Here is a 70,870-nt window from a genome sequence, read left to right as displayed (position 1 = left end):
TTTGCGATCCCCGGCAAGGAGGGCAAGGTGCTCCGCCTGCGCAAGGCCCTCTATAGCTTGCGGCAGGCACCGAGGGCGTGGAATGCCAAGCTGGATTCCACGCTAAAGGGGATGGGCTTCGAGCAAAGCCCGCACGAGGCGACCATCTACCGACGGGGCAATGGAGGTAATGCCCTACTGGTGGGTGTCTACGTCGACGACTTGGTGATCACCGGCACCAAGGATGCGGAGGTGGCGGCATTCAAGGAAGAGATGAAGGCCACCTTCCAGATGAGTGACCTGGGGCCTCTCTCCTTCTACCTGGGAATCGAGGTACACCAGGATGACTCTGGGATCACGCTTCGACAGACCACCTACGCCAAGCACGTCGTTGAGCTAGCTGGGCTCACCGACTGCAACCCAGCTCTCACTCCGATGGAGGAGAGGCTGAAGCTGAGCCGCGACAGCACGACGGAGGTGGACGCTACGCAGTACCGGCGTCTTGTGGGGAGCCTTCGCTACCTCGCCCACACACGGCCGGACTTGGCATTCTCCGTCGGCTACGTTAGTCGGTTCATGCAGCGACCGACGACGGAGCACCAGCAGGCTGTGAAGAGGATCATCCGCTACGTTGCGGGGACTCTCGACCACGGCCTCTACTACCCGAGGTGCCCTAGGGCGGCACACTTCGTCGGGTACAGCGACAGCGACCACGCCGGCGACATCGACACCAGCAAGAGCACGAGCGGGATCCTCTTCTTCCTCGGCAAGTGCCTCGTTAGCTGGCAGTCGGTCAAGCAGCAGGTGGTGGCCCTGTCCAGCTGCGAGGCCGAGTACATAGCGGCCTCCACCGCTTCGACTCAGGCGCTCTGGCTCGCTCGACTGCTTGGTGATCTCCTCGGCAGAGACACTAGAGCGGTGGAGCTCAGGGTGGACAGCAAGTCCGCTCTGGCCCTGGCAAAGAACCCCGTGTTCCACGAACGCAGCAAGCACATCCGGGTGAGATACCACTTCATTCGAGGTTGTTTGGAGGAAGGGAGCATCAAGGCGAGCTACATCAACACCAAGGACCAGCTTGCGGACCTGCTCACCAAGCCCCTTGGGAGGATCAAGTTCCTTGAGCTCTGCTCCAGGACCGGGATGGTTCAACTCTCCCACAAGACGACGCACAAGACTTAGGGGGAGAATGATGGATAAGTCTCATGTGTGGCTGGTCTTTGTTGGGCTATGATGCTCACATGGTCATGGTCCTTGTAGCTGTTTTTCTGTTTTTAGGACAGCATCTTAGACTAGAGGACAGCATCTTAGAGGACAGCATCTTAGACTAGAGGATAGCATCTTAGCTAGGACAGCATATTAGCATCTTAGACTAGCATCTTAGACGAGCATCTTGGCATATGCTTGGCTGGCTAGCAGCCTATAAATATGTAACTCCAACCCCTCAGGTTGGCATGGCATTCGTGTGAGCTTGTGTGAGAAATAGACAAGAAAATTGCCCCAACTCCTAGTGTCATCCTCTCTCGATGAGAGTAAGAATTCTCCTACTACCAAGAGTGAGAATTCAGCGACTAACAATGTCAGCATGTGGTGCTCCATCTCCATGCTCTCCCATCCCTCTTCCCCTCTCTCTCCCGCGCTCTAATCTAGTGTGGCACCGCATCACCGTCGCCATCCTCCATATCTGAGGTCATGACATCCTGTAGTGAAGACGATGATGCCAAAGTTGGTGCTCCCTACCTAGGCGAAAGAGATAGGTGGAGGTCTACCTTGCTAGTGAGTTCCCGCAACGATCAAGAATGAGGCATGGATCCAACCACCATGGCATACAACGTCAAAGTGTGGAGAGGATTTGGACTGGTTTAGAGTTAGATGATACCCTATGGTAATTTTAGGGACCTAGATGACACCATGACTCCATGAGACAATTCCGAGTACCTAAAAATGGAAATTTTAAGAGTTTAGGAATTACAGATGACACCAAGGACGAGTTTGGACATAAAAAATGTACTTCGAGAGTTCGGGGACCTGAATATACCACACGACAAGTTCAGGATCTGCTTGTGTATTTTACTCAATAGAATATAACCTGCATTGAAGGGCGGGCTTGGTGCAATATACCACACGACAAGTTCAGGATCTGCTTGTGTATTTTACTCAATAGAATATAACCTGCATTGAAGGGCGGGCTTGGTGCAAGCGGTAGAGTCTTACCGCCTGTGACCGGAAGGTCCCGGGTTAGAGTCGCGGTCTCCTCGCATTGCACAGGCGAGAGTAAGGCTTGCCACTAACACCATTCCCCAGACCCTGCACAGAGCAGGAGCTCTCTGCACTGGGTACACCCTTTAGAATATAACCTGCATTAATCATGACCTCACGCAGCTGATATTGTGCACTACACAGCTATTCTGCAAGTACTATAAAGAATATTGCCCGTACCGACAGAGTTTGCAATAACGCGGGTCTCTATGAACCAATTTGGTTTCATGCCCGGAAGGTCAACCATGGAAGCCATTTTCTTAATAAGACAAGTTATGGAGCGGTATAGGGAGAAGAAGAAGGACCTACATATGGTTTTTATTGACTTGGAGAAGGCTTATGATAAAATACCAAGGAATGTTATGTGGTGGGCTTTGGACAAACATAAAGTCCCAACGAAGTACGTCGGGCTCATTAAGGACATGTACAGCAATGTTGTGACTAGAGTTCGAACAAGCGATGGAGACACGGATGACTTCCCGATTAGGATAGGACTACATCAAGGGTCAGCTTTGAGCCCTTATTTGTTTGCTTTAGTGATGGATGAGGTCACAAGGGACATACAAGGGGACATCCCTTGGTGTATGCTTTTCGCGGACGATGTAGTGCTAGTTGATGAAAGCCGGACAGGAGTGAATCAGAAACTGGAATTATGGCGGGAGACTTTGGAGTCCAAAGGTTTTAGACTTAGTAGAACTAAAACTGAGTATATGAGATGTGACTTCGGCACTACTACTCGGGAGGAGGAAGATGTTAGTTTGGAAGGTCAAGTAGTACCTAGGAAGGATACCTTTCGATATTTAGGATCAATGCTACAGAGGGACGGGGATATTGATGAAGATGTTAGCCATAGAATCAAAGCAGGGTGGATGAAGTGGCGGCAAGCGTCTGGTGTCCTATGTGACAAAAGGGTACCACAGAAGCTAAAAGGCAAGTTTTATAGGACGGCGATTAGACCTGCTATGTTGTATGGTGCAGAATGTTGGCCTACGAAAAGACGACATATTCAACAGCTAAGTGTCGCGGAAATGCGTATGTTGCGTTGGATTTGCGGTCATACAAGAAGGGATCGAGTTCGGAACGATGATATACGTGAGAGATTAGGGGTAGCACCAATTGAAGAAAAGCTTGTCCAACACCGGTTGAGATGGTTTGGACATGTGCAACGGAGACCTCCAGATGCACCGGTGCGTAGTGGAATCCTAAGTCAGGATAGTAACGTGAAGAGAGGCAGAGGAAGACCGAAGTTGACTTGGGTAGAGGCAATAAAAGGAGACTTGAAAGGATGGAATATACCCAAAGACTTAGCCTTAGATAGGAGTGCTTGGAAGACAGCTATTCACGTGCCTGAACCTTGATTGCTTCTGTTGGGTTTCAACTCTAGTCTACCCCAACTTGTTTGGGACTTAAAGCCTTTGTTGTTGTTGTTGCCCGTACCGACAGAGTTTGTTCTAGCAAAACATGTTCAGAATTTTTTTTTTATATAAACCAGGTTCAGCAAATTCAAACATGGTTTGTAAAAAGTAACCCTGGAACAGTACAATTTACTTAACTATTAGCAAACAGGAGACTTGAGCAAACAAAAATATAGTTAACAGCTTACTGTTGACTAAAGTATTAAAGCTGGACAGAAACAACTGACAAAAAATGCTTAAATATAAGCAATTAGGGTTCTGAACACACCTTAAGGCTCATGAACTTCAGGCTGTCTTTCCTCTTGACTGAAAAGATTATACAGATCACAATTTGCACAAGCAGTATGTTGGATAGAATGTGTACACGCTGTTTTTTCCTATGTATTTTCAAATGCTTAAATAGGCTCCCTAAAGTCTCAGTAGACATCAGGCTTGATATATGAGGAGCTAGCCCTGCATGTGGCACACAATTTGAAACCAAGATGAGATCTCCACTAGTTCCTTGAAATGCCATGCAGTGTCAAAGCTCAGATTCACCATCGCCCTCAGCATTAAGGAACAGACTTGACCGATGCAGTGGCACAATTGCCATCTCACTGACCAGGAAACAGACATGTGCTTAGTCCACCATGAAGCAGTCAAAAAAGACATGTCTCACTAAACATTCAGGCTTCATATGTGAGGAGCTAGCCTTGAAGGTGGCACACAATTTGACACCAAAGATCTCCATTAGTTCCCAGAAATGTCATGCTGTGTCAATCCTCATGTTTGAGCACTGGGGACACTATTCACCATGGCCCTCAACGTTAAGGAAAAGACTTGACTGAAGCAGTGGCAGAATTATCATCTCATTGAACATCAAGTAGTCCTCTGCTTAGGCCACCACAAAACAGTCAGCAAAGAGCTAGCAGTTGGTTTCGTGTTTTCACAGTCACGGACCAACCATCCAGTCAATTGAGTCAAATGCCCCTTGGGAACACTAAAGAGTTCGTCAATACTCATGACATTTCAGCAAGCTTTGGGAAACTTTGATTGCCCTCATTTCCTAGCTCTTTTTCATCCAATTCATCAGTATCTGAACCCAGGTCCTCTGTGGATCCTTGGGCATCACTCACTTTTGAAGGAAGTAAAACAGCATTTTTCTTGTAGCCCCACACAAGCAACGAAATATAGTCCTGTGGTGTTATAAGCCCCTCCTCTCTAATGCAGTTTCGCTGCTCTTCCAATGTCTGTTGATCTGTGAGCTTTATATACTCCAGCAAAATCTTCTCATGGTCTGGCCGCCATCCACTTGGTAATGGAGCGTAATCAGGATCAGGAACCATCGACATCCTTGTATACTGAAGACCATCAATTGAATCCACAAGGCCCATTCTCAGCAAATTGTGATACTCTGGCGACTGCCCTTTCTTATCCTTCAATGGCCGACTAAGATTTCTTGACGCAATCTTGTAGACCTTTGCCCTTGACCGCAGCTTGTACTTGGCAGCATATAACTTTGCCAGGGACCCCCTTATAATGTAAGAGCAGAAGTTGACAACTTTCTTGCGATTATCAGCGTAGCGATACCACTCTGCCATCGTCAGTAAAAGCTTATTCATCTGAGAATTTGTGTGAGCTTGTGTGGCATGGAACATACGGAAGCATGGTTGTGGATCTGGTTCACGGTCTCCTTTCAAAAACTCGAGCTTCCGAAACTGCTTGATACACTGCTTCAGACTAGCTGTCACCGAGAGCAGTGTACCAACTCCCTTCTCACTAATGATCTTGCCTCCTGTAGCTGTGTAACGCAGCGTTGGGTACACAACTCGACGGCACAGCACATGGTCAAGGAACATGACTCCTTTTGTGATGTGCTCAATAGGGAGGCTCTCGTTATCAAGTTTGATCCTGAATCGCTGATCACAGAACTCAACTAGCTGCTTCCGGAGCACTGCCGCATCCGCTCTTGGCCCCCTCACACCAATCAAGAAATGCCCGCCATATCGAATGTAGTCCACCTTCCTTGTTTTGTCAGGGCCACTAGTGGGAACAAACTCTGGCCATGATGTGTTACCCTGCTCAATACCATCATCCCCTCCCACAACATCCAACTTGGATGGCTTGTAAAACTCCTTAATCTTCTCTTTGATCCACTTATCAAGTTCATCCAGGCACACATTGGCAAGCAACGGGCTCAGCACCCCACAATGGCCCCAATCAGGCTGCGTCTGTGCCTCCTCTGGTGCAAACCCAAAGAACGTCTGCAACCAGTAAGGGTCAGGCTTAGGCTCCCCCTCTGGCAGCACCTTCTTCTTCTGGTACTTCCTCTTCGTCTTCTTCTTCTTTGCTGCAGCCTCATCACTTGCGGTCACCACCGGGGTGAGCAGCGCCGAACGGATCAAATCCACCACCTTTTTATCACGCACATCACGGATAAGCGCACTGACCACAAGCGCAGGATCAGGCGAGTGCAGGAGTGGGGAGAGATCGCCCTTGATATACCAGAGGTATGGCGCAAAGCTGCGGCGGATGGTGCGGATCGCGGCATGCGGGGATCGACCGGGGCGGAAGGCGAAGGACTTTGGCGAGAACCTGGCTTCGTAGACGGGCTCGAGCAGGAGTAGGAGCAGCTCCTGCACGACGCGGTCCTGGAAGGGCGGTGGGCCGGGGGTTGTGAGGAGGGCGCGGAGCTTGCGCTTGGAGAGGGTGGCGGGGTCCGGCGCGTTGGCGGCGCGCGGGGACTGGAGGAAGGGGGTCAGACGGTTGCCGAAGCGGAAGCGGGCGTCGAGTACGGCGTTGCGGAGCGTGAGGAGGGAGGCGAGCGTGGAGGCCGGGATGGAGGAGCGCGGCAGGTAGGAGCCGGTCTCGTCAGCGTACGCCTTCTGGTAGGCGAGCACCCACAGCTCCAGGCGCGAGAGGAAGGGGGTGAGTGACTGCGGCGGTGCGGGGGTACAAGAGCCGGAGCCGGAGGTGGTGGAGGCAGAGGCGGCGCGGAAGGAGGATACCCAAAGGGAAGCGGTGATTGCCACCGGGTCGTCGCGGAGGAGCTGCGTCGGGTCCAAGGGGTTCCCGCTCCCGGCACCGACGCCGCCGATGCCCCCGATGACGCCACGGCTTGTGGAGGTGGTGGGGTCGGCGACGAACTGGTGGCGCCGCAGGGGGGCGGGAGGGTGGGGATGCGGGTGGGGATAGGCAATAGAAGAGAAGGAACGGAGGCGGAGGAGGGAGGTGAGAAGCGCGCGGCGAGGCGGCGGCATCGGAGGAGGCTAAAACCCTCGCCGTAGCCGGCGGCGTCGTGGGGTTTTGGCCTTGTTTGTCGGTCTGATGGGGAAGCGCCGAGCTGGTGGCGCTGGTGCGTGCACGGCGACGGCGGCGCGGCTGAGTTGCGGCGGGGAGGGATGCCGAGCACCGGGTGCGGCCCGCGGCCAGTGGGGAAGAATGTAGCGTGATTTTGGGCTTTGACAGTGGGCGGCCCAATGGTTTTGCCCTCAAAATGACATGGGCGAATGTTTGGTTAGCCTACGAGGCTTCCTCTCGGCTCAAATAGGAGGATTGAAAAGGAATCAAAAAATGACTTGTAGATCAAATGGTCAATCATCAGCTTATGTACATGTGTTTAAGAGCCACTGAAAAATCCTCCAGTTTCGAGGCACATGATAGCTTCTTTTTTCTTTTTCTTTCTTTGTTTTTTGCGAAACACATGATAGCTGGTGTTACTGTTGGTTTCTGAAGCAACTAAACTAGATCTCAGTAATATGGCAAAGCATCCTCTCTTTGTACAGACAACGAAGGGAACCAATTTACAACTTGTACATAGTAACAACAGGCAAAATGTGTTATGGGCTATGCTCTTGGTCTCCAGGATGGCAATGAACTTGGATGCGTTGAGCTGCCGGTGACCCTCTTCTCGTGGCCCATAGCAATATAGCAACCTAAATCCTGCTTTTGCATGTAAGTTTTAACAGTTTGAATCCTTGGTCATCTCCGGATGGCGGTTGGGAGCCGATCAACCCTGCATTTGAATGTATGTCTAACCACTTAGCAAGTAATGAAAGGAACAGTGCCTGTGATTCGGAGCCTAGAATGCTTTACCTGCCCAATTGGGATAGTTCAGGTTCCTGGAGCAGCAAATCTTGCAGGTTCTCAGCGCTAGCATCACTGTTATTAGCAGTAGAAAAGAGCAAGGTTCAGAAATTTCGCTGCCAATAGATTTAGAGGACAGGGTAACATGCCAATCGTAGCACACCTGGAATCAAGAGAGAGTAGCCTATGATGAATTGAGTTATCAGAGCCAATGTAAGTGACAACTAGGCTTCCAGCATCTGGATGCGGCCAGCTTCGGGTGGTAGGAAATCTGAGAACAAATGTTCCTGGCTCCTTTAACAGTTCCCTGGAACTTCTTAGTGCATTCTCAGCTTCTTCTATTGTAATCAAGCCCTCTATCCATCTAGGTGTTGTGCAATCCCACAGCTTTTTAATTTTCTCTCTTGACAGTGAAACAGCCACTGGGTATAACCAGTACCATAGCCTATCAAAATCATCTCTTCCTGTGTCCTCACCACAACCAGCAATGCCTCTTAAAACCTCAAGATCCTGAAACAGTGAATACTATGCAATTAAACATTGCACCGTACAAAAAGTATACAACCCTGAGACTGAGAGTTAAGGTACTGAGGCCATCTAAATAAATTCTACCTGCTCTGACAAACCCCTACTTACAGAATGGGCAATGTTCGTAAATTTTGTTATGATCTCAGGAATGGCAGATGACCAAAGAGCATGTTCATTGTTCTTTGAGATCATGTTCCAAGTGTCAGCACCCTCTCTGAGCAATCGCTTCGACATTAATATTTGGTTTCTAGAAGGGAAAAATAAATTGCAAATTACTGTCAATAATACAAGGAGAGAGGAAAATTTTATCAAGATACAAGAGTTCAATTACCTGTGGTGGGAGCATCCACTATACAATGAGACTTGGTCTGCAAGTTTTACCAAGTCATCTTTGTTAACAGTAGGAGCTGCACCTCTAAGAAACTTTGACCGGTCATATGTGCTGTCTAGACAGTATCTGAAAACCACAGCGTCTGAAAAGGTTTCAATACCATCATCTCCATCTGATCCACTCCAAGAACTTCCTGAATCAAAACTGTCATAGTTGGATGTTGAAGAGTCAGTCCCCATGACACTCTGTGCTTCTTTGCTTACCACTTTCTTTCTGGCATTCTTATTCTGTATAAATGGATAATGATTATCAAATCAAGAAGTCACAAATTAAGCATAACTTGATAAAGTAGGCTAGCTAATTCATTACCTGTGATACCATTTTGTGGGCCTCTACTACCTTCACCATTCCACCTTCTATCTTGGAAAACATGGGTGTATGCAGACACACTGAATGTTCACGACCATTTACTTTGTCAGAACTAACAAACCCTTGGCCATTATTGAGCAAGTCAGCTTCATCTGCTGTTGCAGAACTCGCCCGCTTTCCAGGACCCAAGGGGCGGACGGTGCGGCTTCGAGATATACAACGAATCGGTTTGGAATATGCTTCCAGGAAAGGATATCTTTGCATGTGAAGTGTAGAGAATTGAATACGGAAGAGCTTATTGTCACATTTGGAAGAGAGCTGGAACAATCAGACACTACGTTATTATGGACAAGAAACAAGCAACTACCATCATAACCTCAAAGAAATGTAATGATACAAATCGTGTTTTACATGGCGCGCTACAGCCCAACTTTGTTGGATATGAGCATGTTATGTGGTTGCTAGGATTGAGAGGAGAGAGCCGAGGGGAGTGACGGCGGTTGGCGTGAACAGTACCCGCGGATACTGTTCACAGCGGCGGCGGCTAGGGCTGCAGGGGGCGCAGGGGGAGGCCGGCCGCGGGGCTTCGCCCACGGCCGGCAAGAGAGAAGGGATTTCCTTCTAATCTCTTGCTTCATTATAGATTGATACATCTCCTCTCATTATATAGAGAGGTCTGACTTGGCCCCTAAGCAAGCGACTAATTAACCCTAATGGGCTAAGGCCCAATAGGCCCTTAACTCCTCTAACACTACTCCCCACCCGGACATGCAGCTCGTCCTCGAGCTGCGACCTAACAATGATGCTAACTATGGCTTCACTAGACACAAACTGAATACCTAAGAACAAGCCTTTTACATCTCGGCTTATTTCAAATAAACTCGACTTTTTATTCTTGAATCCTGAAGATGCGGCGAACACCCTCCGCGTGCTGGACAGGCCCGTGTAGCCGCCTGGATCCCATGGAGACCATCGAAACGAGAGGGTTGCACGGGTACGGCTGTCTGGAATCAATCGCAACAGCGACCGGCGGAGACGACCTCGTGGCGGCCGACAGCGAAACGCGGCAGCGCTAGGCAGTGCGTCTCCGCCGGCGACAAAGAGGAGTGCACTTCTTCTATCATCACTCCCATAGAACTGGAGTGCGCCGCCTGCGGGAACAGCACCATGCTCGTGCCTGGAGACAGCAACGGGTCGGCGCGGTTGTTGTTGGCCGTTCGACGGGGCGAGGTCGTGCCCCCCCTTGCCGAGGTCGATCGCCGTCAAGGCCGCCTCATGCATCTGCCGGCGCATCTCCTGCAGTCGGCGCCGCGCTAGGAGGCCGCGTGCTGCAGCCTGTAATCGCACCGTCGCAGACTGACAATCACTCTTCTGCGCAAGCGCCACTTGCACGGTTGCTGCCGCAGTGGCGATCTGATCGCCCGGCTGTGCACCTGTGAATGGAGGCACCGGCACGCCGAGGACGAGGCCCGCCGACTGCGCGCCCGCAGATGAGGGCACCGACGCCGGCGGCGGGTCCTGTGCGGAGGCCGAGGGCGCCGCGCCCGTGCTGTCCAGCGAGGGCGGCGTGTAGATGGGTTTCGACAAACCGGCGATCCAAGCCGGAAGCGGTGGCAGCAGCTGCTGCTGGGACGTCGGCGGCGGGTTCGGCTGCGGCCCCAGCAGGAACCCATGAATCCCGGCCACCATCTTGCCGAGGTCAAGGACAGCCGCCGTCAACTGCTCGTTCGTCATGACGCCCACGGCGGAGGACGACGCACCCGCGGCCATCTGCAGCGGGGGCACGGTGGTGACATGATCGAACCACATGATCGAACCAGAGATCTCTGATACCAGATGTTATGTGGTTGCTAGGATTGAGAGGAGAGAGCCGAGGGGAGTGACGGCGGTTGGCGTGAACAGTACCCGCGGATACTGTTCACAGCGGCGGCGGCTAGGGCTGCAGGGGGCGCAGGGGGAGGCCGGCCGCGGGGCTTCGCCCACGGCCGGCAAGAGAGAAGGGATTTCCTTCTAATCTCTTGCTTCATTATAGATTGATACATCTCCTCTCATTATATAGAGAGGTCTGACTTGGCCCCTAAGCAAGCGACTAATTAACCCTAATGGGCTAAGGCCCAATAGGCCCTTAACTCCTCTAACAGAGCATCCCTAGGTTGTGGCTGCTGTCATGAGTGCAGCAGCAGGGCTAAGAACAGGAACTGGTATTGCATAACATTTAAGCTTTCATTAGCAGACAGATTTGATACTCGAGATTCAAAAGGTTTTAAATTGCACACAAATCAAATTTACAGAAGTAGTTCATATGTAGTATTAGTGTCCGTACTAGATATGGTGTATGGCCATTTTATTTTAATCTTTTCACATGCCATTGACTAGTGCTAACTGTCCAACAGTTATGCCTGTGCTGTAATGGCCTAAAACTGTATCATAATGGGCTAGAGTTGCTTGCCACTTGTTTTTGTGGTTGTTTGCTGTTGTCTTAGGTTTGCTAATTGATTAAGTATTCTCAGGGGTCAGGGGTGGTATGTGTCTTGTGTGTGTAGGTTTCCTACTTGGTTAAGTTTTCTTTTAGGGGTGGTTTTTTTTTTTGGGTTGGGTTGCCGGGGGGGGGGGGGGGGGGGGGGGGGGGTGTGGAGGATACATAGTATATCATGGTTAGTGAGGAGCTTTATTTGGAAGAAAGTTACAGCCTCCTTTTATTTGTTGTTTTAGCTTCTATTATTTTCAGAGTACTTGTTATCTACAACTCCAAGGCAATCTTGACCCATTTTATCCAATCCTGCCCCTACATAGGAACACACTGTAGAGGGAGTTTGTACCTTTGAGATTATAAATGCACACTTGAGAAGGGATTAATAGGGTAGGATGGTCATTCTATTTCCATCCTTATCTTGTGCCCAAGCCTAAAACATCAATTATTGTGAAAAGGAGGGAATGTTGTGACAAGTGTTTTCTTCAGCGAAATTGCAGTTGCAGTTTGTGGAGAGCATGTTGGCACTGCCAATGATGGTGCAGTGTGTACCGGTTTTGCGCCTATGCCTCCCAAGATTCGTGGGGAGCACGTATGCACTGCAACATCGGTATGTTCGCACTTTATCGGCTGGAGAGACAGGAATGGAATCCACATTGTGGTTCCAAGCTTGGCTTCATGGAAGGTTTTGGTGATCATTCAACACCTGCACCAACACAGCAACATATAACTGCCCTAGAGCAGTTAGTAGGGGCTCCTACTGAGAGCCTACCCACCCGGGATCGTACCCAGCTACTCGCAAAAAAATCAAGAGGGGACAAACTCCCTCTTTCAACACACATAAAAAAGAAGCAAGGCAAGTTATTTAAAATGATAGTTCATATGTGAATGCCATTGCATAGCTATTTCTAAAAATTGCAGTGTCAGGAGTGAACTGCCAACATTTGGATGTTGAGTCCGTAAATAATAAATAGGCAGTCTTATGCAAGGCAGATAATCTTTTCAAAATACAGAGGGGGGGGGGGGGGGGGGGGGGGGATCAATCCAAATGCATAAAACAAATATAAGAGAACACCAAAATGCCTTCCAACAATTATGATATACTCAAAGCCTCTTCGTCGCTTCACCTGCACCCACAGCCCCTCAAACGAAGAAAGTTATGGAAGTCATTAAGATGGAGTTTAAAAGGGAAAAAATCCTTCCGAATATGCCTTCCAAATTCATTCGTACAGAGGAAGGTGCCATCTCCATGCACCATAAGTAGTTGCAGTGGGGTGCATTACACGTACATGCCACAACAGCCAAACATAGCAAGCAGCTGCAACCTCTGCTAGGCTATAGCACTACTGAGAGAAACATTAAAAAATATGCTTCCAACAGCAACACATGAAAGACAAATAACTTATGCTCCACATCAGAGAGACAGACAGACAGTGACAAGTAATTCCTTTTTGTGTCCAATGCAAGCTGAAACTATATACTCCGTACATAATAAGGAAGGTTTACATATGGAGAAACTCACCTGCGATATCTTGAGTTTAAATAGTGCTCGCCCACGAATAATTGGTAGAGGCCTGCTTATAGCTGCGTATTCAAGTCCTTCGCAAGTTATAAGCAAAGGAGGCTCAGAATCATCCCTTGATTTTGCAACTACTGTTCCATCATCAGCATAGACAAGTGAAGCAACGACCTAGAAGATGTATAAAGTTTGTAAGAACACTATGCAAATAAATAAATCAGTATGATTAGATTTAAAATAAGTAAAAAAATGAACCTCTTTATCCTTCGCAGGTTCACCAAAAGCGTTGGTTAGTACTACTTCCAAAATGAAGTTTCTCCGGCAAGATGCCTGCATCAATAAATTTCCATAATTAGGGTAGCCCATGGTTATTTTGATTTAATCCATGATACGATACAAGTAAATATTTGCTACTATTATTTCTTCCAACTCAAGTGCAATTTCTCAGGTTGCTTTGAACATGCCATATTTTACTGAAATTATCCTCTCTCAACAAAAAACAAAAAAAACTGAAACAAAGAATTCTGCCACCACGTATGAGTTATGACATGACAGCATCTTTGTTTACCTTCCCACCAACGATGCTCCAAATGCCGTCATCACCCTCTTCAATTCCATCAGAGCATGAATAGTCAATAGACAACTTAAATGGTGGGTTCTGCAATTCAATGAGAATATCACAAAGTCTGCACTTACACAGGCACAAAATCCGCCATGCCATTAGCTTAGATGAATCACCTTTGCATATTGTTCTTTTATAGTTCCTAGTACAGATGAAACCTCAATATTATAGATATAGCCTTCGAGCTTGCCATCACTTCCAATTAAGCTAATTTGGTTTGCGTCATCCTGATGGTCTGGCCCATCAAATAGTGAACAAACGGGGGCCTCAGTAGTTAGGGAACCATCAACGTGAAGACGCATAACATTTTCAGTGACCTGACACAGGTAGGTACAAACCAATGTTATAAAACCACCACTTCGACAAAATGTGCGGCCTGTTCGCTGGTTGGTTTCTGGGCTAGTTTGGACTGGCCGGTGTTGGTTTGTTGTGAGAGAAAAACATTATTGGCTGGCTGGTTTGGGCTGGCTGAAACCAACCAGCGAACAGGGTGGTGGAGGATAGACTAACATGTGGAGGTACCAGGAAACAAAGCTCTTTGATGGATGCTGCATGTTTCTTTTTCCGCTAAAAATTGAGGTGCACAAAACACAAAAGAAATAAAAGCAGGGGAAAGTGTCAAACATGTTGCAATTTGTACTTTCATTTGGGGGCTACAAATGCAAAGGTATTCGATAAGGGGTAGGCCTACAGTTGTTTACATCATACCTCACACCCAATGTGGAACCATTTCTCAAGAGGGCATTGACTCGTAGATGATAAATTGGTTGTGTCAGTCCATGGGTAAGAACTAGCAGGACCAGGAGCTTCTCTGTGCAGCCTCATCAACGGGAAGAGCAGCAGTTTGTTTCCTTCACCTAAAGCAAGAAACGGCAACTTATTGCCATCTCCCGCGGTGATCTGCACAATCAACAAATCCAATCGATCAGCACCAATTCTGATGGATGAAACTTCACAAGGAAACCTAGAAAAGTTACCCTTCACTTTTTCCAACGAAAATGTTTTCCCTGAAACCGTATGAAGAAACACGAAATTTCATCAAACTAGGACAGTGGAATCGAGTACAGACAACTAGGACTTTTGCTGTGCTGCGAATGCTGCAACAAGGACAGCCCTCGGGTCTCGTCTTACCCGAGTGATTTGGAGGGTACAACAGCATTTAACACCTAAAATCGAACGATCAAAACAGAATCCGAGACAGCGAAAGCAGCACATCGTTGCTCTCCTCCAGTACCCCGGAAACAAAAACAATTCCTGCAGAAACAATCGCCTGGAAACCACCTACAATAAGTGTGAAGAGAGAAGAATCCATCCAACCTGGTGGAGGATCACCGAGGACGGCCTGGCGGAGGTGGAGGTGGACAGGTAGAGCCAGAAGGAGACGGCGAAGCCTCCTCCCCCGCCGACTCGGGCCGCTCCCGGGTCCAGCTCGACGCGCACGCCGAGGAGGTCGCGGTAGCCGTCACTCCCGCCGCATTCCGATTCCGGCGCCGCCATCCCCCCACAGAGGCAGAGGCTAGGTGAGGGTTTTGCCTCTGCCGTCTTTCGGCGCGTCTGCTCGGGACGATGGTCCGTCCGTTAACGGTTTGTTGCCTGATGACTGTCGACTGGTGTGGTGAGGTGGGGGGAAGTTGGGTGGAGAAATGGAGATCTGGAGCCGTCGGTTTTTCGGTTGCGCTGCTCCTGTTCGCCGGATTGGACGAAGGTAATGTCCGACTAATTTTCTTCTTTTTTAATTTAACGAAAAAAAAAGAAAGGAACAATTGTTTAGCATTACAATGCTGGATAAGATAGACTATGAAAGGGAAAAGGCAATACTGGTTGAACTTTATACGCAATTTTCCGATGAGACTTTCATCTTTCCAGACTATTAAAATTCGGTGGTGTATCTAATGGTAGAGCGGACAAAGCCCGAGCCATCCTTAAGTTTTTCGCGTAATGGAGACCTCCCTTAAGTCTTCCTTTCATTTTTTTTTTGGAGAAGAAAGAAGGAACAGAGAAGAGAAGAAAGGAGGCTCTTCCTTACGAGAGAAAGAAGCAAAGCCCCTTGCATCTTGAGTTGCATCTCCTTCCGACGGCGTTATGGTTGGGAGTGCACCTTCCTTTGTAGCTAGCGGGCAGCTAGAAAACTAAGTCAGGAGAGGCTTATCTCATGATATTCTATCTCTAGCATCTCCTTCCAAGTTTGAATAAGTGCAATTTGTAAGAGGGGCTCCATGGTCCAAGCAGTAGCCAGGGCTCGAGCCACTCCGCCCCTGCTAGTAGGCTTCAAAAGATGGCCAGGGACAGGCTAGCACGCATTGCTGGTGGGCGTAGAGCAGTGAGATAAGGTGACGGAAACAATGTTGGCTAAGACGGTAGAGGACAACAAGTCATGGATCGAGTAAGGGCAGAGGTGGTGGTGGTTTGGTGGAGGGACAAAGAGAACTTGAGCAGCAATGGTATCCGCGTTAGCTAGGGAAGTTAGTAGGAATCCGAAATTGGAGTACCTGGAGCAACGATATTGGCGTTAGCTAGGGAAGTTAGTGGGAATCCAAAATTGGAGTACTCGTGGTTACCCGATAAAGAGATATGTAAGGAAAGCTTACTTTATTCGATAAAGAGACATGTATTGGAAGTTTTTATTCACACGTGGTTATACTAATGAGTAAAAATCTCTACTCATTGGGTAGAGTAGATGCGGATACGGATACAAACTATTTGTACCCACATAGCTATTAGTAAAGTAATTATACTCATCTCACCCATACATATGCCCTCATTAATTCAACCAACAATATCCCTAACACACCTGCAACACAATCAAACTATGAAAATATAAGAATAGAGTGCACTAGAAGTTCTCAAACTTGTTCGGTCGTGTCATCGCAATCCCCAAACTTGCAAATCGCTCATTTAAATCCTCAAAATTATTCGGTTATGTCATCCCGATCTTAAACCTACAAATCGCCCACTGAAATCATCAAACTTGCTCGTTTATATCATTCCGAACCCTAAACTCGTAACTTGCTCATTTAGATCCTCAATCTAAACTTGTCTAGATTTGTGCTCATACATATATGCTGCTGCTGACATCCGTGTTCTCATGTTAGCTCCATTTTCCTCCTCCCTCTTCTCTCTCTCCCTCTCTCTCTCTTCCTCCTCACGGGAGCTCGTAGCTCAGGAGCAATGCGGCTTAGGAGGCATGGCCGTAGGCTATAGGGGCCACACAGCCGGGTCGACATGGCCAAGGCGGCGCTTAGCCAGGGGCTTACCTTGCACTAATATAATGCACGTGCTAACGTCACGGTGACATTTGGTAATCCAAATCAAACAACAAAAAGTGATTTACCTGCGTAATTCAATATTACAACGGAAACACCCACCTCTTTGTCAAAGAGAGCTTTATTATCATGGATTCAACAATATCAATACAAGAGAAGACTCTTGACACAAAACTGAAAAACAATACTCAGTCTTTGACAAGACACATTGGCGAATTCATGCACAACTTTATTTCGCTCAACTCGAAACTTCTCAATTCTTAAGCTTTGCAGCTACCGGCCTTCCTGCGCAGCTCACGGGCGATCGATGCCACTAAGGAGCGATCAGGTTGTACTCGCACGTGTCAACAAAAGAAAGAAAATAAAGAAAACTCACGAACTGTTAGACTCGAGCATGTTGCAGCTTCTGTTTCTGCTTCTACCGAATCCCCTCCCAGCACTGCTTCCTCAACATCCCTGCAATGTTACTGCAGATCACGCCACCCAGTTAATTTTGGTAGCCCATCTCTTATCTCCAGACTATAGTGTCTATTACACTCAGTAGCAGCCAGATAAGCTAGAATTTGTTTGTATTATTTTTGCACTCCATAATTGCAGAAAAGAAAAACCCAGCATGCCCAGGGGCGTGACCAGCCACGAGGGCCAATTTGGAACGAAAAAGTATAAATTATATGATATATTAATGATTTTTTCTGTTGTATTTAAGACTGATTTCCCTCGTCCATTCACCCCTCTAGACAAAGTTAAAATCAGCTCATTGTCCATCTTCGTTTTATTTATTTTTGTTCCTTTTCTGCTGGGAACTCTTTTTTCACATGGTAGAGAAAGACTTGACCTATATTTTCTTGATTATTAAAAGAACTTTCTCTATTTCTTTTTCTATACTTGTCTTGTACTCTTGTTAGTTAAATACCGTGCATACTTATTGTTTGATATTGTTTTATATTTCCAAAAACTAATATACTCACTTTGTTCTAAATTAGAAGTTTTTTTTATTGTTTTATGTGCATAGACTTTTTTATGTGCAGTTTAAGTATACGGAATGTCTTTATTATGTATTAAGAAAAGCCAAAATGCTTACAATTTAGGATGAATGAAGTATTATCTTTTAACACTGGAGTTTTGAAATTTATGTATTCCTCAATTGCATTAATGGCATATCTATATCTATATATGTGTATATATATATATCTTATAATAAACCTAAACCCCACTAGAAATTAATCTCGAAATGCAAGCCATCCATAGCGGCAACTCCCTAGCACATGCAATTATGACACATATCTATTCATGCAAGTTTACATGTCATCGAGCCACATCATCCACTAAACATGCACTATTCGTTCACGTCAGCATACCACGCAACATCACTAAAATTTATTCGTGATCTCCGCAGCAACACATGGAGTATGCTTCTAGTTTGAGTTATTTGAGAAGACACCGATTGTTTCGATAGTGTATCTCAATCTTCTGTATTGTCACTTAGCTATTCTGATAGCAGCGCATATTAATTATTTTGATATTGTATCCCGATTATTTTATATGTATCTAATTAAGTTGTTCTATATTCGTTCTGTTTTCAACACTACTTGGGAAATCAGCATGGGCCATTGTCTCTTTAGGAGTAATTGTTTACGAGTACTACTTTGTGTAGCGTTCGTCGTTGATTCGCCAATATGGCAAATATATACAAGTGTACTTACTTATGTGACGCCTGCCACGTTTCGAGAACATGCGGCTGCACACGGAAGAGGCACACGGAACCAGTCGCAAAAAAACCGTGTCCGGGACGTGTGTTGCTTGAAGGCGTCCTTGTCACGGGAGACGCAGCGCATACTCGCGCGTGTTCCCACCATTTCCTGGCGGATGAACACCCATGAGGCCATCTGGCCATGATTTGATTGCTAACTCCATTTTGAAGGCGTACAGGTGGCGACGATCCAATCAAGCAAATGCAACCGCGTTGCTTCCGTGTTTGAACTCGAACTTATGGTCCGGGAACGTTGAGAGGATAAGCATCGCCGTCCCTGCGGATGCACGAATGTTCAGGTTAACGGCAACATGTCGAGCAAGAGTTTTTTTTTTCTTTCCATTTTTTGAAAAAAAATCTAATATATATCTGTGAGAGAGGACTAAAGGAGGTGCCTTCGACTAAAAAAACAGTCCGAAGTGAAGAGAAGAGCGAAAAAATTGAAATCCGCAAAAAGAAAAGGACAACATGAATAATGTGTCAAAGATTTTATGAGCACGAGAAGAAAGCACCAATTAACCGTTGCTCGGCATTGTAACTAAACGACCACTCCAAAAGTCAAACCCTATTTGAAGTGTGTATACCACGCACAAACGAACCACAGCAACATGGGCTGGGGAGGTGTGCTTAGACGAGCACAAAGTAAAACCCTATTTAATGGATGCACGGCTCTACCAAGAGAGCTAACTCATAGGACCTATTTTGTTGTCTTCGTTTATTTGTAGCCAGACTTGTGTAGTATAATCTATTTATAAGGTATCATGAATGACTTACTTAACCCCACAAACTATAAACCATGTATATTTAGCACATTAAACTTTGTCAAGCCAATCATTTTACCCTCTGTGTTGGTTTGGTCACGTGGGTTTGCTCACGTGGCGCTCAAACATAACAGACAGAGATAGAGCGGCTACAGGGCCCACCAAGTTACACATAAGTTTGATTTTCAGCCTTCAACAAGAAAGCCGGGTAACAGATACGTTCCAACTATTGAAACCGGATAAGTTTAGTCCTCTAACTAATTTGAAAGATGGGTTCTATTTTTTAGAAAAATAATAAAAATCTGATTTGATCTCTACAAGATCTTAATTGTTTTATTTTAAATTAAGAAAATATGATTATTTTAAATTAAAAAATATGAGACTAGTTCCAGTTCTCTTATAAAAGTGTTAGACAGTACCTGTTTATGATTCGGCCTTATCAAAACATAGCAAATAATCACAACCAATCACACGGCAGTGGCGAGAGGACCGGACACAGGACAAATGACACGTCTGCTGTCAAATGGCCAAATGGGGCCCACGAGTCACTCCTCACGGGCAGCACCGCCGCCGCCGCCCACCGCCACAGCCACCTGGGAGCTCGCTTTGACTTCGCCATTTCTTGATCTGCTTGCTGGCTGCTGCATCGTCGAGCCTCGGCGGCCGAGTCAATCCAGGGAGGCGAGAGGCAATAAAAGCTCCCACGCCCCGCATGGCCTCGCCTGCCAACCGCCCCCGTCCCTCCCTTCCCTCCCTCCCACTGAAACGCAACCGCTCGCCCACACACGGAAAAGCGACGACCAACGAACACAACCGACCACACGCGGCGGAGCCGACCCCGACCCCGACCCCAAGACTTAGTTTGAAAAGATCTGGATTCAGTATTACAACGGAAACACCCACCTCTTTGTCAAAGAGAGCTTTATTATCACGGATATCATTGCAAGACAAGACTCTTGACACAAAACTGAAAACAATACTCAGTCTTTGACATGACATATTGGCAAATTCATGCACAACTTTATTTCGCTCAACTCGAAACTTCTCAATTCTTGAGCTTTGCAGCTACCGGCCTTCCTGCTGAGCTCACGGGCGATCGATGCCACTAAGGAGCGATCAGGTTGTACTCGCACGTATCAACAAAAGAAAAAAAAAACTCATGAACTGTGAGACTCGAGCATGTTGCAGCTTCTATTTCTGCTTCTACCGAACCCCCTCCAAGCATGCTGCAGCTTCTACTTCCTCAACATCCCTACAATATTACTACAGATCACGCCACCCAGTTAATTTTGGTAGCCATCTCTTATCTCCAGACTATAGTGTCTATTACACTCAGTAGCAGCCAGATAAGCTAGAATTTGCAGAAAAGAAAATCCCAGCATGCCCAGGGGCGTGACCAGCCTCGAGGACCAATTTAGAACGAAAAGGTATAAATTATATGATATATTAATGATTTTTTCTGTTGTATTTAAGACTGATTTCCCTCGTCCATTCACCCCTCTAGACAAAGTTAAAATCAGCTCATTGTCCATTTTCGTTTTATTTATTTTTGTTCTTTTTCTGCTGGGAACTCTTTTTTTCACATGGTAGAGAAAGACTTGACCTATATTTTCTTGATTATTAAAAGAACTTTCTCTATTTCTTTTTCTATACTTGTCTTGTACTCTTGTTAGTTAAATACCGTGCATACTTATTGTTTGATATTGTTTTATATTTCCAAAAACTAATATACTCACTTTGTTCTAAATTAGAAGTTTTTTATTGTTTTATGTGCATAGACTTTTTATGTGCAGTTTAAGTATACGAAATGTCTTTACTATATATCAAGAAAAGCCAAAATGCTTACAATTTAGGATGAATGAAGTATTATCTTTTAACACTGGAGTTTTGAAATTTACGTATTCCTCAATTGCATTAATGGCGTATCTATATCTATATATGTGTGTGTTATATATATATATATATATATATATATATATATATATATATATATATATATATATATATATATGTATATGTATATGTATATATATATATATATATATATATCTTATAATAAACCTAAACCCCACTAGAAATTAATCTCGACATGCAAGCCGGCGACAACCCCCTAGCACATGCAATTATGACACAAATCTATTCATGCAAGTTTACATGTCATCGAGCCACGTCATCCACTAAACATGCACTATTCGTCCACGTCAGCATACCACGCAACATCACTAAAATTTATTTATGATCCCCGCAACAACACGTGGAGTATGCTTCTAGTTTGAGTTATTTGAGAAGACGTCGATTATTTCGACAGTGTATCTCAAATTTCTGTATTGTCTCTTAGCTATTCTGATAGCAGCGCATATTAATTATTTTGATATTGTATCCCAATTATTTTATATGTATCTAATTAAGTTGTTCTATATTCGTTCTGTTTTCAACACTACTTGGGAAATCAGCATGGGCCATTGTCTCTTTAGGAGTAATTGTTTACGAGTACTACTTTGTGTAGCGTTCGTCGTTGATTCGCCAATATGGCAAATATATACAAGTGTACTTACTTATGTGACGCCTGCCACGTTTCGAGAACATGCGGCTGCACACGGAAGAGGCACACGTAACCAGTCGCAAAAAAACCGTGTCCGGGACGTGTGTTGCTTGAAGGCGTCCTTGTCACGGGAGACGCAGCGCATACTCGCGCGTGTTCCCACCATTTCCTGGCGGATGAACACCCATGAGGCCATCTGGCCATGATTTGATTGCTAACTCCATTTTGAAGGCGTACAGGTGGCGACGATCCAATCAAGCAAATGCAACCGCGTTGCTTCCGTGTTTGAACTCGAACTTATGGTCCGGGAACGTTGAGAGGATAAGCATCGCCGTCCCTGCGGATGCACGAATGTTCAGGTTAACGGCAACATGTCGAGCAAGAGTTTTTTTTTCTTTCCATTTTTTGAAAAAAAAATCTAATATATATTTGCGGGAGAGGACTAAAGGAGGTGCGTTTGACTAAAAAAAACAGTCCAAAGTGAAGAGAAGAAAGAAAAAATTGAAATCCGCAAAAAGAAAAGGACAACATGAATAATGTGTCAAAGATTTCATGAGCACGAGAAGAAAGCACCAATTAACCGTTGCTCGGCATTGTAACTAAACGACCACTCCAAAAGTCAAACCCTATTTGAAGTGTGTATACCACGCACAAACGAACCACAGCAACATGGGCTGGGTAGGTGTGCTTAGACGAGCACAAAGTAAAACCCTATTTAATGGATGCACAGCTCTATCAAGAGAGCTAACTCATAGGACCTATTTTGTTGTCTTCGTTTATTTGTAGCCAGACTTGTGTAGTATAATCTATTTATAAGGTATCATGAATGACTTACTTAACCCCACAAACTACAAACCATGTATATTTAGCACATTAAACTTTGTCAAGCCAATCATTTTACCCCCTGTGTTGGTTTGGTCACGTGGGTTTGCTCACGTGGCGCTCAAACATAACAGACGGAGATAGAGTGGCTACAGGGCCCACCAAGTTACACATAAGTTTGATTTTCAGTCTTCAAAGCCGAGTAACAGATACGTTCCAACTATTGAAACCGGATAAGTTTAGTCCTCTAACCAATTTGAAAGATGGGTTCTATTTTTTAGGAAAATAATAAAAATCTGATTTGATCTCTACAAGATCTTAATTGTTTTATTTTAAATTAAGAAAATATGATTATTTTAAATTAAAAAATATGAGACTAGTTCCAGTTCTCTTATAAAAGTGTTAGACAGTACCTGTTTATGATTCGGCCTTATCAAAACATAGCAAATAATCACAACCAATCACACGGCAGTGGCGAGAGGACCGGACACAGGACAAATGACACGTCTGCTGTCAAATGGCCAAATGGGGCCCACGAGTCACTCCTCACGGGCAGCACCACCGCCGCCGCCCACCGCCACAGCCACCTGGGAGCTCGCTTTGACTTCGCCATTTCTTGATCTGCTTGCTGGCTGCTGCATCGTCGAGCCTCGGCGGCCGAGTCAATCCAGGGAGGCGAGAGGCAATAAAAGCTCCCACGCCCCGCATGGCCTCGCCTGCCAACCGCCCCCGTCCCTCCCTTCCCTCCCTCCCACTGAAACGCAACCGCTCGCCCACACACGGAAAAGCGACGACCAACGAACACAACCGACCACACGCGGCGGAGCCGACCCCGACCCCAAGATGCTCGCGGCGGGAGGAAGCCGAGGAGGGGTTCCCTGCGCCGCCGCGCCCGCGCTCGTGGCGGTGGCGCTCCTGGCCCTCAGCGCCGTCGCCGCCGCCGACTTCTTCTCCCCTCTCGCCCCCATCTTCTCCCCCGTCATCAGTAAGCGCGCGACGAGCACCCTCCTGAGTCCTGACTCTCCGAAGTCCGAACCCCGATCCTTGACGATTCTTCTCATTCGGTCGCAGACTCCATATGCAGCACGGTGGCCTGCGGGCAGGGCAACTGCACGGTGGCGCCGGGCACGCTGGGCTACCGCTGCGACTGCCGCCCGGGCTGGACGCAGCTCCACGTCGGCGACAGCCTCAGGTTCCTGCCCTGCGTCATCCCCAACTGTAAGCAGGACACGCTCCTCCGATCCATCAGCTCACTCCTCTGTTCTGTATTGTAAAGTACAGCACATACATATACTATCAGTGATTCACTGAATATTCTGCTTTCTTTACTAGTCATCACTCTCGCGTCGCGCGTGTTGCGTTGCCTGGTTGGGCTAGCTTACAAGTCACGAATGGCCTGCCAGCACATCTGAGCTAACACCATCCGCCATCCGCACCGTGCGTGCTTCCTTCTTGTTTGTTGCCGTCAGGGTCGACGCATAGGCATAACTAACTGCCACCCCAGCTTGTCTTCTCCTGTCTGCTTTATTTGAGTATATGATCATTTTGCTGATTTGCTTCCTGATGGTCCGGGTGTGTACGGATATTGGGAGAGTAGTGCGCACTCATCATCAGTTCTGCCAGATTCAGTAGGTAGGGTACTAGTACTAGTATACCAAACTTCGCCGGATCATGTTCTGCTCCTGCCAGCTCAAAGGTCTTCAGAGCGGATATGTTGAATTCGGGACCGAATCATAGAAAGACTTAAAATTTCAGGACATGAAACACGTCTGAAAAAGTCTGATGGCTGCAGTTGTACTTTGCACGCATTATGCATCCACATGTATTGCGTGCAAACCCAATCGGGACTACCGGACTAATGTAATGTTTTTTGAAGGAAAAGTATACTAATGTAATGTTCGGCAAGTCCTTTTTTAGTCAACCTTGGGAAGTACTTTTCATCAGGACTGAAAAGTCTGAATGCATATGGGCCCCGTTCGCTGGTCTGAAACTTGGCTGAAACTGGCTGAAAAATATTGTCCTGGCTTAATTGTTGTTAGAGGAAAACACTGTTCCGGCTGAAAAAAGAAGCCGAACAAGCCGAATATGGGGTAAGCCGAACAGTCTACGGTCTCTTCTACTGCTAGAAGAGAAGACGGTTTCGTAAGCTCAGGGCGTGTCTCCATCAGTAAGAAAAAGGATGGCATTCTTTGGAGTGTTCGGGTGCAGTATCATTTTCGGAGTGACTTTATGCATTTTATGCCACAAGGAAATGCTGCTGAAAATTACATGATGCCTTTTATTAGTCTATTTATTTATTCAGCCTGTATATATATTGAATTCAGCATTCACCCTCGCGTGATTTCTGAATTAATTGCCTGCAGCTACCTCTATCTTCCAACGCCACATACAAATTTAACCAGAATATCCATCAATATCCTTATAGCAACAGCTTTCTTTTTGTCCTGGCAACAGTTTTATTGATGCGTACTAATATCATTTCAAATGATCAGATCATGATATTTCCTTTCAGGTTCCATTGACAGCTCATGTTTCAGTGGTTCACCAGCACCAGCACCGGCACTAGCCCTGACGCCTTTGCCAGCACCTAAAAACTTCTCACTCGACCGTAATTTCCACATCTCATTACTCCTGAAACATATATGGTTTTGCTGTAACCATGATGTTTTCATGCCATATCTGTTGTTTTAAATTCTGCCTCTGCCATTCCACACCTACAGCTTGTGAACTAGCATACTGTGGCGCCGGAGGCACATGTAGGAAGAATGGCTCTGGTGTCAGCTACCACTGTGAGTGCAAGGAGGGTTACAGCAACCTTCTCAACATGACCATGATGCCTTGCTTTCAGAACTGTAAGATCAAACGCCACAAGTGATTTGCCTTGCGAAACACAGGCTGCCATATTTCATCCCATAATAACTCATGGCACCACTGTAGGTTCCTTCGGCGCAGATTGCGCAAGCATAGGTATTCATCCCTCCTCAAACAGCCCTCCTGCACCACCTGGCTCTGAGAGCATTTCTAACCAAGGCGATGCAGCAGCACCAGGTACAAAGTTCTTTCAGATGTCAATGAGGATATGCGTGTGTGTTTTCATATAGGGATTCAGGTAACTAACCTACTGGCGTTTTCTTATAACTCTACAGGATCCATTTCACAGCAAATTCTACTCCCACTGCTGGTGGTGGTCTCACTGGCCGTCGGTCAGGCGATATAGATTGAGGATGGAGCATCCCACGGTAGCACTAGACTGTTTTTATCCACGGGACAGGATAGAGTTGATAGCTTGTTAGGGATACACTTTTGGATGTGTGTTGTACTGCTGCATGGTTACATTTGGTGGTTGATTTGCAGTGTAGGAGATGTAGTTACCCGGATCATTTTATGTTGATATGGAATAAAGTGCTTCTGTGAATACTGGGATAAATAAAGAGACTCTTAGCTTGCTTGCTCTGAACTTCTGATCACATTCAGATAATATGACAGAGCTGCCATTTGCTTCAGAGGACAGAGGATAGTGTCCTTCCTTCTTTTTTCTATATGATATGACTTTTGGGTGACATTGGTATCTGAATGTTCAGAGCCTTTTTTTCTTCAGAGGACAGATAAAATTAGGCTATTTTGATTTTATTGCGTTCAGTTCATCATTTCCTTTTTTTTCTACTCTTATAAAAACAACAAGTAGTAATAAAATTTGTATTTACCTGGCAATGCACGGTGTTGTGCTAGTTAAAATAGAAGGAACACGCTAAGTATTTGTATTCGCCAGAATCATTTGAAATACTTTATTATTATAAGATTTATCTTCCTCTCAGTTTCATAGAAGTGAACCACATAACAGGCCATAAAGCCGGCGTGTTTCCTTTCCATGAACAGTAATGATGGGCTACGACGGACATGTAATGGCCCGAGAGTCCTAGTGCCTTTTCATGGGCCCAGAGTCTTCCATCAACATATGGACCTCCACAGCTTCTTCAGTAGAGATTTGTCTTTGGGCCTCCGGCGACTGGAAATAAACTATAGTACTTGCTGGTCGGATAATGTGTTCGTGGATGGCGAAACTGTCGAAACATGTCTTGAGGTATGTCAAAGCTCTGTAAAACTAGTAGAAACTGCCAATTTTGTAGGCACGCATTATGCTGAAATACTGAAAAATAGTACTAAACCCAGTAGTAATTAACAATGCAAAAACTGCAAATTGACCATCCACTTGCATTGCATCCACCATGAACATATTTAGACTGTGCAACTGACAAGGCTAACTGACTGACTGACTGAGTTGTTGCTGTCCATCACACCATCACGTTTGGTTCTCCAAATGAAATCAGCAGGGCAATCCAGTGCAGCGCATTGCATGCGCTCCGAGACACGCAGGTCGCTCCCCATGTTTCCCCAGCTACAGAAGCTGGCCTGCATCGTCGGACAAGAAAGATGCTTGTTTCTCTGTTACTACGAGCACCAACAGCTGGGGGGCTGTTTTCAGATTGTTCCTTGTTTCTGTGTTACTGCTCCGCGTTCTAGGCCGTTCGACGGGTATTAAAGTCGACGGAGAGAAAAATATTATAGATTAGCTGGTAAGCTGGCTCATAAGTTCAGATTGTAGCTTGTCCCTTGGATCTGTGTTACTGCTCCGCGTTCTATTCTACGAGCACCAAGTGGTTGCGCTGCTCACGAACAGGAACAGCAACAGCAACGGGGCGAGCGAGCATGAGCATGAGCATCGCATTGCTCCAAGAGCAAGCAACGTTGCTCCCAAGAATACTGTTAGAAGAAAGCAAACAGGCGAAGCTTTGGCAGCTGCGCCGGCGCAAACTGCGACGGTGCCCAACCCAACCGCCCACTGCTCACACCCTTTTTCGTTTCGAGAGAAAACGGGAGCTGTAGAACTGTAGACAGGTTCAAGAAGCCAGTTTTTCAGGGAGAGCATCGTCGTCACTCGTCAGTTGGATAAGCACACAGATTTTGCTCTTTCTCCTACGTACTGTGCTTCTCAGCAGCGTCTTCTATCTATGTAAAACAGCAGTACTTATCGGGATGAACTGTAATAAGTTTCTCTTTTGCTTGGTGCTTGGTGTTAAGGCTGTAATGATGCTCTCTTATCTCCTTACTCCTTAGCCATCTGACTCTAAGACAGAGTTTAGGCTAGGAGCTCTGTTTTGTGCTCTCTGTAGTTCTTTCCTTCTTAATCGAACTCATGTACTTCCGTTTATCTTTAAATGGAAATGGGGATGGCCTTCGCGTGGAACGGCAGTAGTTATTATATCAGTAAATTGCCCGTCACGGACCTCGTTGTTCTTACTAGTAATATTTTTGTACTTATCTTTGTCATTATTATTATCCAGATTCCAACAGCAGCTGGCTGCTACGAAATGAGAGTGACGCATTAGTACTTGCCGAGAGCCTGTAAGCTGTAACCCTTTTTAGGACTCTTGTTCCATCTCCGGCCAGCTTCACAGTAGGCTTTTAAAAATTGCTCGAGGACAAGGCTCAGTGTCCCTGCTATTAGCAGGGCTTCTTTCGGAGTTGCAGCTATTCTTTTTTTCCAGTTTTACCGAGTTTTTTTTTCCAGTATTATAGTGCATAAGATTCTCTTAGACGAGCAACCCTTGAAAACAAGGCCTCACCACCCTCCCAACAGTATGCCCAGAAAATTTTCTTGCTAAAAAAATAATAAATATATAAAAATATCGCTAGCTCGAAATTTGAAGCGTCCAACGGTACAAGGCGAGAGGAATGAGCAAAGGTTGAAGAGGAGCAAGCAATGAGCAAACCCACCATTTTCGCAAGGGAAAGCTGCAGGTGCTGGCCTCAAGGTGCGTGCCTGAATGACACAAAAATGGAGCCTAGCCTGCCAAGGAAGGATTATAATGCAACGATGACTAGCCCTGGGCCTGATGGGCATGCAGTAGATCAGCCTACTACTAGCCCATGTAATGTGGCATTCAGATCTCAGACTCGGACAGCAAAAACAAAAGCATTAGTAAAATATTTTTTCTTCAGCAAAAACAAAAGTAGCTCTAGGGAACTTATGTTGATTTGACGCGAGTAAAGCAGCAGCAGCATAGTGTCACTGGCTGTGGCAGAGACGAGGAAAAGGCCGGCGTAGCCACTGTTGCTTGACATTGTGTATGCGCAGCTTGTTTTCCTTTTATTATTTCGAGGAGTCCAGTAGCTTCTGTAAAAGCTGGGCTCAAGTACTGTATGGCTACATCCTCCTGTTATTCGCGCCACTGTTTCCCCCTTTCCTCATCTTTTCATCGTTTGGGGGCTCGCTCGACCTGCTTTTCTGTGAGGTTGAGTACTTGTACTGCTTAAATATATTTATTACAAAAAAAAATGTTTAACTATTAATAGAATGTCTAATGATGTTTAATATGCACCATACATTTTGATATTTTTTATATATTTAATCTAACTTTAAAAACTTAACTTATCGAGAATGACATGTATCCTTCATTTTTAGATGAAGGGAGTACCTAAATCGATCTCTCTTCCCGCAACCTATGGGTTTGTTCTGTGCTAGTACCTTTGCTTTACTGCACAACCGCGTAAGCCAAAGCCAAAGTCGGAGCAAAGGTATCGGAAAGGCAGCTTCACCTCCGTAAGTCGAAGCTAGACGACACAATGGCCTGTTTAGTTCCAAATAAATCACCTATTTATAAGTTAAAAATTAAAATAAGTGATTTATTTATAAGTCACTCCTACTTATAAGTTTTAAGTTGGTTCATCCTTCTTAAAACTTATAAGTCACACTTTTCTACGTGGGACCCACATCTTTAATGAGCTTATAAATCATTTACAACCAAACGGATATGATCTGGTTTTCAGTACCTCCTGACTGCACGGATGCACTGGCCATAAGATGAGATTAGACAACCCTGCCCTGATGACAGGCAAGGGCCTGAAGGAAGAAATGGTTTTCAGGTCTCATCCCCTAGCTCGATCTATCCAGAGCAACGAGATGACAAAGATTTAGAATAACTTAAGAGTACAAGATGATCAAAGTTATTATGCTTGGATGACCATCGCACAGATCATAATCGCATAAAAGTCAGTATGTCCGAACGACCAAGAAGTCCACAGAATCACAGCACAGATCATAATCGCAGGGACTACATCCCAAGAATTGTAGCGAAAGGAAACGGCAGGAAGCAGAAGGCAGAAAAAGAAGAACAAAAATGGCGACACCGACGTCTCTCTCTTTGTACTCACAACACACAACCGGTTACTTACAACATAGAGTAGGGAGTATCAGACTAGCTCGTGTATCAGCCTCCAAGAACTCTGCAAATGTTCTTCCAATCATTAGAATGGTACTAGAATCGAGGCCTCCATCCATGTTCCATGGTCTGTTATCTCGGGCAAATTTCTTGTTCGTCTCGTGTCCTCTTCTCACCAAGAACCTTCTTTTTTTTTTCCTTGCCGTGTTTCTCCATGTCCCTCTCTACACCAGCAGCAGCACCAGTAGAGCTAGCCTCCTCTAGTCCCCTGCGTGCAGTACGTGCAGGCAGCAGCTGCATCGTCGTGGCTGTAGAGTGAGCTCCAGCGAAGCACCAGCGCCAGCACCAGCACCAGCATCAGCGTGTGCGCAGCAGGGAGAGGTGGCGCCGCCGTTGCCGGGTCAGGGGTTCGATCAGGGCATGAAGAGCTTGTTGCCGCACTTGCAGCGCCAGGCCTCCGGGTAGTACTCGAGCGGGAAGATCCGGCCGGGCTGGATGGCGACGTGGACGGGGCGGCAGGGGTGGCAGCCCCCGCAGCGGCTGCGGCACGTGGGCGGCGACGACCCCGGCCCCACCAGCCCCCGCCGCGCCGCCGCGCCGCTCCCGTCCCAGGACCAGAAGTACCCGTCCTCCTTGGTCGTCGTCGTCGGCGCCACCCCGCCGCTCCCCCTCGCCGGCGTGCACGTCCCTGCAGAAAGGCAAGACAAGACAAGACAGCTCAGGCTCGGCATGTGCTGCGGCCGTGTGCGTGCGTGCGTGTGTGTGAGAGTGGCTTAGTGCAATACCGAAGGCGGAGAAGAGCAGCAGGAGGACGAAGAGCAGCAGGGCGGCGGACATGCCCCGTCGTCGCCGGCCCCAGGCGCTGCTCGGCGGCCAGCCCATGGACGGCCACGCGCTCGTGAGAGCAGATCCCGCTCGCTCGCGCCGCCGCGCCGGGCTCGGAGGCGGAGCAAGGTACTGCAGCTGACGAGCTCGCTAGGCCCCGGGAGGGAGAGAGAGAGCGACTGAGGCTGAGACTGGGACTGAAACTGAGTGAGAGAGCTGAGAGCGTGCTCGTGGTCGCGAGTCAATTGGCACGCATGGACCGCGCACGCGCTCGCTCGGGCGGGAGCGGCGGTGGCCTCTTGCCTCTCTGGTCTGGTGGGGGTGTAGAGCGGGCGTGATGGCTGGCTGGCACCCTTTGCTTGCTATTTGGAGCAGCTAGCCAGCGCGAGCGGAGCTGCCGGCTGGCGCTACGCACAAGAGCGGGGGAGGCAGCAATTCAGAGCAGAAAAAGAGGCGGGTGCCGTGGGTGGTGGTTTTGGTTGCGTTTGGGCGTCGCGGCGTGCGGGCAGCGGGCAGGGGACCCGAGCTAGTAGTCACCCCCGTCCCTCGTGCGTCTGGCCAGGTGGGCGCAGGCGCGCAGCAATTCGGGGGCTCGCAGTCTCTGGGTGGGGTGGGGTCTCTCTATCTCTCTCTGCCTCGCGATTCGTGAGGGTCCGGCCCGGCTCGGGCTCTCCGTCCCCTTCCCCGGGGCCTGGGCGCCTGGCCCTGGTCCGGCGTGCTGGGTTGCGTTGCCGTGCCGCCCACACGCGCCGCCTGATCGCTCACTCGGTACGTGCATGCTCTGACTCACTGCCCGGCCGCCCGCCCAGTCCTTTTCAGGAGGCCGGCCGGCCATCAGCTGTGCTCTGCTCTAGTTTTACCAGCAGTAATCAGGCCGCGCGCCCTTAGTTAGTACGCTGATTACGGCTGCGTTAATCTCGCTTGCTTAATTAGATGCAGATGCTGATGGGGTCTAGTACCAACTAGTCTACCCACTCCACTGTAGAAGAACCATCCCTCCACAGTGGCTGCGCTTGCGCGCGCGTTATGTTACCTGTACGGAAGATGGGCATTTATAGGCTTTTACCTAGATTCCTCCTAGTAGATGCAAAAGCCATCGCACCCGAATCCGAGTTTTTTTATATTTTGATTTTTTTTTTAGTTTCTCACGAATAAACCTCTAACAGAAAAAATTTAAAAAATAGATTCTTAGCTCGGCGGTATTGATGCTGGCACCGAGCTAACACGTCTCGGCATCAACGGAAAGAATTCAAAAAATGAATCATTAGCTCAGCATTATTGGTGCTGGCGCCGAGCTAACACATCTCGGTGCCAGCGTCTCTGGCGCCGAGCTTCTGGGCATGGTAGATGATATGACAGTGATCTCGGCGCCAGTCACTCTGGCACCGAGCTCACTGCCATTTAACTCTGGGCAACCTTCCTGTCCGAGCATTCTTCCTCTTCTTTCTCCTCCCTTTCGGGTTTTTTCTCTCCCCACTTCACCCTACCTCACGAATCAGCATATTAGACTTTGAAAACTTTGATTTGATCCGTAGATCTTCGAGAGCAAGGTATCCTCGCTCCCCTCCTAATTTTTTCGCATCGATTCGGTATGTATTAGTCGGATTTTTGAACGTAATAATCGTCATTACTTAGGGTTTCATTGTATCCATCAATATATGTATTATAGAACCGTAGGATGATGCCAAGACGTGGAAAAGCTAGCAAACCTAGACGCATGTAGTTATGTTATGGTTCATTGTTGTGCATCAAATGGAAAACCCTAGGTTTATGGTTTAATGTTAACTGCTTTGAGTTCTTAGAACGAAATTTGTTGTATTGTAGTTATGGTTCTCATTGACATTTATTTGTGATGTTTTGATTTATGTTTGTTAAATTACATCCGTTTTGTTAGATGTAAGAAATGTTTCGGGAGGAGTTTTAGCAAAAATGGGGTCGTCCTCGAGAATTATACCCCGACACGTCTAGCAAAGATGTTCCCGTCCCTCCCAACCTTTCTGTCCCTAACTGTGACTGTGGTTTTTCAGCCCATGTTTTTCAATCGAAACATCCAGACACAGCGGCGCATTGTTTCTACACATGCAGTCGTTTTAATGTAAGAAATTGTTTCCACTATCCTTTTTCTTTATTTATGTAAGTATTCTACTAATATTATGTTACAATCTCGTTGTGTAGGACCATGAGAGGTGCTTCTTCTTTTAGTGGATCAACGGTGCAGACAAGTTTGATCCTAGGTACCTCTTTTTCGACGATTGGTTTAGAGAGAGACATCCATGTGAACACTTCAAGTGGTGGGTTCCACCCCCCTAACCCGCCGCCAATGACGACTAAGGAGAAGCGCCTAGCCGCAGTTAGACGACTCAAGGAACCTCCTCTGTGCGATTGTAGAGATCGAGCTGTGATAAACTCTAAGAATACATTAGAGTTTGTGTGTCCAAACAAGCATGAAGTAAGTGTGTATGTGTTGAAATGTTGAGCTATATGTGTTCACATACTAATGTCTCCTTATTTAGGTGTTTTTAATGGCTAAGTATCATTTCAGGGAGTGGTTGTATGGTCCTAAGAATCAATGGCTAGAAGAACCACGAGAAGTTAAGGAAAAGAAGAAAGAAAGGGTAATTTACAAAGCACCTCCTGTCATGTGCGAATGTGGTGTTAAATCCAACTATGGCCTAGTCCCTTCGGAGCTTGGAATAGACTATTATTGCGGCTATATGGTTGAGTATGATGAGATTGATTATTTTTGCGGTAAACATGAAATCGTATTTTATTTCTTTTGCTAAGACATATATGATAGAATTTTTTGTTTGAATAGAGCACTAGAAAATACAGGTGGAAATGTTATAATGGTCAAGCTAAGTTCTTGAATGAACTGAACAAGAGGCAAGTAATTGCACGGAAGAGGAGATATGGACCTGACTACGTCAACCTATTCATTAAATATCATAAAAAAGATATGTGAGTTTGCTAGACAACGTGGTATTTATAACCCGATCGATGTTGGGCTTAACAAATAGGGATTGGAGAGACGGATGACGTTAGAGGAGGAGAGGGCAAGAAATGAGGCAAGAGAGGAGACATGAGTACAGATGCAGGTCTTGAACGAGCATGTTGTTGTATTATGTGACAGTGAGTGCTTCAAAGTATTTTTTTTGTTGTATGATTTTAAATGTAATATAATCACATTGCTAACTTATTGCATTTTATACATGAAGGAATTGGTTGCAGCGAGGAACATACCGCAGAGCTGGCTCGTGCAAGGTATGAGGAGAAGAAGTTAGATGAGCATAGATCATGAGTTGATTGCACCGTTCAATCACCGATTGTGTTGTCTGATGAAGGGGACGAGGATGAGGACGACACCGGTAGACTCAGTGAGCTCATTGCTCTAGCAGAGGTGGACTTGTAGGCACAAGAGGATGAGGATGATACTGGCAGACTGAGCGAGCTCATCGCTCTAGCAGAGGTAGGGTTGCAGGTGGAGCAGGCAGAGGAAGGTACTGGCAGACTGAGCGAGCTCATCGGTCTAGTAGAGGCGGGCTTACAGGCGGAGGAGGATGACGACGCGTTCTTCACTTAGGCCACAGCGGCCGTAGATGAAGCGGAGGCCGCTTACTATAGGCGATAGGCAGGTCAAAGCAACACAGGTGAGCCTAGCCATGGCAACAGGATTGTAGTTGAGGACTGGTACTCGGATGATGAGTTGGTTACTCAGTATGTTTCAAACTAAAGATTTGGAAGTGCATTTGCCCCTATGTCTACTATCGGCACGTACTTCTAGTATTATTATGTTGTGTAATGTGGCATAGTATTGAACTTTTAATTATGTGGTTGTTTTTATTATTTATGGTCTTAATATTCCACTTAATGATACAGACGTATTGAAATATGAACACGTGCTGCAAATAAAACCTAACGACGTATGGTATTATATAATTCAATATACTAAACAAATGAAATAGCATGTGAGAACATGTACCGAACCTAGGTACAGAGTTTCATTCGACTAAACCTAACATGCGTTAGGTAATTAAACCAAACAACAAGCACATAGATGTGGCATGTGAATAACATAAAGTCGTCCTAATAGTGCGGCCACATAGCAAATTGTATTGCACCTTCTCCATAGTAGCCTTCCGTTGTTGTTGGTGGTGGTGGCGGGGGAGGCCCCTTGTTCTTGTGGTTAGGGCAGGTGCAATATGAATCATTGCAAAGTGCCTCCTATGAATCAGCACCATTATTGTTGTCGTACTGTCCGTCGTCCTTGTAACTGTTGCTAACTTCCCTTTCTAGGTCGAAGATACGGTCATGTAGGTAGTAGATGTACTCCGTATGCGGATAAATAGGTCAAGGATCGACCCACCTACTGAACCCATAGTTGTCTTCGGCCAAGGAAGACTACAATAAGTATGTCGTGTAAGTTATATACAAGAGGAACATATTAAACAAACTAATAGTAATAGCAATTATCCATGCTCGTGGGTATTTGAAGAAACGACGACCTCCATCTATTTCCTCGGTGAACATTTGCACTAGGCAGTCCTCACCATGCATGCATTTTGGCCACCCTTCTTTCCGTTCATCGTATCCTCTTAGTGGTGCCTCTTTGGTGAAATTATTTTTGCTCTCAACTAGAAACCTCTCATAAAGAGCTTCCTCAAAGAAATTGGGACCAAGAGGACCCTCCCACCTAATGGTAGTTCCCTTCCCCTTTCCTCTTCCTCTAGACGACCCTCCAGACATTGGTACTGCAACGAAAGAATAATTAAGGAGTGTTCTTCTTCCTTGTTGTGTGTGTGAATAAGAGGGAGTGGGTGGTTATTTATAGGTTGAGAGGAGGAATGGAGGCCTCTCACTATGCCATGTCAGTGATCCGTGTGCCTCTTCACCTCGGCCCTTGGATCAAATAGTCATAAGATAGATGGTGGAGATAGAGTGGAGTTGTGCTTCCTTGCATGCCAGTACTATGTCAGTGATGTGATAAATCGCTGCTGTCCTTGTATCTGAAAAGTCTATTTTTATTGTCTAAAAAGCATAGATTCGTTCACTATTGCTTGGTAACCCTAGATTTATCTACAAAGCGTATGTACGGTACGTTTGGATTATACATGTTCTAATAAATTTATAGTTTATCTGTGTACTACATGTGTGCCTTTGTAGCAGTGTAGTATGATTAATGTTTCATGAAAAATATTCGCAAGAGTTTTCCTTATTTTGTGAGCATCCACAGTTACAAACAGAGACATCATTATATATTCCAAATATTTCATCATCCAAGGAGCAAAATACAACCACAACGAACATCACAACCAACATAATATGTCCCGCACAGTCCAAATAGTCCACAATGTCCATACAGTCCTAAATAATTATACAAAAGTAAATACAAAATCCATAATAGTGCATACTAACAGGTACCAAATCCCTCACTGCCTCCTACTCTTGCCCTTACCCTTTGACCCAGAGCGCTCATACCTGGAGTGTAAGGATCACGCGGACGACATCGTCTAGTGCCTAGAGGCGATGTAGGATGAGTCAAGAGAGCATCATGGAGCTGAGAGGGGCCAAGCTCCTCATGCCTCTTGTCCACGTCGTCATCGTCGTCTTCCTCGTCCTCGTCCCCGTCCCTTGTAGCTGCTTGGCTAGGGGAACCTAAGCCTCCTCTGCATGCGGAAGGAATGTACATGTCTTGTGTCGTGTCTGTCCTGCAACCACAACGACCAGCCACACGGCGTAGACGACGGGACAACCTCTGTTGTATAAAACTATGTTAACTAAAAGAATCTAACGTATTAATGATATGTTTGAAAGAATATTTTTAATCTTACGTCCAGGAAGCCATGTATGTAGTCATCATTGACTCTCGGCCGAATGTGCTCAATCTCTTCAACTGAGCATTTGAATGTATTGCCCTACAACAAAGTTCTCAGTAATAATACTTCTGAACAGACAGCAATAGGTTTTGTTTTCTTTTGTAAAAGAATCTAACGTATTATAAGGGTGATACAGCTCGAATGTGGCACTAACTAAAATAGATAACTCCTAATGTCGGTCCAAGAACACCTAATGTACTGTTGTGCAACTTAACGTAAAAAAATAAGGCAATTGCCTTACCACTCTGTCCAAGATCGGTCCTGCCTCCACCTGCCTTCCTGCACGAGTCGATTGGTCGTACGTCGTGTCTTCATCATCGGAGGACTCGATGTTGGTGTAGTCATCTTCTGTCCACTATACCCTCAGCCTGCAACGTGTCGCACGCTGGTACCAAGATTGGTACCGCCTGAACTCACAGTTCATGTGTGGCTCATTATTGCCATCCACATTGTCGTGCATCTCCTCCCATTGCTCAATGAAGGACTGGTGGTGCCTCTCTGAGTCAAAAATCTTCTTGTTCTTCTGACGATCCAACCTGCACGTATGTCATCGTTACTTGAATTCATGTACATGTAACCATATTAATAGAAATGGACCATCATGAGACATTTGAAATATCAAAACACTTACTTGTGTAAGTCAACGCCAGTCGAGAACATAGCCATAGGCCAAAGCTGTCTTACTCCAAATTGGCGTGCAACCCTATCTGGCAAGTGAAACTCGAAAGTATAGAAGCAGATTAGAGGGCAACTCATCCTATAAAAGTCATCGTTGAACCCACAAACATTGCTCAACTAAAAAGGAAGTGCGCCCTCTCCACCATACGACTCCCACTCCACCTGCAACATGTCCAAAAAGGATGTTAGATGGTATACTAATCATTTTCAAAGAAGCATAGAAAATAAAATTTACTTACGCTAGACATCGTCAGCGTGTCTAGCTTATTCGTGAACTTAATGTACGCCTGGTCTAACCTCACGTACGGAACCCTGACCTGGTCCCAAAGGTACGCCCACATCAGCTGCCGACTTGGAGGCTGACCTTGGAACCACTCACAACGAGCCAAAACCTCTGGACGACCAACTGGAAGACAAGCCCACATCCACAGCTGTAAAAGGTACACGCATCCACCAAGTGATGGGTTGAACAAAGACTGACGACACCCCTCGCACAGCTGCCGGTATAAACAACACAAGACTCCAGAGCCCTAGCTATAGTGACCCGCCTGGTCCTAGTCACTAAGGCAGTGGATCCACATCCAGGACGCACTATCATCCGTGGCATCAGGGAAGAGAACATAGGCAAATAGGTGTAGGATCCACGCCCTATAGTAGTACCCAACTGTCTCCTCAGGGCATTGCGCAAACTCTTCCCGTAGCCAAGAGATGGAAACTCTAGAAGTGCGAGCCCCTTGCTCGCCAAACTCACGCCCAAAGAAGGCCTCCACTCGTGCTCTCCAGCCCCCTGACCTGCACTACCCGGTGACTGGGTTATCGTGAATCCTTAGGCCTAGCATCTTCTAACAGTCCTAGAGCATGACTGTCATCTCCCCAAAATGTAGGTGGAAGCTATGAGTCTCCGGCCGTCACCTATATTAAAGACAAAGCAAGATTACTTGTCAAAAAGTCAATCGCATGAACAAATGGCCATGAATGGAGGCAATGATTCAATTTAATACCTGTCAACCAACATAGTTATGGCTGCTGAGTTGAACTTGGGCAACCCACGACGGGCCTGAAAAGAGATGACATCTAGGCCAGCTCTTTGCAGGAAAGGAGTGTACCTATCATCGTACCGCATATCCAAGAACCTATTGTGGGTTCTAGGACGAAGGAGTAGAAGGTCCTGCATCGAATAAAATATAGTCTCCTATTACTTCACGAACACATGTACGCTCACCAAATTTTGAACAAAACTTAAAGATTATTACCTGCCCCAGTGCTATGAGACGTCCTCGGTGGGTCGCCTCGTACGTCGGGTCGAGTAGGTGGAATTGCTCCATCCTAGAAAAAAGTGAATGAATTAGAATTTCAATAGACAATGAGAAATGAACTTAGAAATGTATAAGTAATTGACACAAATACAAGCATAAATTGAGACATGCATAAATAATTAAATGAATACGACAAATATAAAATAATAAAATCAACCAATAGTCCCACCTCACTAATCTACCAATGGCAACTTCGTGAATTGTGGCCAAGTCTATCGCACTTGCCGCACTTGTACTACTCGGGGTCAGTAACAAATGGAGTTTCTCTCCCATGCCTCATTCTTTTAGGTATCTAATCCATAACCATCCAGTGCCTTGTCCTCTGCCTTGATCCACGCTTATTCCAATGGTAAGCTGAGTCCGCAATGTACTTCGGCCCATCATATGGAGGCCACTGTCTAGGGTCCCAGAAAGGCACGAAGCGGGGCTCCATGTGTGCACAAGCATGTCGACACTAAACTTGTGAGGTATCCTCCTCTTGATATTATAGTTGCGATGCCTAGCTACTGCCACTAAATGAGAACATAGAAAGTGGTACTACCTTGGTTTACCATAAGTGCACTTAAAATCTTAGAGGACAACCACATGTATCCTCGACTCTCGGACCTCGCCATCGGACGTTGTACCGCCCCTATGCTCGACCTGATAAGTCCATGTGGCATGGTCAAAGCATGTAACCTCATGTGTGCTAGTCCTTTCTCTTGCCTTCTCTAGGTGTGCCTTTGGTTTCGGTGCCCATATCTCTCCATCACTCCACAACTGCAATGCATGAACGTGTCTATCGTTGAACCAAGCAACAAGCTTATAGATGGTGAATTGAACGATTGTATTCACGAGCATACCACGTATCTCCAATAGCAACTTATTGAATGACTCCACCATATTGCTGCACTGAAACTCATACCTCCATCCACCGGCGTCATGAGCTTTTGTCCATTTCTCCAAATCCCTCATCAAACCTGTGATCCATTGTCTACCTTCTGCATTTGATGCGGTTCTGACCTGCTCCAATTTTTCCAGAAAGTACTTATCCTCAAGCTATCGAGCAGCCTCCTAGAACAAATCAAAGTTACCCTTCACACCATTCTTCCGGAGTAGATTCTCGGCAAGGTGTCGAGTACACCAACGATGGTGCAAAGGTGTATACCCCTCTATCTGCTCTCGCACGACATTAAGTATGCCCTGGTGCCTATCAGATATGATGCCAACCTCCCTGCCAGGCCCAACCATGTGTATCCGAACTAGCCTCAAGAACCATCCCCAACTGTCATTGTTCTTCTTCTCAACCAAAGCAAATGCCAAAGGAACCAACCTGTTATTTGCGTCATAGGATATGGCTATAAGAAGTGTGCCCTGGTATTTGCTAATTAAGAATGTACCATCAATGGAGAAGATAGGACGACAGTGCCTAAAGGCCTCGACATAATGAGGGAAGCACCAGAAGGCACGGAAGAATATCTGCCTCCCATCCTTCTATGCATTAGGTTTTGGGATGTACTCATAATGCATGCCTGGATTCACCGCTTTGATTGCATTAAAAAGAACTGGTAGCTGCTCATACCTATCCTCCTAGTCCCCATATATCATCTTCCACGCTCGCTGCTTAGCCCTCTATGCTTTACCATAAGTTATCACATATCCTCCATACAACGCCCCAATAGTCCTGATAATTGTCCTCACCTTCATGTTGGGTTCTCCCTATAAAATTCTCATCAACAGCTTGGCAATGAAGGTAGATGTCAACTGTCGATGCCTCAGTATCAGCTCATGGTCAGCATAGTTGTGTGGCCTGACAACTTTTGTGATCTTCTATTTTTCAGTTACCTGTTGCTTTCTTGCACAAACCCTCCATGGGTAGCGTTCCTTGTCACACACAACTGTGTAATGGCGCTTTGTATATGAATGTAATACCCTATAAGGCCTCTTTTATATCACTACAAAAGCCTACAACCACCTCTTCAAAGAAGGGAGGTCATTGAACACCCTCCCATTCTCAATTACCATGTTAGGACCGGCCTTAGGAGCTTCTAGGAGCTCATCATCACATCCTTCTGTAAACACCTGATCAGAATAAGTAAGATCGCTGAACTCGTGAACTCTAGGATCACGGCGGCTAGGAAAGATACGCCTCATCATCTCAACATCACTCTCCGTCAGCTCTCCAACAGGGCAATCATCATCAGAATCAAGAGCCCTAGCCATCTCATATGGCTCCGAATCATGCATAATTTCAACACTATTGGAGCCACAAAATCCATCTCCAAAGTGTATTTGCACAGCAACAGGGGGTACATCCACATTCTCAGGAATGTCTCCTACAACATCAGTAGAGAAATGAGGAAAGAATGAAAGAAATAGATGTAAGGAATAGGGTAAGCTCCCAAAAACATGAGTCTGACATGGAAACATGAGTCTGACAACCATCTTATAAGGAGGATCTGCCATGGAAACATGAGTCTGTGTCAAAGGGATCTCATAAGGAGGATCTGCCATGGAAACATGAGTCTGACAACCATCTTCAACTACCGCATTGGGGGCAGATTGAGCATCAGGAACTGTAGGTGCAATCTCCACATGCAGATAAGGTTCTGAAATGGGAGGGTCGATGTGTGCCTGATGATCCATTGCTGGGGTAAACCCATGAGGGATGGGATCGACTAACACCCAACGCACAAGTGCACAACCACGTCCAAACATTGCAGCTGGCTCTTCATAGCCAATCTCACATAGTTCTCCCACTGATCCACACAACTAATTGAGATCATTCGTATGAATATGTTAGGAGGAGAACCTAGGTGCAGTACACCATCAACTGCAATGACATCATCTCCAAGGCAATGCAGCTCCTCCCGAGCCCTTGCAACCATCTCACTAAATAAAGACCTATCATTAAATGGCACAGGCACGCTTTGTATGTCAACAAACTCAACATATCCATAGCGATCGCTTTCAACGGTGCCTCCATGATATATGGTAACTAAGTTGTCCATCTAATTCGAACACGTAATGAAACACATGTCATTTAGTCCAAATTAGACGATAGATAGTACCTAACAAATACTTTCTAACTACAAACTAAGTAAATAAGGTAACAACTACGTATATATAATGTACTCACTAAATAGCTAGATCATATGTAGTTAACTACATATCTAAGTAGCTATCTAACTATATCTATATACCTATGTATCTATGTTTCCATCTATCGACATATATATATCACTATATCACTAACTAAATCAACTACCTGAGTCATCACATAAACTAGTAAATAACAAATACCAACTAAGTAGGTACATTCCATATTCATAATTTTTACCGTTCCAACGACTGATCCGCGAACGTCGACGGAGTCGCAGCGGACGAAGGGCATGGGTCAGGCCAACGGTGGCACAGCCGGCCACTGTAGGTGGCGAGGTCGGCGGTGGCACGGCCAATGACAGCGGTGGTGCGCAGCGGGCGCGGGATGCCCGGGGCTCCGCACGGTGAGTCCGACTTGATGAGCGTAGGAGGCACGGCGGCCGTGGCCGAGGGCGGTGGTGGAGGGCGGCAAGGCGAGGTGCGGAACATCCGCTGGGGCATGGCATGGGGCTGCCTTAGGGCTACCGTAGAGCTCAAGGCGCGCAAGCTACCGCGGTGGCGTGGTGCGGCGTGGTGCTGACCGGCGCGGGCGTTGGCACGGCGTGGGCTCGAGCGTGGGAGCGGGCACGAGCGCGGCGTGGGTGAGGGCGGTCGGTGGACGAAGGGCGCGGGCAGCGACGGTGGCGGTGGCGTGGAGCTCAGCTATCCTAGGGTGAGAGAGGGAGAGGAAGAGATGAAGAGAGGCACGGGCCATAGGTATTAAAGACTCAGCGCCAGTCACTCTGGCGCCGAGCTCGACGCCAAGATCTATGATGCCGAGCTCGGCGCTAGAGTGACTAGCGTCGAGCTCAGTGTCATGTCATCTACCGTGCCCAGGAGCTCGGCGCCAGAGACACTGGCGCCGAGACATGTTAGTTCGGTGCCAGCAACAATGGCGCCGAGTTAAGGGTCTATTTTCTGAATTCTTTCCGCTAGGGGTCTATTTGTGAGAAACTTTCAAAAAAAAGGCCAAAATGTAAAAAATTTGGCATCCAAATCCGTCAATCCTCCATGCATTCGTGTCTGAGATCAATCCATCCATCCACCTGCCCATTTTTTTAATTTGGCCCTTTTTTAAGAAAATTTATGTTTGGCCCTTGGGAGATGTAAACTCATATTTGGACCTTGGGGTCGGCATCAGGACTCATGGCATAGAGCTAACACGTCTTGACGCCACAGATCTTGGCTCCAAGGTGCCTATCCATGCACAACAGGGCATCCTAGGAGGCGCTGACGTGGCCAGTACCTCGGCACCATGTATTCTGGCACCAAGCATGGATTCAAAAGCCACGGTCAAGTTTCCCTTACCGAGGCTGCTCTCATTTCTTTCTCCCCCCTCTCAGTTTCTTCCTCTCCCTAACCCATCCAATCTCTTGAATCGACGAATTTGACCTTGGATACTTTGATTTGATCCATACATCTTTGCAAGCAAGATATCCTCTCTCCCCTTATCATTTTTATGCATTGATTTGGTATATATTACGTCTATTTTGTAACCCTAGATACGTTATTACCTAATGTTTGAAGTGATTTTTTATTTTTTGTATTATGTAACGGTAGCATGCCAAGGCGTGATAAAGCTACTAAGCCAAGAAAATCTCTTATCATTGTGTTATATTATGTTTTCATTTATGCGCAACAAATAGAAAACCCCTAGGTTTAGGGTTTAATGCTCATTGCTTTCGGTTCTTAGAACAAATTTGGTTCAATTGTAGTTATGGCTGGATGACTGAAAATGCCTTCGACCCGTTGCCTCTGCCTAGTGGTGTTCCAGTGCCCATGTGCTTTTGCGGTGATCCTTGCAAGGTAGCCAAGTCCAATGAAGAGGACATGTATAGGAAGAGGTATTGGATGTGTGTCAATTTTGCGTTTGAGCCTACACTTCGTCAGCGCCGTATTAACAAGATGGTGATAAATTGATATTGTTTAATATTTATTTTGTGTCAAATGAAGTCTTACATAATTTATTTATTTTGTAACAATTGCTTTTGTTGTAAATCTCTCCACCGCTCTATGATTTTGAGCAGTGGATCGATACTAAGATCAAAGTAGAAGACAAGGAGTGGATGCAGAACTGTTATGGTGAGGCAGAGGACAAGAGATGATGGAGAAGAGACGCAGAGAGGAGGCTCTAGAAAAGGAACATAAGGAAGAGGAGGAAAGGAGACGTGTTGCTTTGTACAGGGAGGAGAGGGAGAGGAAGCTTGAGTGTGCGCTTCGAGCAAAGGCAGCGATGGAGAGGAATCCCAATGCCCAGAGGAAGGGAAAGTGGCCACGTTACACTCAGTAGTCTTCATGACTTGCTAGTTCTATGGTTTATTCATGAACAATGTTGTATAATCTTGCACTTTGCATTGTGTTGTCATGTAATGCACTTTAAGTATGGACATACCAAGGGCATATTCTGTGTTATTTAGTTTGTTGTCATGTACTTCAAATGTTGTTATGTTGATTAATGTGCTTTATTATTGGACCTTTCATAGTGTTGTTGGTTTTATTATTTGTTGTCAGAATATTGAGTTTAATATTGCATAGGTTGTGAAACAAGCTCACGCAGTGCAAATAAAACGTAACGATGTAGTGGATTACCTAATTCAACACACACAACACATGAAATTGCATGTGATAACATGTACCAAACTAGGGTATAGAGGTCCTAGACTAAACCTAACATGCCTTAGGTAATTGAAGCGAACAACAAGCACATGAAATGTCATGTGAGAACATATGCCAAACAAGGGTACATATTTCCTTGGACTAACTCTAACATGCCTTAGGTGATTAAACCAAAAAAACAAACCCATGGATGTGGCCTGTAAAAAGATTGGTTTATCCTAGTAGTGTGGCCACATAGCAAATTGTGTTGCACATTCTCCATAGTATCCTCCCATTGTTGTTGGTGGTGGTGGCGGGGGTGGTGGCGGAGGACCCTTGTTCGTGTGATTAGGGCAGGTGTAATATGGATCATTGCAGAGTGCCTCCTATGAACTGGCACCATTGTTGTTGTCGTCCTTATAACCACTGCTAACTTCTCTTTCTAGATCGAAGATACGGTTCTGTAGGTAGTAGATGTACTCTGCATATGGATAAATAGGTCGAGGATCGACCCACCTAGTGAACCCACAGTTTTCTTCGGCCAAGAAAAACTATAATAAGTATGTCATGTAAGTTGTATAGAAGAAGACATATTGAAGAAACAAATAGTAATAGTAATTACCCATGCTCACAGGCATTTGAAGAAATGACGACCTCCATCTATTTCCTCAGTGAATATCTACACTAGGCAGTCCTCACCATGCATACATTTTGACCACTCTTCTTTTCATTCGTCGTATCCTCTCCGTGGTGCCTCTTTAGTGAAATCACTTTTGCTCTTAATTGGGAACCTCTCATAAAGAGCTTCCTCAAAGAAATTGGGATCAAGAGAACCCTCCCACATAATGGTAGTTCCCTTCCCCTTTCCTCTCCATCTGAACGACCCTCCAGACATTGGTACTGCAACGAAAGAAAATACTGAGAAGTGCTCTTCTTCCTTGTTGTGTGTGTGAATGAGAGGGAGTGAGGGGTTATTTATAGGTTAAGAGGAGGAATGGAGGCCTCTCAATGTGCCATGTCAGCGATCCGTGTGCCTCTTCACCTCAGCCCTTGGATCAAACAGTCATAAGATGGATGGTGGAGATGGAATGGAGTTGTGCTTCCTTACATGCCTTCCTATCTTGAGCAAACCGCCATTCCTCTGTACAATTCTTCCGGAATACACATGCTGTCATCGTACTCCTCGTCCTTATAACTGAAAAGTCTATTTTGATTGTCTGAAAAGCCTAGATTCGTTCACTGTTACTGAAAAGTCTAGATTTATCTGCAAAGCGTTTGTACGATACGATTGGACTATACAAGTTCTAATGAATTTACATTTAATCTGTGTACTACATTTGTTCCTTTTTAGCAGTGTAGTATAATTAATAATTCACGAAAAAAAATCACAAGAGTTTCCCTTGTTTCAGGAACATCCATAGTTATAAACAGAGACATCATTATATAATCCAAACATTTAATCTTCTAAAGAGCACAATACAACCACATCGAACATCACAATCAACATAACATGTCCTGCATAGTCCATAATATCCATACAGTCCCAAATAGTCATCGAAAAGTAACTACATACTTTTCAAATCTCCACACATGCAAAATAAGCAAAGTTTATGCAGCCCAAATAGTTGTGGCATTGAATCTAAGTTGGTAGCATAGTCTTAACCTACACGTCGTCGTCACTGCCTCCTAGTCTTACCCTTAACCTTGTGGCCAAGAGCGCCGGTGTCTAGAGTGTACTTGCAAGGCGGACGGCGTCGTCTCGTTCCTTCAACCTGCGTAGGCTCTGTCGAAGGAGCGTCCTGGAGCTGAGACTCGGCAAGCTCATCATAACCACGCTCCTCAGCCTCCTCGGCGTCTTCCTTGTCTCTGTGGCCTTGGAAAGTGTCCACAGTCGCAGCGCTAGTACCTCCGTGAGAAAAAGTACCAAGGCCTACAGGTGTGTCCCATTGTCGTGCGTGTGGCCCGTGTACGTCTATCGCAGCGCTAGTACCACAACCACAACGAGCTGCAGCACGCCGCAGCCTACGTGCTAGCCTCTATCATGCAAAGATGCAATTAGTAAGCTGTTGAGTGCATACAGATAAGTTATTATTCAAATGAATGCCATATCATCACCATACTACCTCTGTTATGCTAGATGTCATACTTGAGCAGTGAGATATTAAGTAGAAAACCACTAGCTCAAATAACTTACTTAAGCATAAAATAACAAGAGGGCTAGTGTCGACTTACTCCAAGAAAGCTGTTTAGTGTGTAGTCATCCATGCCTGTCCTTAAAAACCGTTCGATCTTAATCACATATTGCTTCAGCACATTGCCCTGCAAAAAACAAATATTAATGCGCTTAAAACCTAGGTAGGTGTACCTCCTCATAATACCTAGCATAACTACAAGCAAAATAAGTGGACACTGTACCACCTGTTATTTGCTGTTGCCAATTACCTACAGTATTTTCGTTTGTTTGCGGTTGATTTATCAGTCCAGAACATACTTAGTATCCCAGTAAATGCTAAAGTTTGATTACAAGCGTCAGTGGCATTCATGAATGAGGACCCATCTGCTATCAGCTTGTTCGCAGCCTGTAACTGTCTGTATTTGACTTGGCTTATCAGACAGCCAACATTATTTTTCTTCCACACCAAATTAGTCAATAGTACTTTCAGCCATAGCTTATAAGTCAATCCAGTCGAAAAGTATACTGATTGTGAAATGGGGCTGCCAGCTCTTCGGTTGTTGCTGACAGATTGAATGATTTAACATCAATGTTGCCATCTTTTCACTAAAATAGGCTTCTTTTCACAGGCCAGCCCAAAAGACACCTGCTGACCACTGGCTGGAGTGTGTTTGTCAGTGCTAAGAGACTTGTTGCTGGAGATTCTGTGCTATTCATATGGTTTGTTCCATTGTTTCAATGCTGCACCACGAAAAAAATTCTGATGAGTAGGACTTACCCTTTCCCCACTAATTTAGGAATGAGAAAAAAAACAGCTTTTGCTTGGAATCAGACGCGCCAGCCGTCCACGGACTGTGATGCCGTCTTCTGTTCTTTCAAGTGACAGCATGCACATTGGGCTCCTTGCAGCATGCTGCTGCAACAAACAGCCGCTTCACAATTTTCTATAATCCTAGGTAATTTGAACTGTTTGATTAGCAAATGACAATTATATGTTTCCTATGTTCCGCTAGATTCGGAAAATGTGCTTGCAGGGCAAGTCCGTCAAAATTTGTTATATCCCTTTCGAAATACATCAAGGCTGTTTTTCACACGCGGATATCAGTTGGGATGCGATTCAGGATGTTGTTTGAGACTGAGGAATCTAGTGTCCCTAGGTGAGGCTGCAGTACCAAAATTTCCTTCTGATTCTTGGCAAAAGAATATATGTCCATGAGACTTGCAATTTTATGTCCAAGAATTACGAAAGAAACTCATAAATAAGGTATTAAATAATTGCAGGTACATGGGGACAATAACAGAAGTGAGTGATGCTGACCCAGTGCGTTGGCCTAGTTCCTATTGGAGATCAGTGAAGGGAAGAGTTTTTTCTTCATTTTTTTTTTGTTAGCTGTCTCCTTGGTTCCCTCTATGATTTTACTCTTCTTTTGCATGGCGTTTTGTAGTTCTCGTTTCAAATTTGGTACCAAGTACTCTCTTAAATCCTGTTTCATGTATTTGTTCACATTTTCTTCTGATCCGCTCTTCTGGTTCTCAAGCGAATAATTTTGTTTGTTTACCACTTTCAGATATTTTGCACTACCCAGATTTTCATTCTTTGGCAAGAGAATAAATTTCTATTGTGGAATCTCTACAAGGTAAGTTGAAATTTTGTCAATCTTTACAATGTATTAGAAAAAATCACACAGCATAGTTTATGCTTTCATAGTAAGTTGAAATTTTTTGCTTCATTTGCATAGGCAGTTTCTTACTCAACTGCCCATTAGCCTCCTCGTCAATATCTATAGTGGCTTGCATTTGAATGGACCTACATGTTATTTTCAAATTGTTCAATGGCTCCTCATGATCTCAAACAGATTTACATGTGCTTGATTCTGCCATACATCTATTATGTGCATTCAGGTTACAAAAATGATGAATTTATAGCCCTTGATTTATGATACTTCAATACTCAGGAAGCCATTTTAGCCAACGGCTATCAGTGTCTCGGTCTGGTAACTGGGTTCGGGGGGTCATCTCTGTCATGTGGATGAGTTGGTTCGTCTTAGTGTAAGTACAAAATAAATTTACTTGTGATATGGATTTGATGTTTCTTGTTTATGTAAAGTGATGGATGTAACATATAAATCTTAGTATGTGCATCATTATGCATGCCAGTTGCAATGGTATTTAAATGATGGGGTTATAGTTGACATTACCACTCGGTCCAGGATTGGTGCAGGCTCCACCTGTGTCACGGCCCTCGTCGCAAGGTCGTAAGACGTTTGTTCATCGTCGGAGGACTCAATGTCGGCATAGTCTGTTTGAGTCCATTACACCTTAAGCTTGGTCCTTGTTGCCCGTCTGTACCAAGATAGGTACGCTCTAAAGTTCTCATTCGTGTGGGGCTGATCATTCTCATACAAGTTCTTATGAAAGTTTTCCCAGCAATCGATGTAGTCACGGTGCAAGGTCTCAAAGTCCGTCTCCTTCTTTTGTTTACGACCATCGTTTCCGTAGGTTGACAGAAATGAAAATGCAAACTTATAGGCTTCATCAGGATATCCTAACAAAATTGGAGAGCAGACAGTATAACTAGTTGAAAGTGACCCTCACATCCATAAGTACAGAAAAAGACAAAAACATATTAAGATTAGTTGATTATATAATGAGACAAAAACAGGATATCTTAAGATTACTACAAACAACAACTATTCAAAATCAACAGGCAAGTTTCTCTGAGCATTAGGGCTATGGAGACCAACAGGCAAGTGTGATGTCAATTGCAACTTGCCTGTTGGAATAGTCTGCACATGATCATAAAAAATACCCCTGGATATGATCATACAGTGAGGCTCTGAATCATAGAATCTCAGTGGTGGCTATTAGTTTGTCGAAACTCCGCTACAACTAGGTACAGCTAAATCAATTGCAAACTCAATCACAGACAATTTCTAGATCAACGGGCACCGCATCAGGTACAAGTCTTCGTCCATCTTTCACATGATGTTGAACCCAATGTGCTCATACTGTTCATCGTCGTACGGCTCCCAATTAACCTACATTTGATTCTTTAGTCAAGTAGTGCTTACATCGGAAAAACATATTAGTATGTGAAATGCATCTAACTCACCAGCCCTGGCGTGAGTGCGTCGAGCTCATTCGCGAACTCAATGTGGGTGCGTTTACTCCGGGCGAAGGGACCCTTAACCTGGTCCCAAAGGTAGGTATACATCGGCCGACGTCGATGGCCATGCACCTCGAACAAGGGACGCGGATCAAGAACTTTGGGCTGACCGACCGGTAGACGAGACCACATCCAAAGCTGAAGCAGGTAAACACATCTTCCTAATGAAGAGTTCGGCGAACTTCGGCGGCACGCCTCGCAAAGCTACCGGTACAAGTACCCCAGCACTACGGAACCCCAGTTGTGCCCCCTGTCGTGTGCCAGTCAATAAGACAGGGCAGGTACATCCATGACGCGGTGTCTCTCGTCCCGTCGAGAAACAAAACACAACCAAAAAGGTGCATGATCCATGCCCTAAAGTAGTAGGTAACTGTCTGCTCGTCTGCATGATCAGGACACTGACCAAAGTTCTGCCTCAGCCAACTAATGAGTACTCCAAAGGAGTGGGTACCCGTTGTCTCTAGAGGAAGCTCTCTTCCAAGGAAGAGCTCCACTCTACCTCTCCAACTAGCAGCAGTGCAGTGCCCGATAACTGGGCGGCCACTTATACGGACACCCAGGAACTTTTGCGTGTCCTGAAGAGTAACGGTCATCTCACCGCAAGATAGGTGGAAGCTGTGAGTCTCCAGCCTCCATCTACAAAACAAGAAAGAAGTACTACGGTTATATGCACATCGACAACCGAAAATATAAATGGAAGTGAATCAGTTCATAATTATGGTACCTGTCGACTAGAGCTAAGATCGCCACGAGGTTGAAGACAGGCAACCCACAGCGAACCTGGAATGATACAATGTCAAGTCCAGCCCTCTCAAGGAGAGGAGTGTACCTATCATCGTACCGTATGTCCTCGAACTTATCGTGGATTCGAGGACGAAGAGGGTACAGTTCCTGCAAAGAATAGAAATTATTAGATTAATTCGTGAACACAAGTACATATGCAGAGAAAAAATAACAAGCAGAAAGTAAGGTCGTTACCTCCCCTCCACGGTGAGTTGTCCTCGGTGGTTCTCCTCGTAGTACGGCTCCAGCAGGTGGAACGGCTCCATCCTACAAAATATAATGAGAAAGTACAAATTTGTTTTATATGAACAAATAAATAACTTTTTCGTACTAGTAAACATGCATGTGAAACATTAGTTATTTTCACCTGACTAAGCGGCCAATGGCATGTACGTGAATTTTGCCCAAGTCTACCACATTTGCCACATTGGTTCTGCTCGGGGTCAGTAAGAAAGGGGGTTGCTCTCCCTCGCCTAGTTCTACCGAAAACCTGGTCCATGACCATCTTGTGCCTCGTCCTCTTCCGGGTTCCACATTTGTCCTAACATGTACCTAGATCCGCAATGTATTTTGGCCCAGTGTAAGGTGGCCACTGACCCTCGTCTAGGAAAGGCTCGAAACGGGGAGACCAAGTCTGTACAAGGCTAAGAACTCTGAACTCCCACGGTATCTGAGTCTCGTAGGAAAAGTTGCGATGCTGAGATGCTGCAACATAATGAGAACAAGGAAAGTGGTACTGTCTTATTTTCCCACATCCACATGAGAAATTACTAAGTACCACAATATAACTCCTTGATGGCCGGTCCTCACCATCGGACGTTGTACCACCCCTTTTATGTGACCTGGTACTTGGCGGTGCTATGGTCAAAGCAATCGACGTCATGTGTGGCAGCCCTTTCCTTTGCCTTGTCAAGATGCTTCTTAGGTTTAGGTGCCCATTTCTAATTATTACTCTGTAGTGTCATTGCTTGCACGTGTCTCTCGTTAAACCATGAAACTAGCCTATAAAAGGTGAATGATACAATAGCATTGATGGGCATGGCACGTATACCCTTGAGTACACTATTAAATGACTCTGTCATGTTGCTAGTCTGAAACTCGTACCTCCATCCACCATCATCATAGGCTCTTTTCCATTTCTCAGGTTCTCTCATCAATCCTCTCAGCCACTGCTTACCTTCTGTGTTTGTTGCCGTTTTTAGCTGCTCCAACTTCTCCTCGAAGAACGGCACCTCAAGCATGCGAGCAACCTCCTCGAATAGAGGAAAGTTGTCCTTCGTACCATCCTTCTGAAGTACATTCTCAGCAAGGTGTCGAGTGCACCAACGATGGTGCAAAGGTGCATATCCCGGAATCTGCTCCTGTACGGCACTGAGTATGCCCTGGTGTCTATCAGATATGACACCAACCTCCCTATGAGGATCAACGACATGTATCCTAACAAGTCGCAAGAACCATCCACACCTATCTTTATTCTCCCTCTCCACCAAAGCAAAATCCAAAGGAACCAATGATTTGTTTGTGTCACACAAAATGGCTACCAAAAGTGTGCCCATGTACTCGCCAAACAGAAAAGTACCATCAATGGATAACACTGGACAACAGTGTCTGAAGGCCTCGATGCACTGGGAAAGCACTAGAATGCACGAAAGAATATCTGTCTCCTGTCCTTTCATTCATTCGGTTTTAGGATATACACGTAATGCATGCTTGGATTTACTGCTTTCATTGCATTGAACATTGCAGGCAACTGCTCGTACCCCTCCTCCCGGTCCACATATATCATATTCCAGGCCCATTGCTTTGCCCTCCATGCTTTCCCATACTTTATGTTATACTTAAATATCTCCTTAGTCATCTCCATAATTGTCATGACCTTCAAGTTGGGTTGGCCCTTCAAAGTTGTGTATAACTTTCTAGCAATGAGGGTAGAAGTCAACTATCTATGCTTCTGTTTTAGATCTGTCTGGGCACAAGTGTGTGGACCTACAATTTTGGTAATCTTGAATTTTCTTATAGCCTTTTGTTTGCGAGCACAGACCCTCCAATTACAATCTGTCATCTCACACACCACTGTGTAACGGCGCTCCACATAGGAGTGCCACACCTTGAATGGTCTCTTATGTCTCACAGAATATTCTTGTAGCCACCTTCTTAAGGTGGGCAAGTCTTTGAAGACCATGCCCTTCTGAATTTCCACGCTGTCATCGGCCTCAGGAGCCTCTAGCAGCTCGTCATCTCTTCTTTCTCTGTAAGCATGTTGAGAATGACTAAGGTCGCTGAATTCATGAACCAGTGGATCACAATCAGGACACAAGCGTCTGATGAGCTTCATTTCTTGTTCGCTCAAAGCTACAACTGGGCGGTCATCATCAGAATCAACAACCCTTGATGTGCTATAAGGCTCCTCATCATCCGTAATATCAACATCTACGCTGTTAGAGGTCATAAACCCTAGGTCCACGTTGGTTGTTGGAGGAACAGGAGCACAACCATCATTATCAGGATTGTCTCCTGCATTTAAAGCACAAATATGGATAGCATTGAGACAAAGAAATGGAATGAACAAAGAATAAGGAAAGCAAAAGTGTTACTAAATCACTTACTAGGATGATTCTGGGTCAAAGGGATCTTCTAATGGGCATCAATAATATCATCAGTCCCACATTCTGCACGGACATAAGGACATACACCAACCTCATTCGAGACAGATTGAGCATCGGGCACCACAACCACATCTTCCACATCCACCTCACGGTTGGGTAACAGAGGCTCAGATGATGCCAGATTCTCTGGTGCTGGCGACAACCCATGAGGGGGTGAATGACCATTAGGGGGTGAATACCCATGAGAGACGGGATCATTGGACAACTTTCGCACAACCAAATCCAAACATTAAAACTCATTCTTCATGACAGTTTTGACATATTTGTCCCATTGAGCCTCTGATGCGATTGGGACCAACCGCCTCAAAATTATCCTTGACCTGCCATGGTGAAGTACCCCTCAACTAAGATGCCATCTTCATTTGAATTGCATTTAAGCTCATCACGAGCCCTACCAAACAGCTCAGAAAACAATGGCCGATCATCGAATATCCCTGACACCCTTTGCATTTCAGCAAAACTGACATTCCCAAACTCATCTTCCTCCACACTTCCTCCACGATACAGGGTGACTACGTTGTCCATCTAGTTGGTATGCACAACACCAACGTTATTACGGGTTTAACTAAATTACATACATATAAAAGTTTCCGACTACCTAAATAAATAAGTATCTAATCTAAACCACCTAACTATCTAACTACATCTACTACAAGTACTACCTATATAACTAAATTACCTAACTATCTAACTGTCTATCTAAATTAGCTAAATAAATATCTACCTAAATTAGCTAACCAAATTACATCACTAAATAACTAAAAAAGCTTTACCAAACTACAAAACTATATAATATAAATAACCACATTATCTAAACTAACTCAATTAAAAAACTAAAGAAAAAAAAACCTGAGATGGCTCCTAGAGGGAGGGGTGGTGTCACTGGGAGTCGGTGGGGGGTTGCGCAGGGGCGCCGCCAGACTCGGCTGCTGCCGGCCCGCCGGCCGACGGGGACGTCGGGGAGAAGAAGGGGCCCCCCTCGCCGCCGGTGCGCGCGGAGGAAGCTCTAGGGCGACGAGGGTGGCTGAGGGAGTGGATGGGGGAGCGAGGGAGGCGACCGACGTGTGGGGGACGGCGAGCGGTGGCCTCCTGCGGTGGAGCAGGCGACAGCTAGCGGAGGAGGCGCTGGCTGTGGCTGTGAGAGGGAAGAGATAGAGCGCGAGAGAGAGCTGCGGACACACGCGGTTAATCCATGCTCGGCGCCAGAATACATGGCGTCGGCCGAGGTACCAGCCACGTCAACACCACATGTGGATGTCCTGCTGTGCATGACCAGACACTTTAAAGCCAAAATCTATGGCACCCAAACGTATCTTGACGTCATGGGCTCTGGCGTTGACCCCTAGATCGAAAAATGAGTTTACCTCTCTCGGGTGTCCAAACTTAAATTTTTTTTAAAAAAATGGTTAAATTATAAAAAACTTTCTTGGGGTGGGTCGATTAGTAGAGAGGACAAAGTACACTTGGTGGCACATGCGTGGCCCTGACAACACAACAGCGCATGCGGTTCTTGGCACCCGGCGGTCAATCCGCAAAGTTTTGACAACAAAGGACTACGGCCCACTTGTAGCCTTGCCAGTAACTTTGTCTACAGTGCGTGTGCGTGTGCGTGTGCGTGTGCGTGTGCGTGTGCGTGCGTGTACATGTAGGGCCGCGTTTAGTTCATCCCAGATTCGGCGCCGGCTGAATGCGCTGTCACTGTAGCTACACTATAGCATTTTGTTTTTATTGGTTAATAAATGTCTTATAGTTGACTAATTAGGCTCAAAACGTTTGTCTCGTAAAATACAACCAAACCATGTAATTAGTTTTTGATTTCGTCAATATTTAGTACTTCATACATGTATCATAAATTTAATGTATCGGAAAATCTTCTTTTTACATAATATCAAAGCTGGGAGTTTTGAAGAATAAGGCTAGTACTCCTGCAAAGATAAGGAAATCAACAGCCCAGCTAGCTACCCGAGTTCTCGTAGGAGAGTACTTTAGTTTAGTTTGTGAAAAGTTTTCTCAAAAAATACTATAGTATTTATCATATCGAATTTTATGATACGTGTATGGAGCATTAAATATAGATAAAAAAACTAATTATATAGTTTGGTTGAAAATTGTGAGACGAACGTTTTGAGACTAATTAGTTCATAATTGAACACTAATTATCAAATAAAAACGAAAGTGCTATAGCAGCCAAATTTATAACTTTCCCCCGCTAAACACGGCACTAATTTGCTCCCACAGTCGCACTAAAAACACGTTAAAGAAATGTGAAAAAGAATAAATCAAGACAGATTGGACTGCAATGCTTTTTTTTTTACAGAATTTCATCCCGCACCCGACCATGGAACACGCCGACACGGTGAACAGCGGCTCAATACTTTGCTTCACACAACGCTCACAGTCTATCCTTTATTCGTTCGTAAATATATCAACTTCGAGACCATCCTCAATCAAACTTTTATATATTTCACTGAATTTATTTTATGAAAAAAGCATCAACATTTATAACACCAAAAAAAATTATAACAAAAATATATTTCATGGTATAACTGTTGATACTAATTTTGTATCTTAAATATTATAGTACAAAAAACGGTTTTTTACATATGCTTGCGGTTTTTCACCTTGGTTTATAATAAATAGGCCCTAGTAGAAACAAAACTTTTTAAGCCCATAACTTGAATACATATTTATCAACGCTTTTTTTAAGGTTTATACCAGTATAAATCTTCTACTTGTATTTACACTAACATTTCTCTTAATGTACCGCCATTATAAATACGATTTGTACTGGCAGCATCATTAAGAGAACCGTTAGTAAAATACATGATTCTACTGACGGTAGCCTTAAAAAAAGTGCCAGTAAATATGTGTTTACACTAGCGGTTTTCTTAACCTAGGGTAACTACAAATAATTTAAAACTAGTTTTTTTAAAAAAAAATATTATCTCAAATGGAGAAATGATCTAAATGAAAGTTGTAGTACTTGAAAATAACTGCAACTTCGTATTTACTAATTTTTAATCTGAAATCATTTAGGGCTAAAACATATGTCTTAAGGTTACTTGTTTTGAAATCATTTAGGCTGGGAAATTATGTTTTAAGGTTACTTATTTTGAAATCCATATATATTTTTTTGAAAATTTTCAAATGATCTCCGAAGGAAAAATGGCATGAACCAAAGTTGCATCACCCGAAGAGATCTAAAACTTTTCTGCAAACATTTTTCATTTAAATTCACTTTGAGACTCAAATATGCATTACAATTTTTTGTATAGGCATGCCGCCAGAGCAAATATTTATACATGCGATTCTTAAGTGAGGCCAATGGAATATGATGATTTCTGTTGCCGTTTCACACCGGCGGTTCGTAAAACGCCAGCACAAATAAAAAAGGTTCCAACAATAGTTTTTTTCCATTAATTCAATCAAACTTTAGTAAGTTTGACTAAGGAACAACTCTTGAAGCTTATTTATTTAGGGATGGGGCACTACTATTTATATGATACTAGTCCGGTAATTTTTTTATACCAGCTTAGTAACGCTCTTTCCCCACTCTCAACGACTCCCGCTCTAACTTCACTCGACTCCAACTCTATCAACTATTCAGCTCTATTTTCTCGCTACTCGTAAAAAATTCACTATTTTGGCGTGCTGCCGCCTCGGCTGCGGCTCTTGCTTAACCGCTCAGCAAAGGTCCTCCAAGCGACGGTGGCGCTAGCAATAGCGAATCGTTCTCTCCAGATGAGCTAGCCTGCTGTGTCGTTGCCCCCGAAATGCAATGGAAATTCAGACGCATGCGCCAAATTCGCACACGCTTGGCAGCACAGAGCGCGCGCGGACGAGACGATTACTCCTAGGAGCACAGTACTCTCTTGATCAATCGATGGATGGGTCGAGTAGTAAAATACGGGTACGGGCAGGCGGGCGTCCTCTGCTGGCGGACGCCGTACGTGCCCTCCCACGCCACGAGAAGGGAGCCGTCAAATCAACTGCTCTGACATGTCCGATCCCAACAACTCTCCTCTCAGTGTGAAAGAGCGCGCCCGAATTTTTTATATTTTAGTTTTTTTTTCAAAAGTTTCTCACAAATAGATTTCTGTCAAAAAGAATTTAGAAAATAAACCCTTAGCTCGACGCCATAGATGCTGACGTTAAGCTAACATATCTCGACGCTAACGTCCCTGACGCCGAGTTCTTAGGCGCGAAGCAAACGTGACGGTGACATGACAAGCAGCTCAGCTGCCTACCATGTACCCCAGCCATGATCATGATGGAAGGCTGGAACTCAAAGTGGGAGCAACAACTGCAGCCATGGAGTCTAAGCCGGTAGAGCCGGGTAGCCTACACTAGCAGCAGACGATGAAGATCTTGTACCTTGAAATTCATAAAAGCCACGCACCGTCTGCGTCGATCAAAGCTATCGTATTTCTACATTGCATGCCTTGTAGCTGCACTGCACTACGTACAGCCAGAAGAATATAGTTACATGCGTGTGTTTTTTTTTCAACACAAACTATCGAAGAACGTGCAGCTGTATTGCTTATAGACAGGCTTTTCTTTCCATTTGAGAGAGAGAGAGGAAGATGTCTCATTAGTCATTAGGCCACGCACGTGTTAATAAAAGATGATGTATTTTTTCTAAATTCCTAATATTCCTTCCGTACTAGAAAAAAAATATAATTTTAACGTAGTGTCATGTTTTAATATCTTAAATTTGACAAATTAAAAATAAAAAATATCAATATTTATTATATTAAATAAATAATATTAGATTAATTACGAAATGTATTTTTATAATAATTGATTTGAAATTATAAATATGAATATTATTTATTAAAAACTTAATTAAACATGAACCACTTTAACCGACACTAGTTGCATTTTCTCAACGAAGTGCTAATAGTTTCTTGCATTATGAGTGTTAACGATACTAGTATTTAGGAGTGCGTGCAAAACGCTTGTTGTCGCTTGTTGTCCTAGGAGTACTATTAACGTGTATTTTGACTAGTTGTTCGGTAATTGACGCCAAAACTGACTGATCTCTTTATTCACTGGAGACTTTAATTTAACTAGCGGCCATGCACCAGTGACACATGCGCGTGTCTCTGTGAAAAGACATATTTATCTCTATGAAAAAGCATATTCATATCTAAACATGTGATGAAAATCACTCCTATGACATCAAGGACCAAGCATTACATGTGCGGAGCACACATGTTTGTGGTTATGATAATCAATAATATATTACATTATTGTATATTATTACAAGCAATATATATTAGCTCGACAAATATTGTACCAGAAAAAAGCAACAATACTTATTTTATTTGCTAGCGTAACAATACTTGCCAATTAATTTCAAAGATCCTAAATAAAAATTCATTATTCTTCTCATAGTAACCACTGCTCTCACCTTGAATCTCTCAGGACTTTTCAGAGCACTGACCTACTACTACACCGATCGGTGCTGTGTGTTAATAATTACTAAGCAAGGTGGATTAACAAACACGCATGCTTTGAGACTCATGAAAAAAGTCAATCGCTTGCGTTGAAAAAAAATAAAGCACGCATGTAACTGTACTCTTCTGCCTACATGCAGTGCAGTGTAGCTGCAATGCATGCAATACAAGGATGCGGTAGCTTTGATCGACGCGGACGGTGCGTGGCTTTTGCAAATTCCAAGGTACAAGATTTTCATCGTGTGCTGCTAGTGTAGGCTACCTGGCCCTACTCTATTTTTTTACTTTTTTTTGGAGTCCATGGGTAGGCAAAGCCGACAGAAAAGGCGCGCAGTCAGAGACCATCACATGTAGAAACAGGGTGCACTGGACTGGACTCTATGGCTGCTGCTGTTGCTCCCACTCCTAGTCTCAGCCTCCCATCATGATCATGGTCGGGGTTAAAACAGACACCTCGGCGCCAGTAATCCATAGCGCCGAGCTCGGCGCCAGGGTTGCTGACGCCGAGTTGCCTGCCATGTCACCACCAGGGACGCTGACGTCGAGACGTGTTAGCTCGACGCGTAGTATCGATGGTATCAAGTTAAGAGTCTATTTTCTGAATTCTTTCTGTTAGAGGTCTATTTGTGAGAAACTTAAAAAAAAAAAAAGCTAAAAAGTAAAAAAAATTGAGCGCGCTCGCACCACACACGCAACGCAAGGGCGAAAGGCGGAACGGGAGAGGTACGTTGCATACCGGAGACGACGGATCGCTTGTCCCGCCGGTCGGCTGCTCGTCGACCCGAGCCCGGCACCGGCACGGAGTAGCTACCTAGCCTTTGTGTGTGTGGTGGCGGTCGATTTATTAGCAAGTGGATCGACCCCATGCATGATGCATGTCTGGCCGCTAGCGCCTCCTCACGAGCGGAAGCCGCGCGCGCGCGCATCGCATGAGACAACACATCACGTCGGTCGGCACTACCTAAAGCGTAATGGTAATGCACAGAATTCCAGCCGGTACAACTCCGTATGCTTTCCAATATACAGCGCGACACTGTGGTAATAAACTGGTAGTAACTAATAGGGGCTCCATGCACGTCTTGGATGTTTTTTTTTTAAAAAAAAGTCACCGCCGCTAGCTAACAGAGAAGAGGTGGTACACACTGCACAGTGGAGGAGTACTACGTGCACGATGATGCCTGCCTGCCTGCGAGTGCCAGCCCTGGATGACTGGATGTGTGCCTCTTGTGTCGTGCGTGCGTGCGTAGGGGCCAATAATCGCCATGCGATGCACGCAAGCAGTACAGCTACACTCCTAGCTTAGGGCTCTAGGGCCGGGCCGGGCTAGTAGCCTTGATTAGATTAGAAATATAAGTACGTAGGGCCGGTTTAGTTTGTATACGAGCTCCTAAAATTTCTGTTACATCAAATATTTGACACACGCACTGAGTATTAAATATAGACTAATTACACAACTTACGACTAATTTACGAGACAAATCTTTTAAGACTAATTAGTCCATGATTTAACAACGTGGTGCTACCGTAAAATGACGGAATAATTAGGCTTAAAAAATTCGTCTCACAAATTAGCCTTTATCTATGTAATTTGTTTTATAATTAATCTATATTTAATACTTCTTATTAGTATCTAAACATTCGATATGACATGAATTTTAGGAGCGACCGAACAACCAAACACCCCCGTACGTGCGACTGGACTGCCCCTGGGCCCCGCGCCTGCCTGCCTGCATGGACCCCGCCCGCCGGTGGCTGGGCAGTGGATGTGGATCGGAGTCGGATACTGTTGGCTTGGCTCGGTCGAGCTTGGTGTAATGGTCGACGAGACTCGCTGTACTGCAAGGAGTATAGCATAGGAGAGGTTTGGTCCGATGTTTTTGCCCCCGCGCAACGCTTCTCGTCGTTACCAGATCACCCAAGGCCCCGTTAGGGCTACTTTGGCAGCAATGGATCCCGGAGGGTTCCCCACGATTTTCCTAGGCCGAGAAACCACGCGGCGACTTTTCCTACGTTAATCTGCCGTTCTATTTGGAAGCACGCCCACGCGGGACAGAAGTATGTTTCCCTTTGTTTTCCACGCGGAAGAAATCCACGCGTCATGAGGCCGAGAGCGCTTCCCCTTCCCCGACCCCGTGGCTCGCGCGACGACTCGTGAGGCGGCGGCGGCCGCCGCCACCATCATCGCCATCACCCCCGGCAGCTCATGGCCGGAGCATCGCTCCTGGCATGCATCTCTCGGTGGCTGGCAACTGGCGTGCATCTCCTGGTGCCCAGTGATGCATCTCTCACGAATCGCGACCGTGTCGCTGCCGCCGCACGATCCACATCTCGGAGCAACACCACCTCAGCCTCGTCCTCCTAGCATGGCAAAATCTCGTAGGTCTTGGGGCCGCCGAGCAGCCGCATCCTCCTCCATACTCCAGCGTCCGGGGAGAAGCGCCGTGCCACCGAGCCTATCTCCATACCTCATTCAACCGAAGCATGGTGAGCATGCACCCTATCATTCTTGTTTGGTGGCTGTGAAAAGGATTGGGATATCTAGTACCTCATGGCTTTGTATTCTTTCTTGATTTACTTGTGATATTGTTCGGTGATTTTTGCGAAATCTGTGATTCATGTCTACCCGATTAGAAAGAATACCCTGGTGAATTTTATTCATGCTCATAAGTATGCAGGTTGGGTATTGCAAAAAAATTATTCTTGTGTCTAGCCGATTCAGCGAGCAATTAGTTTATGTTCTATCGTACATTAGTTTATGTTCTATCGAAATTTATTCATTGCTTACAAGTTGATCCTTGCATCGAGCTTGTCTTCTGAGATAGTTGGATATGTTTGCAATTGTGTTGTTTCGTGATTAAGCATGTAGCATTTTCTGGTTCATATATATGTGAAAAAGCTGGCATTATCTTATTGGCTTTTCTTTTCCTTGGTTTTCGTAGGAAGGGGCTAAGAAGAATTTCCTGCTACTGCTTCAGTTTTCAATTCCAGAAAACAACATGATCTATCAATTGGTAAGCTAGTCCATTCCTCTGAGCCCCTTCTTGCTTTATGAATCTTACTGTTTTATTTTAGATTGTTTTTGAATTTAAGTCAATTTAGCCCCTTAAATTTCTCCATAGCAATCTCATCCATTTGTCATTGGTGTTTCGAGCAGTTTATACAGAGCCAGTGTTCACAGCCTTTCATTATGGCATTGACATCACCACCCAGAAAACCTTTACCTTAATGTTAATGAATTTTTAAGGAGTCCATTATGTGCTTATCCTTTTAGATTGCGCATTAGTCAGTCATCATTAGTATAGCATTATTTAATTAAACTCTATGGATTGATCAATTTTTCTAGACTGTGATAGTTTAGGCATCAAACTGTTAACTGATCAATTTTTCCCTTTTGGGCAATACTTGCTCTATCGATTGGCTGTCAGTTACTAGGCATGAATGTGTTTGGCTTGATATTTCTAGAGGCTGGGTTGTTCAAAAATTATTTTTTAATCATTTTCTATATATGGTAGACCATCATGATTGGTTTATTGCCTTGTAGTGTACATCATATGTATATAGCACAACTGTTGACGATCACCAATAAAAGGGTCAAGGATGTTGACTAAACTTAAATTTAGTTGTAAGTTTTGCTTCTTAATAGCAGTCTTTAGTCTTTAGTTTCTTCTAGTAATCATCACTTTTGAATCAGGTAGCAGAATAGAAGAGATGCATGTGAAAAGAGAGTGCGTTGATAATAAAGGGACCACAGTTTTGCTTGGGTAAGATTCTGACAAGATAACAGTGGTGTGAAGAGTCATGTATTCCTGATTTTTGTTACCATCTTTATGTTCTTTTTTTTTTGCTTTCCAAAGCCTGTTTAATTTGCACTTTATCATGAGTCCATGACCTGCAAGACATATGTTTCTATTTTTTTCCTGTGAGGATGCTTTCATCGATCTGGGGAATATCTCATTGGTACATGATGTTAGTATGGTTTCTTGTTTTGTTTACACATGCTTTGTCCAGCGGGTCTGACGTGATAGATTATGCATGACAAATTAATGATTATTTCACTAACAAATTTTTTTGGTTCGCAACAGCCAACAGGGAGCACCAGAAGGTCGGCAACATCTTGGTATTTGAAACTGGAGGTCAACCGAAAAGCTAAAGACACGTGCAATTGTTGAAAATAACTTGCAAATTTATTCATAAGTTATTAAAGTTTGTGCTGCCTTCTTAAGTTAGCATTAAAACTTGTCGGTGTTTCGGACCGGGGGTCCTCAACCAACTAGTAAATTTGTACTGCATGTTCCTGATCCCGGATGGTGATGCAAAGAGACACAAGGCTTATACTGGTTCAGGCAATCAGTGCCCTACGTCCAGTCTGAGAGATCGATCTTGTATTCTTTACACCGAAGTGCTTGTAGTAGGGGGTTACAAGCTGGGTGAGAGAGGGAGCTAGTCCCAGGTCTCGGCGTGGAGCGGTGCGGGCTGCTGGAGATGTTGCTCTCAGGTAGCAGGGAAGCATGCGTGTTACAGAGTGTTGCTTGTGCGCGTGTGTTCCTCCTGTAGAAACAGCCTAGGTCCTTTCCTTTTATAGTTGAAGGGGGGACAAGGGTAATACATGTGCTAACTACACGGCGTCGTGTGAACGGAGGCGGCGTGTTCGAGCCCTATAGCCTGTTCCTGTGGTGGCATGGCCGACGGAGTGGTCTGTCCTTGAAGTACTAGGGCGACGCGCTGGTCATATTCGATCCTGTGCGTCATGGGAGCTCCAGGGCTACCTCGAAGTGGGCGTGGCGGTCGACGTGCGGGTCACTGTAGGTTGACTGCGCGCGAAGCCAAGACTCGGTTGGTGCCTAGGCCGAACCGTCGTGGGGGTCTCGGTAGACGTGAATCTCGAGGTAGCCGAGGCCCCGACGTAGAGTGCCGAGGCTCGGAGGGAACGGTTGATCTTGTGCGCTGATTCTGAGGCTATGATGACCCGGACTAGACTTCCCATGCCGCGTTATCTTCGGGGCGGGGGTTATGGGGCACAGTGTAGTGCAGGCGCTGATCGTGGGCACAGCACCAGAACACAGTGGCCGGTAATTCCCGCCGCGCCTTGTCCTAGCCGGTATGGTGTTGATGTGACTCCTTGTCCCATCGGCCACTTCGTGGTGTCGAGCCGTCATCCGGCTGAGATTGCGGGAGTGGCTGACGCATTAATGGGATGTGACGCGCTGTTGGGAAGACTGGTCGGGGCGGGCGCGATGGGTTATTGCCAAGCCGGCCTCGAGCGATGCGGAGAATCGTTGTCTCGTTCGAGGCTGTACGCACGGGGCCTCGGGCGAGACGGAGAATGGGTTCCTTGTCGAGGCCTCCCGCGAGAGGCCTCACGCGAGGCGGAGATTCGTCAGGGCGTCGAGACCTCCCGTGCGAGGCCGAAGGCGAGGCAGAGAGCTGGTGGACTCGGACGGGGCCGGTGGTTAACCAACGGCTTACCTTCTGGCTTTGTTGTTGATGGGGTTTAAGTGACTCTTTTGGTGCACGCTCGGGGTACCCCGTTTTATGGTACCCGACAGTAGCCCCCGAGCCTTAGGGGGAGTGCGAACACTCTCCCTGAGGGTTTGTCGAGACTTGGCTTGCAGCTGCTCCTATAGGGATTGTGTTTTGTTTTTTGGGGTTTCGGTGGGTGCGCGTGAGCGCACCCGCCGGGTGTAGCTCCCGAGGCCCTGGAGGAGTGGATTTAGTCCTCTAGGGGCTTTTTCCCTATTGAGTGAGAAGTTTTTATTGTATTTGCCGAGCCCACAAGTGCGACCGTCAGGGGTTCCCCTGGCTTTTCATATGACCCTCGCGCTTCCTTTTCGTTCAGAAGGAGGGGTGGAATATGCCAAGCTACCCTCGATGGGCGCGAGCGGTGGCATTTCCGATGAGCTGTTATCGGGTGAGTCCGAGTGGAGGCCCGTGCTCCATTCGCTAGGGGTCAGCTAGTGGTCCAGAGACCACTCCAAGAGTACCAGAGGGTTTCTCTGGTGGGTGTCGAGGCCGTTCGCTAGGCCCTGGTGGCTCGGTGCCTCCCTACGGTGGGATCCCATTTGGAGACCTCCCTGCCGTGTCAGACACAACTTAGGACATCCCGAGCGATCATTTGCTCGGGCCTTGGCCATACGTGGGCTCGCCCATAGTCGTCCCTAACTCTGTTGCCCTAGGGCGACTGTTGAAACCCTAGGAGGCCCAGCCTTCGAACCCCTAGACCGTAACGGGCTCGATGCCCTTTATCACGTTTGTAACGAAACTTCTAGCGTGGGCTTAGGTCGCTTGTCTTTGTCTTGGGCGCAGGAGGAGCCCCCGAGCCTCCACACGGAGCGAGAGGGCGGTCAGGGGTCCCCCTGACTTTTTTGTTCGACCCTCACACATCCTTTTCATTCGGACGAAGGGGTTGTTTGCCGAGCCTATTCGGGTGCGAGCCTGGGTCGCTGGGTCTCAGCAAGGTTGTAGGAAGATCCCCCTAGCCTCTACATGGAGCGAGAGGGCCGTCAGGAGTTCCCCTAGCTTTTTGTACGCCCCTCGCGCGTGAGGGTTTGTTTGCCGAGCCCCCCTTAGGTGTGAGCCTAGGTCGTAGGGTCTCGGCATATCTGCAGGAAGAGCTCCCTAGCCTCTGCACGGAGCGAGAGGGCCATCAGGAGTTCCCCTGACTTTTTGAATTGACCCTCGCGTGTCCTTTTCATTCGGACGGAGGGGTGAAATATACCAAGCTACCCTCGATGGGCGCGAGCGGTGGCATTTCCGGTGAGCTGTTATCGAGTGAGTCCGAGTGGAGGCCCGTGCCCCATTCGCTAGGGGTCGGCTAGTGGTCTAGAGACACACTCCAAGAGTACCTGAGGGTTTCTCTAGTGGGTGCCGAGGCCGTTCGCTAGGCCCCGGTGGCTCGGTACCTCCCTACGGTGGGATCCCATTCAGAGACCTCCCTACCGGTCTCAGACACGACTTAGGGCGTCCCAAGCATTTCGCTTGCTTGGGCCTTGGCCCCGTGCGGGCTCGCCCATGGTCATCCCTGACTCTGTTGCCCTGGGGCGGCTGTCGAAACCCTTAGGGGCCTAGCCTCCAAACCCCTGGACCATAATAGGCTCGGCGCCCAGTTCCTTCATCTGAAAGGAATAGGGTGGGGGGAATGTCTCCCCCATCTGCTCGACAACGACTGGCGTGCCTTTTGAGGCAATTTTCTAGGGAGACAGAACGATGCCTGCTGCTGCAGCGGTTGGGCGTGACATGGTGTCAGCGGATGGGACACAACTATTTCCATGATTAATGAGGAAAAGGTGGGCACATGGGCGGTAAAATCGAATCGAGGTTAACCACGCCGGATCTAGGGGAAACTTCCTCGATTTCATCACTCGTCCGTTTTGCCTTTACCCTGCATAAATACACAACGAGCCTCGCCCCTCCCCACCTTACCTTGCCTGCGTTAGCTCTGCCCCCATTGAGCCGTCGCTAGAGCAGCGGGCACCGAGAAGATGAAGGGAGAAGGGCAAGCCAGAGAGAGAGAGAGACAGAGAGACAGACTCACCGCCGTATTCGAACCCTCCACCACACTCATGGCCGGCGACATCATTGTCATCGAGGTGGACCCTTGGGATCCATCGGACGTCACCGTGGAGATGCTTCAGTCGCTCATCGATGGTGGACTCCTTCGTCCAGTGACTGACCCCAATAGGCTAGAGTGGATCGCTCCGTCGGGCGAGCCGGAGCCGAGGCCTCATGACGGTTATGTCATGAGCTTCGTGTCCTTTCATGAGCATGGCCTCGGCGTCCCGGCGGACCGGTTCATGCAGGCGCTCCCACCCTACTATGGCGTGGAGCTCCACAACTTCAACCCCAATTCCATCGAGCAGGCGGCCATCTTCGTCGCTGTCTACGAGGGGTATCTGGGGATTGCTCCCCACTGGGAGCTGTGGCTCCATTTCTTCTGGGTGGGGCACAACACCAAGCCGACGGGTATGTTGGGCATAAGGAAGGCAGTGAGGGCCGGCGGCTGCACTCTCCAAGTGTGTTAGGACCGTCAGCACCTCTACATCTCGGCCCAGCTTGCGTCATCCAATCGCTGATGGTACACGAGCTGGTTCTATCTTCGCAACGACGATGGTGGACTTCCCCCCTACACCTGGCGGATTATTGGGAGCAGCCCAGAGTGGTGGAAGTATGGCGTCCCGAGGGAGGATCAGCCCAAGCTGCAGCCGCTCCTAGAAGGGCTAGAGAGGCTATGGGACTGTGGCCTTACTGTGGCTAGGGTCATGGATGCCTTTCACTATCGGAGGGTGCTGCCGCTGATGGCTCGATGGCGACGCCTGTTCGAGATGAGGCCGGATGAGCCGATTGTGGGCATCCGGATGTCCGCCTCCGCCCTCTCCAACGAAGAAATTCTTCGCCGAGTGAGGGAGACGGTGGATGCGAAGCTAAGGAGCAGTGGTCTGTCCACCCTTGCGATGCGTCCATCGTGGGGGTTCCTTTTGCTGGTAAGTCGCGCGCCGTTGCAACCCTCGAGCCTTCTCTATTTCTCATTATTTCTTGTTTCCTTATGCGCGTTCGCTGTTCCTGTAGGGGATGAGGGACGTACGAGCCTTCCCACCGCCCGTTCCCGAGGACGCGAGGCGGCGAGCGATCAACCGGGCGCACGCCGAGGCGTAGAAAAAGTGGAAGGACGCCAAGGTGGCAAAGCATAAGAAGGAGATCCTCACGCACGAGGAACTAGATAAGTGCCACGGCAGCAAAGGAAGGACAGTCTCCTGTTGGAGGAGTCCCCATCACCATCGCTATCGACGGATGCCTCGGCCGGAGATGATGAGGGCGAGGTGGGGCGAGGTCCCCTGGACCATCTCCCTGACATTGTGGAGACGGTGCCCGGGGCGTCAGTAGGTAGCCCGGCACTCCCAGGAGGAGGAGGAGTTGCCCCGGGGTCGACAGCCGCCCGCCTTGGGGCCGAGGCTGACATGCCCAAGGCGCGGGCGCTAGGAAAGCGTGTCGTCAGCCTGGTGTGAAGCAGGTGGTGGTGGGGGTGACGCAATTGCCCCGGCAGAGGACCGAGGGAGCGCCAAGGTCCGTCGAGGACCGGCCAGTGCCGACGGATGCAGAGGCCGTGCCTCTACCACCGCCACCGCCTTTGCAGACGAGGGTCGCCATGCCAAAGCAGTTGTAGCCCCGCTCGAGGTAAGCGTATTTTTGGTGGAGCCACGGTGTTTTTCGTTTGTTCTTCGGTCTCGTGCTGACCCTGTAAATGTTTTGTCCTTAGACGGAAGCATCCTACAGAGGTGCCCTCCTTGGCGCCCCTTAAGGCGCTCAAGGTGAACCCTGGCTCCACCGCCCACTGGGTAGCGGAGGCGCAGGCCGCCCTACAACGTGGCGCGGCATCGGTGAGGGCTGACCCGAAGGAGCCGGCCACCCAAGGAGGGGCTGCCAGCATGGCCCCGACACAGATGGGGAGGGAGCACCTCCGCCCCATGACGGCGGGGCCTGTGAGTTGGATGGGGTCGAGGTGCCCTCAGTTGCTGAGGCCACCACGACCGAGGTCCTCGGGGTCCCGGAGGCCGCGGCGGCGGAGGCTGGGGCGCCTAGGACCGCCGAGGCCACCGCAGCAATGGCCGGAGCCCCTGCAACCACTGAGGCCACGATGGTGGAGGCCGGGGCCTCCTCGACCACCGAGGCCACGATGGTGGAGGCCGGAGCCCTTGGGACTACCGAGGCCGTTATGATTGCGGCGAGGCTACGGGCCCAAGAAGTGGAGATGAAGGCGGCGGAGGCCTCAGTGGCACCCTTGGTTCAAGGCCCGCCGTCGTTGCAGGAGAGCACCCGGGATGTGGAGGTCCTTCCGATCTCCTCTAACAATACTTCCCAGGCGTAGGAGATGGCCGACGCCGAGGTGGCCGACACCGTGGAATAGTCAGTTCCGACCCCGGGTGAGGGAAGTTCGGCCCTCGTGCGGGTATGACCCGAGCCCCGCAGGTGGGATCACCCGTGCGTCCTGTGGCAGAGCCGGGATGACCCTAAGGCGGAGCCTCTGTTCGCCCTCAATGACGTGGCAGAGGGCGGGCGCTGGGATACCTTCGAGCAGTACCACCAGTTGGTAGAGCGGTCACTATGGACGATGCTGTCCGTGGTGGCCGAGGATCTACCCGGAGTCACCTAGGTTCGTGTTTTCTTTTCTCCCACGGTGTTGTCTTTTTTTGAGTTTTCTTGCAGGGATTGACCCTCATTCTGTTTCCCCTAGGAGCTTGAGACCCGGTCCCTTGAGAAGTCGATCTTTCTTCAGCGGGAGAGGGACATCTAGGACCAGCTTCAGTGGCAGAAGGGCCTTCTTGCCGGCGCCAATGAGCTTCTGTCGACGCGGAGCGCAGAGGTGGAGGACCTTCGCCTTTGTTGTGCTGATGCGAAGGTCGAGGCGGCCACGGCCCAGGAGTAGGTCGCCCCTCTAGCTGCGCAGGTCAAGGAGTTGGAGGAGGAGCTCACCCGTGTGGCCGGTGATCGGGATGCCTTTAGGTCCCGGGCCGAAGAAGCCACGGCCTCGGGCAAGGCTCTCGCTGGGCAGCTAGGAGCAGAGCAGAGTGCACACCAGCTGACGAAAGGCGCCTTGGACGAGACCCTCACGGTGGTTGAGGCCTCTCGGACCGAGGCTGTGGTCTAGAGGGGAAAGGTTGAGGGTGAGTCCTATTCCCCTCGTTTTATTCACCTTTCTTGTATTCGCCCCCTCATTCTCTGGTGTGATGCAGAGCTAGGGAGAGAGGCTTCTAGGGCGGCCGAGGCCACTCGGGTCGAGGCCCAGCACCTGAAGGAGAAAACCGAGGCTTCCCAGGCTGAGGCCCTACGCTGGAAGGAGAAAGCCGAGGCCTCTCGGGTCGAGGCCCGACGCTGGGAGCAGAAGGCCAAGGGTGAGTCCCGTAGGCTTCCGTCCCTATTTGGCTTATTTTCCTTTGCGCTCAACCCCATTCTATTTCCTATGGCGCAGAGTCAGAGGTGGAGGTTACCCAGGCAGCCGAGGCTTCCGTCGCGGTGCAGGCGGTGGTCGAGATCGAGATCGGGGAGCACAAGGCGCTAAAGAGTGCCGCCCGTACCGCCTGTGAGGCCTTGGAGGTCGAGGGGGTTCAATCAGGTAGCTCCCTTGGGAGCCGTCTGATTGCATTGAGCGGTCAAGTGCGCGAGCGGCTCCGAGGAGCGCTGCATACGGGCGTCAAGCACGCGCTGGCCGTCATCGCCTCGCACTACATAGGCGTTGACCTCCAAGCCATCAGCGATGGCTATGGTTTGCCCGATGATGGTGAGGAGGCCAATGAGGCGGTTGCGAAGCTGATGGAGGCGGCGAAGGGCCTCGGTACGGCGTTGGCCAAGCTGTTCGAAGAGAAGGTGGTCGCTCCTCCACCGCCTGCCGATGCTGGAGGCCCTAAGCTGTGACCTGGACCTAAGAGGCCATGTAAATAGAATAGGGATTAACTTTGTATCGTAACGCTTGTGGCCATTGAGGCCTTTCTTTTAAAGTACTCATGTTTCTTAATCATTTGTCTTATATTTTCGAGCCTCTGCCCTCTTGTTGTCTCTGATCAGATTTCTTCGCAAAAAACTTCCTTGGAGCCTAAGCCATGCCTTGGGCGAAAGGTGGTGAGGGAGCACCATAGCCCGGAGGCTTAGGCCGTCTCGTGACTCTACCGGCCTTCCGGCCCTGAGACAGGCTTTCGCTCCTTGGGTTTTTCGCAACCAATTCGTCAGAGCGTGCTAGAGGGTTTGGCGTCAGAATTTTTTCAAAAAATAACTAAAAAATAGTGCGTGGGACTTAGGAGGGAATCCCCTATCTAGCCCCCGAGGGAGGCTCGGTTCTACGGAGGCAGAGCCGAGTCTCCCTTACAGTGTTATCGTATTGCCGAGACCCATGATGGGCTCGAGGGGGGGTTCTCAAAAAATTAGAACAACTAAAGAACGCTTCTCAATTGTATTCCGAGAAGCAATATATACAATGCTTGGAAATTTAAGGGTAAAAGCAACGTAGCTGTTCTATGTTCCAAGCGTCGGTAAAGATTTCGCCCCTCTCGTTGGCTAGCTTGTAGGTCTCGGGCTTCAGCACTTGGGCGACGATGTACAACCCTTCCCATGGTGGGGTCAGCTTGTGGCGGCCCTTATTGCTCTGTGTCAGCCTCAACACTAGGTCGCCTACCTTCAAGTCTTGGCTTCGAATGCACCGGGCTTGATAGCACCGTAGGGTTTGCTGGTATTTGGCCGAGTGCAGCAGCGCGATGTCTTGGGCTTCCTCCAGTTGGTCGAGGGCATCCTCGCGGGTGGTGCAGTTGCTTTGCTCGTTGTAG

At 46.8% G+C, this 70,870-nt stretch overlaps 4 protein-coding genes and 1 pseudogene across 8 annotated transcripts in view; 1 reads left to right on the top strand and 4 right to left on the bottom strand.

Annotated features, from left to right (window-relative positions):
• Window positions 1-7,042, bottom strand: part of LOC136535674 (nuclear intron maturase 2, mitochondrial-like) — a 13,470-nt gene extending 6,428 nt beyond the window's left edge. For all 4 annotated transcript variants that reach the window (XM_066528028.1, XM_066528029.1, XM_066528031.1 and 1 more), the window contains exon 1: window positions 3,919-7,042. In XM_066528028.1, the coding sequence (XP_066384125.1) occupies window positions 4,649-6,889 (2,241 nt within the window). In that variant the 5' untranslated portion in view covers window positions 6,890-7,042 and the 3' untranslated portion in view covers window positions 3,919-4,648. The remainder of the gene's footprint in view (window positions 1-3,918) is intronic.
• Window positions 7,043-7,247: 205 nt separating this feature from the next.
• On the bottom strand, window positions 7,248-15,190 carry LOC136540623 (SH2 domain-containing protein B-like). Of its 2 annotated transcripts, none has more exons than XM_066532620.1 (12): window positions 14,872-15,190; window positions 14,263-14,454; window positions 13,671-13,871; window positions 13,501-13,590; window positions 13,188-13,262; window positions 12,936-13,103; window positions 8,944-9,261; window positions 8,575-8,861; window positions 8,328-8,490; window positions 7,879-8,225; window positions 7,725-7,790; window positions 7,248-7,644 (listed from the first exon to the last, which is right to left on the bottom strand). In XM_066532620.1, exons 1-12 carry the CDS (start codon window positions 15,049-15,051, stop codon window positions 7,611-7,613), a joined length of 2,121 nt encoding a protein of 706 aa, XP_066388717.1. In that variant the 5' UTR covers window positions 15,052-15,190; the 3' UTR covers window positions 7,248-7,610. The 2 variants fall into 2 exon arrangements, with proteins under 2 accessions (XP_066388717.1, XP_066388718.1); XM_066532621.1 differs by having other exon boundaries at window positions 8,352-8,490.
• Window positions 15,191-23,202: 8,012 nt separating this feature from the next.
• LOC136540622 (uncharacterized) lies at window positions 23,203-26,149 on the top strand. Its single transcript, XM_066532618.1, has 6 exons — window positions 23,203-23,677; window positions 23,764-23,910; window positions 25,205-25,300; window positions 25,413-25,544; window positions 25,630-25,740; window positions 25,839-26,149. The coding sequence occupies exons 1-6, from the start codon at window positions 23,218-23,220 to the stop codon at window positions 25,907-25,909; spliced, it is 1,017 nt and encodes a 338-aa protein (XP_066388715.1). The 5' UTR covers window positions 23,203-23,217; the 3' UTR covers window positions 25,910-26,149.
• Window positions 26,150-29,686: 3,537 nt separating this feature from the next.
• LOC136540621 (EPIDERMAL PATTERNING FACTOR-like protein 4) lies at window positions 29,687-31,124 on the bottom strand. The gene is made up of 2 exons (XM_066532617.1): window positions 30,698-31,124; window positions 29,687-30,600 (listed from the first exon to the last, which is right to left on the bottom strand). Exons 1-2 carry the CDS (start codon window positions 30,792-30,794, stop codon window positions 30,326-30,328), a joined length of 372 nt encoding a protein of 123 aa, XP_066388714.1. The 5' UTR covers window positions 30,795-31,124; the 3' UTR covers window positions 29,687-30,325.
• A 17,680-nt stretch (window positions 31,125-48,804) lies between these two features.
• LOC136537431 (uncharacterized) lies at window positions 48,805-52,986 on the bottom strand (annotated as a pseudogene).
• Between the last annotated feature and the right edge of the window lie 17,884 nt (window positions 52,987-70,870).

This window comes from Miscanthus floridulus, chromosome 2 (genome assembly GCF_019320115.1).
Source record: "Miscanthus floridulus cultivar M001 chromosome 2, ASM1932011v1, whole genome shotgun sequence".
In the NCBI taxonomy this organism is placed as follows: Eukaryota; Viridiplantae; Streptophyta; class Magnoliopsida; order Poales; family Poaceae; genus Miscanthus; species Miscanthus floridulus.
The sequence above is the reverse complement of the archived record's forward strand: the minus strand, read 5'-3'. Positions and strand labels throughout refer to the sequence as shown.

What these genes read in the sequence shown, in the direction of transcription:
- LOC136540623 (XM_066532620.1), bottom strand. Translation starts at nt 15,051, where the DNA reads ATGGCGGCGCCGGAATCGGAATGCGGCGGGAGTGACGGCTACCGCGAC. An exon ending in GTAGGGGTTTGTCAGAGCAG is followed by an intron (nt 8,226 to 8,327) that starts GTAGAATTTATT and finishes TCACTGTTTCAG; the next exon opens with GATCTTGAGGTTTTAAGAGG. An exon ending in CTACTCTCTCTTGATTCCAG is followed by an intron (nt 7,791 to 7,878) that starts GTGTGCTACGAT and finishes TGCTAATAACAG; the next exon opens with TGATGCTAGCGCTGAGAACC.
- LOC136540622 (XM_066532618.1), top strand. Translation starts at nt 23,218, where the DNA reads ATGGGGCCCACGAGTCACTCCTCACGGGCAGCACCACCGCCGCCGCCC. An exon ending in GCCCTGCGTCATCCCCAACT is followed by an intron (nt 23,911 to 25,204) that starts GTAAGCAGGACA and finishes ATTTCCTTTCAG; the next exon opens with GTTCCATTGACAGCTCATGT. An exon ending in GATGCCTTGCTTTCAGAACT is followed by an intron (nt 25,545 to 25,629) that starts GTAAGATCAAAC and finishes GCACCACTGTAG; the next exon opens with GTTCCTTCGGCGCAGATTGC.
- LOC136540621 (XM_066532617.1), bottom strand. Translation starts at nt 30,794, where the DNA reads ATGGGCTGGCCGCCGAGCAGCGCCTGGGGCCGGCGACGACGGGGCATG. An exon ending in GCTGCTCTTCTCCGCCTTCG is followed by an intron (nt 30,601 to 30,697) that starts GTATTGCACTAA and finishes GCCTTTCTGCAG; the next exon opens with GGACGTGCACGCCGGCGAGG.